The 66,688-nt window shown below is 32.7% G+C and overlaps 6 protein-coding genes, 1 long non-coding RNA gene and 1 pseudogene across 8 annotated transcripts; 1 reads left to right on the top strand and 7 right to left on the bottom strand.

Annotated features, from left to right (window-relative positions):
- Window positions 1-16,620: 16,620 nt before the first annotated feature.
- LOC25483877 (tyrosine-protein phosphatase RLPH2) lies at window positions 16,621-19,615 on the bottom strand. Its single transcript, XM_013612591.3, has 4 exons — window positions 19,004-19,615; window positions 17,651-17,718; window positions 17,370-17,549; window positions 16,621-17,242 (listed from the first exon to the last, which is right to left on the bottom strand). The coding sequence occupies exons 1-4, from the start codon at window positions 19,518-19,520 to the stop codon at window positions 17,072-17,074; spliced, it is 936 nt and encodes a 311-aa protein (XP_013468045.1). The 5' UTR covers window positions 19,521-19,615; the 3' UTR covers window positions 16,621-17,071.
- Window positions 19,616-20,085: 470 nt separating this feature from the next.
- LOC120576805 (tyrosine-protein phosphatase RLPH2) lies at window positions 20,086-23,055 on the bottom strand. Its single transcript, XM_039827302.1, has 2 exons — window positions 22,487-23,055; window positions 20,086-22,245 (listed from the first exon to the last, which is right to left on the bottom strand). Exons 1-2 carry the CDS (start codon window positions 23,001-23,003, stop codon window positions 22,235-22,237), a joined length of 528 nt encoding a protein of 175 aa, XP_039683236.1. The 5' UTR covers window positions 23,004-23,055; the 3' UTR covers window positions 20,086-22,234.
- A 1,751-nt stretch (window positions 23,056-24,806) lies between these two features.
- On the bottom strand, window positions 24,807-26,236 carry LOC25483875 (uncharacterized). The gene is made up of 2 exons (XR_003007934.2): window positions 25,572-26,236; window positions 24,807-25,484 (listed from the first exon to the last, which is right to left on the bottom strand). It is a non-coding gene; the product is annotated as an uncharacterized lncRNA (long non-coding RNA).
- Window positions 26,237-30,447: 4,211 nt separating this feature from the next.
- Window positions 30,448-33,356, bottom strand: LOC112417493 (uncharacterized). 2 transcript variants are annotated; one of them, XM_039827295.1, is made up of 4 exons: window positions 32,956-33,356; window positions 31,666-32,423; window positions 31,446-31,572; window positions 30,448-31,322 (listed from the first exon to the last, which is right to left on the bottom strand). In XM_039827295.1, exons 2-4 carry the CDS (start codon window positions 32,421-32,423, stop codon window positions 30,666-30,668), a joined length of 1,542 nt encoding a protein of 513 aa, XP_039683229.1. In that variant the 5' UTR covers window positions 32,956-33,356; the 3' UTR covers window positions 30,448-30,665. The 2 variants fall into 2 exon arrangements, with proteins under 2 accessions (XP_039683229.1, XP_024629203.1); XM_024773435.2 differs by having other exon boundaries at window positions 31,666-32,426; window positions 32,956-33,355.
- A 223-nt stretch (window positions 33,357-33,579) lies between these two features.
- Window positions 33,580-34,146, bottom strand: LOC112418595 (uncharacterized). Its single transcript, XM_024775007.1, has one exon. It carries the CDS (start codon window positions 34,144-34,146, stop codon window positions 33,580-33,582), a length of 567 nt encoding a protein of 188 aa, XP_024630775.1.
- Window positions 34,147-35,475: 1,329 nt separating this feature from the next.
- Window positions 35,476-40,715, bottom strand: LOC25483872 (serine/threonine-protein kinase D6PK). Its single transcript, XM_013612586.3, has 3 exons — window positions 40,510-40,715; window positions 37,757-39,690; window positions 35,476-36,570 (listed from the first exon to the last, which is right to left on the bottom strand). Exons 2-3 carry the CDS (start codon window positions 39,478-39,480, stop codon window positions 35,715-35,717), a joined length of 2,580 nt encoding a protein of 859 aa, XP_013468040.1. The 5' UTR covers window positions 39,481-39,690; window positions 40,510-40,715; the 3' UTR covers window positions 35,476-35,714.
- Window positions 40,716-56,290: 15,575 nt separating this feature from the next.
- LOC25483870 (probable aspartic protease At2g35615) lies at window positions 56,291-57,483 on the top strand (annotated as a pseudogene).
- Window positions 57,484-57,969: 486 nt separating this feature from the next.
- On the bottom strand, window positions 57,970-63,647 carry LOC25483869 (endoribonuclease Dicer homolog 2). Its single transcript, XM_013612583.3, has 12 exons — window positions 63,461-63,647; window positions 63,220-63,380; window positions 62,852-63,070; window positions 62,493-62,713; window positions 62,086-62,357; window positions 61,586-61,980; window positions 61,356-61,459; window positions 60,989-61,182; window positions 60,547-60,756; window positions 59,682-60,089; window positions 59,015-59,293; window positions 57,970-58,515 (listed from the first exon to the last, which is right to left on the bottom strand). Exons 1-12 carry the CDS (start codon window positions 63,641-63,643, stop codon window positions 58,162-58,164), a joined length of 3,000 nt encoding a protein of 999 aa, XP_013468037.2. The 5' UTR covers window positions 63,644-63,647; the 3' UTR covers window positions 57,970-58,161.
- Window positions 63,648-66,688: the final 3,041 nt, after the last annotated feature.

Genomic DNA, 66,688 nt, shown 5'->3' with positions numbered 1-66,688 from the left:
CGAGCCTAGTGTTCATATTTACTAGATAAGTGTGCATGATTTTATGGTGAGAATTTGCAAATTAATCAAACACATTAGTTTATAGAAGATTATGTGCGTTATGGATCACAGAAACTATCGGTGCAATGTGGACCACAAAAAAGTTATGCAGACGAGGTTTGACTAATCAGCAAACTTTGGGTCAATTTGGAACGTTTTACATGTTCATATAATCCTATTGACTATATTTACGGTATTTACATGTCCTGATTCTGTAAATACCCTTCCTTTTTCCATATTCTTCATTCTTAAACATCAACTTCTTTTCTTCTTCTTCTTTTATTCTTAATTTTCTTTTGGGGGTTGAGTTATGAATTATGATGTCATGGTTTCACCGTTGACCTTTAATACAAAGAGTCGACAAAGGCTTTCGTTTCAATAGGTGTGGGGTTAGTATGAACATGGTCAAAGGGGTTTGTTTCTCTCCATCTTATATTCCAAATCAATTTGGATTTGGGATTGTTCTGATTAGTTTCCACCTTATCCGGCACCATCATTTTGTGTTCCCCAATTCTTCGGAAGGCACGTGAGGGATAACAAACCTTCTCCTTCCATCATTTTGTACTACAAATTTAGATTTAGTTGTCAAATATTTTATACTACATAACATTATATTAATGTAAATGTATTATGATGTTGTCCTATACTTATTTTTGTTTAACATCATATATTTACATCTCGCCCTCAATTTTTTGAGATGTGATATCAACATAGTATAGGAGTAACACTAGGAAAAACTATACCAAACAACATTCATCATTACATTCTCCCATTCAATTTTTTGACAATTTGATGCAAATATATTTTGAAAGGGAATATTATATTTTTGATGCAAATATTCTTTCACCGAAGAAGAAAAAAACAAAAGAAATGTATCTTCAGTGTGATATTCGTTCCAAATTTATAAGTTATATTTCTCTATAAATATAGACTTTGTATCAGAGTAAACCTTGAGATAGAGGGGGGCTGAAAACAACGGTTTAGAAGTCAACAAGAAAACTAGGGTTTCTATAGAGTTTGCTCTTGGCAACAAACACTAAGATTGAGGTTGATTCACCTTGGGAAACACTATTATGATTGAGTCTCTTGGTCACAGTCACGGGAAGAGATTGGGACTTTGGGTAGAATTAGGTTTGGAAACTTATTCTTGTAACCCATTGATAGTAAAGTTGCTTATAATTATAGTGGAACGGAGGGTTGCTCTTTCCCCCAAATTAGGTCAGTTTTGGACCAAACTGGGTAAACAAATATCGTGTGTTCTCTCTTTCTTTTCTCTCGCTGTTTTCTACTTTTAGCTTGTGTTTATAGAGCTGTCAAAAATGGGCCGGGCTCATGGGCCGGCCCATTGGCCCATATTTTTGGGCCGGGCCGGGCCTAAAAAACTAACCAAAAAATGCGCTCGGGCTTTTTCGGCCCAAGCCCATTTGGGCCAGACAAAAGTTGGGCCGGGCCGGGCTGGCCCACCGGGCTTTGGGCCGGCCCATTGGCCCATATTTCATTTTATTTTTGTTAAAAAACAACATATTTTTTAAAAAAATTATCAACTAATTTAAAATTTATTAACAAAAAAATATTTAAATAAATAAACTTAATAAATATGGATGAATTTAGCTTACAGTTTTAAAATTTTAAAGTTTATAAATTATTAATTTGATTTAATTGAAAGAATAATCTTGAGTTTAATTATTATTCAATGTTAATGTAAAAATTATTTATATTTTTATGTCCATCCAATCATATTTTAGCAAAAAAATAATGGTGAGTAACTAATACGTAAGAAAATTTATAAAAAAAGTGAATAAAATTTAAAAATAAAACATAAACGGGCCAGGCCGGGCTGGCCCATGGCCCACCCGGGCCGGGCCGGGCTCTAGATTTCACAGCCCAATCATAAACGGGCCGGGCCGGGCTGGCCCATTTCTATAGTCGGGCCTCTCGGGCTTGGGCCGGGCTGGGCCGGGCCGGCCCATTTGACACCTCTATGTGTTTATAACTTCCATACACTTTGTTTGGTTGCTTGATTATTACTTGCTCCACACAAAGTATTTTATTGGTGTGATTTTCATCGAATTCACGAAAAGACTTATCATATTTGTGATATGAAACACAAATATACTTGATGGTACTCCATTGTTTTTTCGAGCAAATGGTCACTTTGGTCCTTGACTCTAAATCTCGTTGTCATAAAGGTCCCTAACTCCGGGTTAAATACAAAGTAGTCTTTGAATGTGCACTTTTGTTATCAGTTTAATCTCTGGCGTTAAAAACTTATGTCAATTGATGAGGTGGTGTGAAACACAGGGACCATAGTTAAAGTAGAAAATAGTTATTTTGGTCTCTGAATTAAAAATCAATATCTTCCCAAGTTGAATCTCAAATCTATAAATCTCTAAATCCCGAATTTAATCTCCAAATCCTTAAATCCCTAAATCTCATCTAATTCATTTTTGTTCAAAATCTTTTTTTTTTTTTTGTTAATCAGTGGAGATTTATGTTATGAAAGGAACATAGTAAACTTCAAGTCTTTTGTCCTGTCAATCAAAGGAGTTTAGTTTATATGGTGCAGACTATTATAATTAATAATAGTATATCTCATGTCAATTGTGATTTTAGTAAAAATATATGTATGTTTCGTAACTGTCAAACAATTGAGTATGCCTCTAAACTTTGGCTTAACTAAACATGATCAAAATAGCTTCAACCATATGTTACTTTCTACTAAAATATTGTTATCAAACATGCTTGTAGAAAATACTATCGAAAAATAGCTTCAAACATATCTTACTTTCTACTAAAACACATTTATCAAACATGCATGCAGAAACATACTATTCAGCTTCACTGCACTTACACTCTAGAATGATTATACTTTTTGAAATTGAGGAGTAAAATGTGATGATTTCTTATAAACATTAGAATTCAATACAATCCACGCAATTAACAACAACAAAAAAAATTTGATTTTGAACAAAAGAGGGAATTAGATGAGATTTAGGGATTAAATTCGGGATTTAGGAATTTGAGATTCAATTTGGAGATATTGGTTTTCGGTTCAGAGACCAAAGTGACCATTTTCTACCTTCACTTTAATTTATGTGACACCTCATGCACGCTACCTCATCGGTTAACATAAGTTTTTTACGCTAGAGACTAAATTGATAACGGAACTGCACATTCATGAACTACTTTGTATTTAATCTTGAGTCAGAGACTTTTGTGATAGCAAATTATAGAGAGACTAAAATGACCATTTACTCTTGTTTTCTCTTTTCTTGAAATGTCATAAGAGTTTTTTTTTTTTTTTTTTTCCTAAGGATCATGTTTCTTATCATTTGACAAATAAGCTCTACCATCTTCTTTTTTTTTTTTTTTTTCTTTCCAATTTAATCCTCTATATTATAAAATATCAACATCTTTGTTTTTTTTAATAAAAAAAATCCATAAAATTCATCAAAAACCTAAAAAAAAAAAAACATCACAAAACATATGATATGACTTCATTAAAAAAAAAACGTATAATTTCATCGGTACTTCATCTTCTTCGTTTTCTCTCATTAATCAACCTAACACATCCACCAGCATAAAAGGATTTTCATCTTTTATTCATTGTTTCTTGTTTGATGTTTCTTGTTTGATGTTTCTTCTGTTTAGTTGTCGATGATTAAGGTTATGTAGAAAAATAGATTTGTGGGTTTTTGCGATTATGAGATTTTTTTTCCGATGAAATATGAATTTCTAAATTTGCACGATGAAGATATAAATTTGTTTATGAATTTGATGAGTTTTATGACGATCACATAAAAATCTTTCTACTGTTATTTAATTTTACCTTAAATCATCTATTATTTTTCTTTTTGGTATATAATGAAAAATTCTTCTAAAAAAATAAAGGTAATTCATCTTATCTTTTCTACTGTTGATCACATACCAATAGTATAGAGAGCAAAAGGACGAAGATACGTGACATTTTACACGGTTCAACACAGCGGAGAAACGGATCTTGACCCTCTCCTTATTTAACTCCTATAGTATACTATATGTTATAATTCATTAATGTTTTCTTATCTTTTTCCTCTAGCTTCTGCTATGCCTGCATTCTAAAAGTAAAAAACATGCTGACTTTGAGACCCTACTGCAGATCCTCAATCCTCCACTATCTTCCTTGCCCCTTTTTCATTTACTATGTTACTACTGTTAGGTCCTTTTCCATTTCCACTTAACTCACCTCTCACTTTAATATTTTTTGTTCAAATTTATGCTTATTAGTAAGTGGTTGATATATATATATATATATATATATATATATAAATATACTGATAACAGTGTATCCTATTTCTATACCTACATATTGCACCATTTGAAAAACATGTATAGAATGGGAATGTCTAGACTAGGGAAGAGTGATCCATGACCCACTTGATTTAACAGTTTAAGAATTTTTGTTGGCCCCCAAATTTCTCCTACTTTAATTTTATAAATGACATGAGTATGTGCTATTTCAAATTTCAAACTTGCTATTGTGTGACTAAGATTGAAAATGAGGCGAGTGGAACTGAATTTGGTACAATTTTTTTTTTTCATTTGCCTGCGATGGAAGACCTATCAAGCTTTTTCAATGTGCATTTGTGCAAAATGGAGAGGCGGCACAGAATTCTAATAGAGTTTTTTTTCTTAAACTAACAAAAAGATACATATGATGTATAAACAAAGTGTATTTAAGGAAGAGAACTATATGGGCTAAGACATATAAAAGATTTGAATTCTAGTTTAGGAGAGGTATTCATATTTATAATCCATCAATATCTCGATATAATTACTTTCGATGAAAAGATGTGGGAAAAAAAACAATTGAATACTCTTATCCAAAATCACATGTTAATTGTTCTGTTCACACCACCAACAATCCAAAAATTACAAGAAATAAAAAAATGCAGATTAAATCGCCGTTTGCCTATTCTTGTAAGTTGGTAAATTAAAAACTAAATAAGTAGCCTACACTGCCATGGGACAAGGCGACCATTCGATTTAGTCTTACATAACTGTGATTCTAAGCTGATAATCGCTTTGACATTTTGCTTAAATTATGTCTTCAAGTGTGTATGGACATATACATTCTTCTTTAATCTTTATTTTGGAACAAGTTCACACGAGGAGTAGTTTAGAAAATGCAATTATATTTTTTAGGTTAAATACTTTTTTGGTTTTTAAGTTTGAGATAAATATTGGGTTATTTTTTAAGTTTTTTAAGTTACAAATTGATATTTTAAGTTGTTAATTTAATACAAGGTTGCCCTTTTAAGGATCTAATTGAAACTTAAAAACTTTTAAAAACTTCGAATATGTATATTAAATTTTTGGACATTAGAGTTGGTGTTAATCCAACCACAACGAGGCTTACTCCAAATGAACTCCTTAACAACGGGAGCAACTCTAGGATGACATGTTACCAGGGTCGTCCCCTGTAATTCAGAGGTTGGGTTATAATTTTGACAATTTCTTATTTAAAAATAATTGAAAAAAAAATCAAACATAATTTATAGCGTGACAGACAACTAAATTGTAGTTAAATATATAAACAATGGTTCAAACATGACTTTTACGACAAATAGCCATGTATCTATGGACAATGCATAATTGACAACAAAATTGTTGTCTTTCAAACTTCTACCTACGAAAAAGGACATTTAGTGATAGATTTGGCCGTAGGTATAAATTTTTTCTTATCAATTTTTTTTTAATTTGAAGGGGCCCTCTAAGTTTGAGGCTCTGTGCCAAAAACCTTGTTGCACTTGCACAGGACCGGCCCTGCCTATTACATCAAAAGCGTTAAAAATATAAAGAAGTCAACGATGCAGTTAAACACGGTCCCATTTGAAAGGTTTTCAGATCAAGATGATGAAGAGATAACTCAATATAGAGGTAATAATCATTTTGGTCCCTAAATGTGTAAAGATTGGTAATAATAATTCTTGAATGTATCAAAATTCTAAAATAGTCGCTGATTATGCATTATGTTGGTCTTTTGCTGATTTCTATGACGCTAAAATAATCTCTCAATCCTGACAATAACTCTTTTCATATATGAACTGAAATGACAACGAGTAAGTACTTATAAAGATTGATATAACAATAATTAAGTATATCGAAGGACTAATATGACAATATAATTAAACATTTCATCATCAGAGACTATTTTGACTAATGAAATACACAATTAGGGACTATTTTGATATTTTAATACATTTTTTTTTTGAAGAAGGACATTTTAATACATTAAAGGACGATTATGACTACTCATTACACATCCAAGGACCAAAGTGACTATTACTCCCTCAATATAAAACATTTTGGAAAGAGACACTCATGAAACCTCGGTAATATATGCAATGCCAAATCACTCAAACAATGTTAGTGATAATAGATAAATTAAATTATTTACTTGAGCTCAGAGCCCCTAAGCATCACCAATTGAGTCAATAGAAAAAATAATGAATGTGATAATCAAATCACTGCCAGAACCTTCTAGCAGATCAAACTATTGAAGGATGGGATGCGTTGCATATTCATAAGAACTTCAACATAGGCTACACAGAAAAAATAGTGCAACCTTTGTGATGAAAAATTTCATTAGTAAGCAGTAACACCGTACAATGTATGGCAAAGCCAAAAAGACATACAAGTAGATCAAATATCTTTAAAGGTGAAATCAATTTATTATGAATATTACAAAATTTGGTATGAATTAAAACAACTTATTTGCATTGATAAAATAAAGAATCCGTTTATCATTTTATTCATGAAAAACATAAACTTTAACAAGTCGCTATAGGAGATATCACATAAAAAATTGTTGGAAGAAAAACAGCACAATTAAAATACACTATATTCATAATGATTGAATATGGTACGTGTATGACCGATAAATTAAATTAAATTAAATATATAAGTGCATATTGATTCCATGTTAAACGAGACGTCATTTATCTATAATAATAAAATAGTAGATCCATCCAATGGCTTCAATTGATAGATAAACAAATAATTAATTAGTGGTGTGGATGAAGAACAAAGAAAGCAGGTCAAATAGGGGTAGCATTTGGGTGACATAGAGTTGGGTGACATAGAGTACATGCAAAAGAGACACGGTTGTCATTTAGAAATTAACTTGGAAGCCAGGCAGGGATTAACATGATATATCTCAGACCTTCAATATTCATCATGGATACTTTGATTTCAGAATATAGAATCCATAAAAAAAAAAAAAAAAAAAAAAAAAAAAAAAAGTAACATGTAGAAAAGATGTTTGATAGTCAATGTGAGCTTAATTTAAATGATAGGGATTATAATATGTAGAGGTCAAAGTTTGAACCTTAGATACCCTATTTATTAACTTTTAAGATGTGAATATCTAGACAGACAAAAAAAAAGACGTCTTATATTGGTTTTTTCTTTTCTAACTCAATTATATATTTGTTTTTTTCTAAAGGAAAAGAGCATATGCATGATTATAGTATTTCATTAATAATAAGTGAGTTATACATCGAGGTATATGACAATAAATTTTGGAACCAACAGACAATGCGGCAACCCCTGCAAGGATGTGAGCTACCTCAATTGTTTGTCGTGTATTAAACTCGATCTTAGAGTTTGAGAAATGTGTGGTAAAGAGACTCTTCCATATGTTGAAATCACTTGCTCAAATTTGGTAACGTAAACCCGGTGATGATGGAAGACGTCTGTTGTAATCTTTAAATCCAAGGCAAAATCGACATTGTCAAATTGCATATTACTTGGCAATTGTAAGGCGTGTAATAAGCATGGAGCTTCCCATACGACAACAGAACACATAGGAGAGAGAGATACAGTTTTAATTACCAGCATAAAGGTACCTTCGTCACCACACACACACACACACCCAAGGATGTCTAAACGATCAAGCTTAAGCCTATCTTGGCTGCCAAGCTATTGCTAAATATAGAAGATATTTGACAAATATAAAAGATATTGTTAAATTATAATTTACATATTTTAATTCACCCCGTAGTTGAAACTGGATGTTGTCGAATGTTGAGACCAAGTCGAAAATCATCAAAAAGTTGTTTGGGAGGCCCTTAGTAAAGATACAAAGCTTGCTCTGACTTTAAACGGGCCCCCACAAGTGGGCGGTGGGAATGGTCCCCTCGGATTAGTCGATTCTTGGATCGAATACCGAGTTTTAAAAAAAAAAAAATCATGAAAAGACATGTAACACACGAATTTGACCATGAGTAACTTTCTCATGCACGAAATGTATATCTATCTCAATGTGCTTAGTGCATTGATGTTGAACGGGATTGTCGAAGAGATACATGACACTTACGTTATCGTAATAAACTATTGTGACTTTCGAAACAGGGCAATGTAGGTCAAACAAAAGATTCCTAAGCCAAAATGACTCATACACTATGTTAGCGACTCCACGATATTCGACTTCAACACTGAAACGAGACAATGTAGATTGTCGTTTTACGGACCAACGATGTTGTCCCCAATATATACATAATACCCAAATGTGAACCTTCTAGTGTCAGGACATTCACCACAGTCTACATCAATATAGGTGATGAGCTTATCAATGGAGGAAATATATAGATGTAAGCTAAAGTCTAGAGTGTCGTGAATGTACCGAATGATGCGCTTCAAGGAAGACATATGTTGTGTTTTTGAATCATGCATAAACAAACACACTTGCTACACAACATAAGTGTTATCAGTTCTTGTAAAAGTCAAGTATTGCAGTACTCCAACAAGACTATGATACCCAGTCGTATCATTATATGAATTTCTAAAAAGAGCCACTTAGTTTGGCTTGTGTGTCCATCAATGTGGCAGAAGGTTTGCAAGACGACATACCCGCGCGCTTAACATTTTCCTGGGCATATTTATTTTTTTACAAAAAAGACTTCATATGTATATGGTAACAAAAATACCAAGAAAATAACTAAAATAACCTAAATCTTTCGTAACAAGTTCGGAATCGAGGTTAATCATAATAGATTAACGAATATTCTAATAAGATAATTGAATATATTAATAATGAAAGTTATATATATATATATATATATGATTTTTTTTATTGCGAGATGTAGTTAAAAACCAATGAAATATCTTACAACCATTTGACTCTTTCATTTTTTAACGACAAAGCATAGAGGACACAATGTATAATAAATGCACCGTCATTCGGTGTACCCCACATAATACAGCCATGCACACGTGTCCGATTGTTTCTCCTACTTTGTTCCTCTAATAACACTGACGTGGTACATCCTCGTGATTACATTGGATTCCCTTATACTTCTCATGTGCAATGCATGCGTACACAGTCTTCACCAAACCTTTCTGTCCGTTGACCCCTAATTTATAGAATTTATGTTTGCAATTGTTTTGCTACTACTAGTATTGCACCATTTTCTTTTTCGGTGGTGAAAATTTGAGGCAAAAGAAAACGAAAATGAGGATATATTTATGAAAATGTATATATGTTGTATATGCATGTTTTGTAATGATTAACTTTAAGCGGGGCGGAGCCAGATTATTATAAAGCTTGAAAATATAATTTGCACCAAATTTATAGGGATTTACGTAAGAAATTGTAAGTAAATAATCAAAAATTTAAAGAAATTATTCAATTTACAGGAATTTATATAAGAAATTCAGGGGGTTTACATAAGAAATTGCAAAAAAATTAGGCCGGAGCCCGGGCAAATGTCCGGACTCGTCGGACCTTAGAACTGCCACTGACTTTAAGCGAATGGGAATAACTGCAAGAGGATAATCGATACTTAGGTGAGTGATTGTTATGGTATATAGATGAGTAGGATGGAAACATGCATGTGTGGATTTAATCGATGTTTCTTCATTTGTGGGATTGTGAATTAAGACTTCTACTATGAGACAGACAACTTTAAAGATCGCTTAAAGCAAAGTGGTTCACAAGAGAATATGTTTTGACAATCAACATGATTTTTAACCTTTTCCGTTTGACATATTTAACTTCTAAACATTGGAGACTATTGACTTCAAAATGTTCATCAAGATCACTAAATTTTTTTTATTATGAAATTGAAACTAAAAATTAATTTGATGAACATAATAAAATATACCTACAACAATAAATTATAAAACTAAGATGGACATTAACGTACCATTTTGTTTTATAAGCATTAACGTATCAATTTTTTTTTTTTTTTAGAGAATACCATTTTTTTTAGTAGTGCATGATCGCACTAGTTAAAAATAGCAATATGTAAAATTTGAATCTAACCATTTAAAATATTTTTTTTTTGAAGACATAAAAATGGAATATATTAATAACGGTAGTGAACCACCTAAGTACAAGATGTACTAAAGTGTCATCCCTGAAAACAGTCAGTCATACAATGATCATACAATGAGGAGACAAAGACAAAGGTGAATCGATACCCAAACATAATAAATGGTCCGACCAATCTTTGAGAACCGTACATAAAAGTGGCCTTATTAGCTTTAAGCTACCAAAAGGAGTGAAATTTTACTTTTTCTACTAGTTGTTCAATGTTGGTTTGGATATTATTATGAAGTCTGTTGTTACGTTCATTCCACACAAACCAGGCACAAAGTAACCATATAAGTTGAAGAAGAATTGACGAGCCTTCGAGTGACCTGTAGAGTGAGTAAACTGAATGAAATGGTCATCGATATTAAAGGGGTCAACACCTGACATTCCGATCCAAGACCTGATATGATGCCACAATGTACCGAAAATGGCACAATGAATAAACAAGTGAGGCGCAGACTCTTCCTTGCCGCATCCTGTAACACACATAACTGCTTCGGTATTGATTACTCCACGTCTCATAAGATTATTCTTAGTCGGCAACCTGTCCCGCAACAACCGTCAAGCAAAGATGGAGACCTTCAGCGGCACTTGCTTATGCCAGATAAGATCTCCCATAGTACCATCTGGAGGATCAGTCTGAGTTGTCAGTTGTTTATAGAAACCTCTCACAGTGTAACCACCAGCAAAATCAGAGTCCCATTGCCACCTGTCAGAAAGATCATACTGCAAAACAACACCATCAAGTAATTGCCTACACTCCTCCCACATCCTCAACCTTCTCCTCCAACCCCACGCCTCTCCGTCAACCTTCCCACCAAGAGCAACCAAATCAGCCACCGTACTTAGTTTATTAGACGCTAGATCAAATAACCGACGGAATTTAAAATATTACTATAGACTACCTTAGATTTGTCCTACTTAAGGCAATTTTCTACCCATTTAAAATATTACTATATAGACTACCTATATTTGTCCTACTTAAGGCAATTTTCTACGCACCAAAATGCACCACGAGTCACTAGGTATGGTGAAGTTTTTGCTGCTGCTGCCCCATTCCCAATTAATTACTTGTATTTTTCTTTAAGGTTCTGGTCAAATATATTTTATTCAACCATACTTGGAGACTTCGAATGATACAAAGAACGAATACGACATATTGTATATAATAAATATTAACATAGGTCACACCTATAGGAGACATGAAAATCTTTCTTTAAGGTATTATGGAGACAAAACGCATACAAAACCACACCTTCTATAATAGGAGCATCCAGTAATATTGGGAAAACGACACCAAGCATCAATATTTTTTTTCACTATCAAATATTCAAATTAGAGGTTCTCTTGATGTAGCCATGATTTTTCTGTGGACATTTATTTCTTCGCAAATACCTTAAGATTTAGAAACGGGGGTATGTAGATTAGATTCCCCATAATATTATATGCGATTAAATTGGATTTTTAGATTTTTTTTTTCATTGCATAATTGGTGGTAGCAAGTATGGATACGGTATAAGATACACCAAACAAACAAAAAAATAATTTGTTTGGTATAATAAACAACTTTTTTTTTAGCAAAAGGTTTAGATGAAATATTATTTTTAGTGTTATAAGTTGTCTTGATATGAACAAATACATGCAGTTTTAATAAAAATAAGAGTAAGCTAATCCAACCAAAATAATCATATTTTAAAATAAAGGAAATGCTAAAGAATGACTGGTTATGGAGATTAATATAAAAATGTTGTATCGAAAAATGGGGAAAAATAATATATTCAACTTTTTGAAAAAAATAAATTATTGTTACCAACAAAAAGTTTCTATTTTTTATTTTAGCTCTGTTATTTGCAGCGACACAAATGATCACGAACCTATCCCGAATTGCTTGCCACCATTGGATTTGCTTTAGCGGAAATCATGGGATGGTTGGATAAAAAGATGTGAACATGCTACGGTAACAACTTAACACATAACAAGCTAGTCGTGAGGTTCTCAGGATAGAATATTCTGCGAGAAGTAGCATTATTGTTTTTATTTTTTTAACAAGTGTCTCAGAGACTAATTTAGAATAACCAAAAAATATACATGTATAAATGAATTTCATAAATACATATATAAATGATTTTATATTATATATCATTTTTAAATATAAGTATCTTGTGATGGAATTAGCTTACTCTTATCTTATATTTGACCAAAATTGCATGTGATCGTTCATATAATTTGTATATAAAGACAAATTATAACACTATACTTGACGCATGCAATTTTTTTAAAATATAATATTGGTTCCTAAGCTTTAAATAAATGCACTATATGGAACGTGTTAGCTAGGATGTGAATAATTACTGATATGAATGGAACCAATATTTTAAATAAATGCATATCAATTAAGCATGTTCCACCATACTGAAATTGAAATTGGACTATTAACATGTTCTCTTGGCTTCATGCTGTGATTATACCTCGTCGTTTTTGTGTGCAAAGATGAATGAATATATAAATATGTGATGTGGTCTAGAATCCAATGTTCAACTTTGAGAAACGAATCATTGAAGTAAATGTCGTGGAGGCTTCTACATTGATCCTAATTACTCGACAAGATCCATGGCAACTGACAATAAATCAACTCAAATTGATATTGTTGTTTGTATTCAAAATGAAAATTTGTACCATGGACTGTAATTCCTTATTTGTACGTTGCGTGATTTTCCAATTTGTAGCAAGTTAGGGCCATGTAAATATATCCTTGGTGAAAAAATGTGGGTTAAAAATTAAAATAAGGGTTAATTAAGTTTTTGTTTTTAGTCCTTATAAAAATAAATCACACTTTTTAGTCTCTACAAAATTTTCTGTCCGTGTTTTTAGTCCCTGTTAAATTAAAATTTGTTTAATTATGCTTAAATTTTTAAATTTTTGAAAGATTTTTTACATACATGTTCATAACATCGTAAGACACTCTTTTATAAAAATTTTTAGTTTTTTAACATGTAATGAATTAAATATGAATTTTTCTAAAAGCCAAATTTTCAATATTATATTAATGAAAATTTGGACCTAATAATAAAATTTTAAGCGGATGAACTTTGTATAATATTCTAAGTAAGTATGTGAAAAATATGTTACAAATTTAAAAGCTGAAGCACAATTAAGCAAATTTTATTTTTACAATGACTAAAAGTATGTGTTGGTCCCTATTAAATTTAATTTTTTTTAATTATACTTAAAATTTTATATTTTTAAATGATTTTTAACAGACATGTTAAGAACATTATAATAAATCTCTTTTATAAAAAATTAGAATTTTTTAACATGTAATGAATTAAATATAATTTTTTTAAAACACCAAAAATTCAAGATAAAACTAACAAAAATTTGGACCTAAAAATAAAATTTTGAGCTAATTTATTGTGGCGGAACCTTTTATAATGTTTTAAACAAGTATGTAAAAAATCATTAAAAAATTTAAAATTTTAAGCATAATTAAACAAATTTTAATTTAACAGGGACAAAAAACACTAACGGAAAATTTTGTAAGGATTAAAAAATGTGATTTATTTTTATAGAGACTAAAAACAAAACTGCATATATTTATAGGGACCAAAAACTTAATTAACCATTAAAATAAGCTTTTCATCAAAGTTAGGTATGGTTTGATTGAAATGACATAACTTGTAAAAAAGTTATGACAAATTAAAGTATAGAATATCTTTGCAATACAAATTCGTCTATTTATTTAATGCAACAAAAAAAAAAATCGTCTATGTACTAATCTCCCCTAAATAAACGTGTCTTTCTCAATAAATACTCTACTGTTTTTTTTTTTTTTTTTTTTTTTTTTTGCAAAATACCTCTATTAATCATTTATGTTTGACAATAATAATAGGTAAATTTTTTAAGTTTTAAATAGGCCCTTATTTATTTGAAACTTAAAAAACTTCAAATAGATGCTTTAAATTAACAACTTAAAAAACCTATTTGAAACTTAAAAAAATTTAAAGGACCTATTTGAATTTTAGAAAAATTTAAATTACTAACTTGATATTTTTGTCAAACTTAAAAGACTAAAATAAGTATTTTGCCTTTTTTAATAGGGTTATCCTAATATGTGCCCTAAGAAATAAGTATTTATTGAGAGAAAAAGTAATTTTTAAAATTTCTGAGAAATAAATTGGCACAATTTTCAATACATAATTTTTATCTTTGATATATTAGCATGTGTCATAATGGTATATGTTAGCATTTCCTTTTATATGATAGATGTCACTCTTTATAAATTCTAGTAAAGTCAATCTTTAATCTATTTAGGAGTTGGAACACACCCCTTTACGCCCATCGATATGGGGCTTCGTGTGTGTATATAAAAGACAAATGTCTTTAATCGTTAAATTATGATATTGTATTAAACTTTGGGTTGAGCCTAACTTGACGATAAAAAATCGGCTTGTAAGGTCATGAATGCTTCTTTTTATAAACTTTACTCATATTTTATCTTTAATCTATGTGCGACTTATTTATTTATTTTCCAATAATATTAAACTTTGGGCTGAACCTAAATGAGTTGTACAAAATTGACTTGTAATGTTAGGGATGTCTCTCTTTATAAACTCCAGTTAGGCTTTATCTTTAATCTATAAATATGAGACTTGATTTTTTTCAATATAACCCCCTCACGTCCAACACAATTGGATTTAGTCTCTAATACCATATTATATTTTTATATTGAATTTAAATCCTTACAAAATTGACTTGTAAGGTGAGAGGTGTCACTTTTTATAAACTCTAGTCAAACCCTAATTATAACCTATGTATTGGATGAATTTGGATTTGAAAAGTGAATTTACTCTAATTTCGAAAACAAGTAAACGAGAAAGATAAACATGAAATTAACTACTCTCTCCGTTCCAAAATAATTTACCTTTTTGCAAAGAAAATTTGTCCCAAATAACCGACCTTTTCAATTTTCAATACTAACATTAATTTTTTTAACTGTAACCTCTAATTAATATCATTTTCGACACTTTTTTTGCTAGGCAAGGAGAGAGGACATGCATCAAGAGGAAACACTGACAAACCAGCTAGGTTGGCACCCCGAAAAATCTCCATCGTATGCCGCCATTTTCGACACTTCCAATACAACATATTTTACTTTATATTTGATGATAATGATAAATACATAAATACCTACTAATACAATTTTCTTTATACGCGTAAAATGACCAAGTAAGTCGGTTAATTTGGAACTGAGAAAGTATAAAACTTAATCATTTCTATTAAAACCCAGACTAAGAAAAATTGTGCATAATTGCACAAATTGAAGTTATAAATGAGTTTAACAAATCAAGTCCAAACCTCACTGAGTTTTTGCAAACGAAATCCAAGCTTTTAATTGAACTCGTTTAAATAAATGAATGAATCAATCTCAAACTATACTATTTTTTAAGTGTTCGATTCAATTAGACTATTTTAACCCCTAATTAGAGGTATTTGCAAAATATGGGGGATTTCTAAGTAGTAGGGACAAGGTTTTTGAAAAATGATCTTCTTCCATATAAAATTGCTCACTCTCACGTGAACTGACTAAAATACACCCAACGTGAGTTAACTCGTGTTGGTAACAAATACATGGAAAGGTGAACTTCAAATATTTCAATGGTAACTGGATTAAGTTTCAACAGCCAAGGGGGATAAGAAATTACCGAACAGAAAGTCATATCTTTTTTGCTTACTAACAACATGTGCTGAAATACAAAGCAGCTGTCTTATCAGTAATTAGGAAAAGGTCTCAATGCACAAACATCACATGAATAAAGAAAACAAAAAAGGAAAAATACTTATTTTGGTTTACATTTTTAATTGAAGCTTCCAGTGGTTGCTATCAGCCCCTAGATCCATGCATGGTATCTGTGAATTAACATAAGAAGTTTGATTTGCACCAAGATGAACAAAGTATTTGGGATAGTATTTCCCAGCTTAATAAGTCTAGTTGACAATTATGTCTTAGATTACTTTCAAAAATTTATATCTTAGATTAGTTAGTATCTTTTTCTTTTGTTGCACAATTAATATCATAGCATACTCCCTCCATACCTGTCACCATTCTCGCAAAAAATATTTTTTGCCTCATATATATTGTTTTACAAACATCAATCTTGCAATATTTCACCGGTTACCACAATTAATCATACAAAAGTTTGACATAAGAAGAAATAGACACAATGTTGGTCTAACATGTAGCAGAATCTAATATAAATAACAGAGTCTAACATAAATACCTAGAAAATAGTTCAACTCATTTCAAAAGTAAGGGAATCAAATCCATGCCATTAAGGGAACAGTGCAATGATTTACCAAAGCTTATGATAGCCAAAGCTTAATAACTTGAATTTTATATCTAAACCTTCTATTGATCTTTAAATTACCACCCTCTCTACTATTTAGTCCTTGACCTTTAGAAATATAACAAGTAACCTCTAAAATATTTCAGACCATCATGTTAGTCCCTAAATTTTCATTATCTCTCCTAGTTTTGAAGCAACTGAGGGACTAATTTGATGGATTAATAATAGCTTAAGAACTGTTTATTATTTTTGCACAGTTCGAGGACCAAATACGAGATAGTAATAACTAAATTGAGGGTTTACTCCAAGGAAAACTATCACAGGTATGAATCTATTTTGTCAATACATCAGTATCTTTAATAATCTCCATGGAAGGAAGAACAATTGCAGCTATTGGTTTATCAGGGTATCCACCGCCTTCATCAATTATCAACCTTAAGCCTTCAACATGAAGTTTTGCATGGTGACCACTAACAATGATGGTTGCACTTGTACTTAGTTCCTAGAAGAAAACAATGAGCTAATTTATTTGAATTCAAAGAAGCTATAAAATCAACAGGAAAGTAGTTAACAATGAGCATGACATGCAAATATGTTGCAGTAATATGAAATTTGAAGCAAGCTATCACCTCTGGAATATCCCATACATTCTTTCTACCACTTAAAGCCTGGATCTTTGGTATCCGAGTATCTCGGGCTTTCAAAATTTTCATCTGCTCGTTCACATCGACACCTTTCTCCAAACCAGCGTGAACAGCTATCAACTTGCAGCACTTGACTCCATTATCAGTGTTCATAAAGACATCGTCCTGGTAAAACATGATCCAAAGAGCTATCAGAAGTTGTTCATTTAATCCACATCGGTTTGATATGACTATTGAAAGAAAGAGGCAAAGAAAGTAAACACTACCTCTTCATGCACCCAAACCAAATTCGCGAGAAATTTCTTATGCTCATCAGGAACTGCCTTAACCAAATCTGCATGCAATGAACTGCTCCTTAAGTACAGGATCAAACAAAACCAATTTTCATTGCACTACAAAACTTAGAGAGTAGCATTTATTTATAGCAGTGAAAACCCCTATACCTTTGGGTGAATGACTTAATTGAGTACTTTTAATAGGAAGCTTATTGATATAAGCTGAAAACAGTTCATATACTACTGATATACGTATCCTAAGATATTTTATAAGCTTTCTCAAACACACAAATACTTAGGTCGTGAGATAAATTTAAATAAGCCGTACATAAGCACTTCCAAACGCATCTATAATTCAACTATAACATTCACAAATAACTTAATGTTACATACACATACCATTACCAACACAGCCGGCAAAAACTGTAAAACAAATAAAAACAACTTTCACCAGCACTTCAACATTTTCTGCACTTCTCTTTGAAACCCTCAATATATGAAACACTCATTTCTACTAAAGAACTTCAACTTATCAAAAACAGCATGATAAAGTCTACTCATGATTCACAATATGATTTTAAAACTAAAAATATGCATAAATACATAGTAAAATTTGATGATACAATAAACATAGGGGCTATACCACGAACTTGAGTCTTGTGTAACCCTTCACAAAAACAAAACCCAAACGCCAAGGAATAAAATTAAGTGCTATAATTTATAAATATGCAAATTAACCAATTAATTTATTACAAATTTAAAAATAACCAAATTGATTATATGATGAATTAAGATAGTAAACCATTTAAATTCACAATCTCTCTTAATAGTCGAGTTTATGTTTTCCTTGCTTATTGTCTACTTCATCTAATCTACCTTGGACCTTGTTTTCCTAACAGGTATTCTCGGTATCATGTGATTTGCTAAATTGAGGAATGCAGGCTAAAGTACATGCTATAACTTATAACAGTTGGCTTTTAAAATCCACAATGACTTGATGACATTTAGTGATAAAAAAAAAAAAAAAGAATCAAATGTCCCTTCTTCTAGTGCAGCATTGTTATATGACTAAAACAGAAAATTCAACCTATTCAGTAAGTAAATTTCTAGTGTGAAAAAAGTGCTTAAGACGACGACGATCGATATCATTAGCTTTAAGTATCGCCATTTCTAGTGTGTCAGTGTGTGTAGTATCCGGTGTCATGTTTAGTGCTTCACAACTTTAGACACTTGAAAAGCATACATCTAAAATCAATCCAAACAATCTATTCAGAATCAATTTTTGAGAATCTAACACGAAATCTAAAGTAAGCAAGATTAAGAACATGATACATAATTACATACCAGCAGAACCATGAGGAACCCCATAAGACTGAAAAGTGGGTCCAGCATCATAAATAGAACCCTGATACTCAGTCCCTTTAGCAACATTAAATTTGGCTTTTATTTTCCCACTCCACCTCCTCCCTTGTAAATGCATCTCTTCATACCCATCATCCTTAAACCATCCTTCTCTCTCTTCACTTTCCTCATACTCCTTCCACCCCTCACTAAACTCCGACCCATCAGCCGGCGGTGGAAGGAGGCGGAGGAAAGCGGCGAAAGCGAAATCATGGTTACCGGCGAGGAAGACGTGTCGTTGATTCGGGTAACGGGTGGGTAAGGAGATGAGAAAATCGAGAACTTCGCGGGTTTTTGGGCCTCTGTCGCAGTAATCGCCGAGGAAGATGATTGTGGCGGTTGAGAAGATTGATGGGGGGATTGTGTGAGAGAGATTTGACCAGAGGTTTTGGAGTTTGGTTATGTAGCCATGGATGTCGCCGATGCAGATTATGGTTCTGGGTTGTGTGGCTTCTGTCATTGTTGTTTTTGGTTCTTGCTTTGGTTTGGTCTGGTTTTGTGAGGTTCGGTTTTAATTTGCTACCTCACAATTTCGGTCCCAAAGAACATAAACTAATTAACTAATGAGAATTGAAGTGTTATTTAAGCAATCAATCAATTTGGTAATAATAATTTACTAAAGAAAAATAGGTATTTGTAAAGAAATCAAAGCAACAAAGAGATAAAATAAAAATGATGTGAACATATGTGATAGAAAGTTGTTACAAAATGGATGTTCAAAATGGATGTTCAAAATATCATTTCTCTTTTTATAAGGGAACAAATTAATTCATTTGTTATAATATTATCTTAAGAGAAATTATATTTATACAACCATTTTTAACAACTTTTGTGACAATTTTCTCTTTCATACTCATATTATAATGAGCAATGATATTTGTACATCTATTACATGACAACTTTAATGACAACCTTGTTTTTCTCTCTTCTTATTGGTCAAAAACAATGGAGAGAGAAAAATGAATAGAGAGGATAAGAACATCATGTAAGTATGAGAGAGAAAGTTGTCCAAAAGTTATTACAAAATGGTTGTACAAATATCATTTCTCTATTATAATTTTACTTTCTTTCCCTATTACTTTGGTTTCTGTGCCAATACACACATTTCTTTCTAAAAATGTGGTTGTCAATTTGGTTGTAACGTACATTGATGTTCAAATAACACCACTCTTTAGCAAGTCAATAAGCATAAGAGTGTGTTTGGATGGAGGAATGTTTTGAGGGAATGTAATGTTTTGAGGGAATTCAAATACTTTGATGTGAATTCCATTGTTTGGATGGGGGAATGTAATGTAATATTGATGAAATGTAATATTATGAAGGAATTCAAATACTTTGAGGTAAATTACCTAGAATTTTAAATTCTTTAAAATTTTCAAATTACCTCATCCAAACACGCTTTAGGAATTTCCTTCATGTAAAATATGAGCAAACACAACCAACATTTCAATCTTTGAGGTGGGACTTTGTCCTTGATAAAAGTCAAAGCTATTTAAAGGTCCGACTCACAATGATGTCTTTAAATTCATGGTGCTAGGTAAGGGGAATGGATCCTCTCCTGTGATTGGAGGATCCAGTGAAATCCTAACCATTGAATAATAAATACACATAAGCAATTAAATGTTATAATTAAAAGAGATAATATATTTAATGGTTTTGATCTTTGATTGGAGAAAACTGTAGATAATTTCACTGGAGGGAATCTTCTCCTCAGATAAGTTGCAATCCATGAAAAATAGCACGAAGTTCGGCATTGGTAAAAATACTTTCCAACTCCATTTTAATATCTTGGAAAAGAGGCGTGGATGAGTATAAAATTTCAAACCCCGTTATGACATACATCACTTTACGCGATCTTCATAGGATATTGACATGATGGAATGCGAGCTTAACGTGTTACAAGTTTTTAGTGATGTTGCATTGATGTAGATCTATGTGAAAGGCTACATGTTTATCCAAATCTGCATACAATGGATTGCTCCTTTAGAGAGTGTCATAGTTATGTATGCAACAATCCATATACATTTTTTTTGGCTACTTATGCCTGACAGATTGCAGATAAATCAACGAAAGAGTAAAATGAGTCTTGGCAATCCTTATTGCTCACATTGCTGGACCGTGACTGAATCAAGCATCCATGTTTTGAGAGAGTGCCCTCAGGCAAAGGGTGTGTGGGTGTGGCTGCAGCTTGTCCACCCTGACCCTCACACTCACAGTGATTTTTAGTAGAAATGAAGAGGGGCACTTGATATATGGATTTTCAAAGAACCTTGACTCCTGTAGTCCTTTTGTGGCTGAGTTGAGGGGAGTTTTTGAAGGTTTGACCTTAGCTCGAACTCACGGATACATGGCACCCGTATATGCTGGGATCCACGTGAGGATGGGCACACAGGAGAAAGTCTCCTGGAGGATATTTCGGGGATAAGAATCATAATAACCCTTAAGTTCTTGAGCAGTTTTTGAATAGAGTATTCTCTCTTATGAAGGAGAAACCCTTGAGGAGAGATTTTCTCCTATTCTATCATATTTCTTAATAAAACTGTTATTTCTTTGGAATCAAATTCTACTGGTGCAGCTTTGGCAAGACTAAAAAGAAAAGTTAGCCTATTCCATAAGACAATTGTGTGGGTATAAAAGTGTCTCATATGGTCTAAATAGGCATATGCTTGAAAATCAAACGCAGCAGCCTATATTGTCAAGCATTCATTCACTCACTATAGATCATATTAGAATGTGATAGCTCTCCATTAGAAGCCATTTTCACTAATGTAAGGAAGATTAAGTGTTTTATTTGGTTAATGGTCCTAATATTGAGATTGTAGTGGTCAAAAGCTACTTGACCAGATTTTTTGAGGTTTGAATTATATAATGAGAACCAGTCTTGGTCAGGGAACAAGCAACAATTTATAGCTTTCACTTTGAAATTGAATCAATTTTAAATTTATGCATTTTTTTTTATATATCATGTTAAAGGAAAGTACTTATATGATCACAATGATTCCATGCATTATTTGGACACACACTCACATACGTATATCATTTAATTAAAATACACATTATTTAATTCATTTCTTTTTGTATCTTTGTTTAAATATAAAAGTGAGTCTAAATATTGTACCCAAATTGTTCTGACCATCCAAAATTTTCTCCATGTTTGTTTTGAGAGGAAAGAATTCATCCATTTCCTGTTAAAACTCTCTTTTGTAATTACATATATTCAAAAGAAAGAAAAATACCAAAACAACATAATTTTTTAGATACATCCACACCCAAAAATAATGAAATTTGTTAGAATCATGATAAGTTGATTTTTCAAAAACTACAAAATACAACTTTTAAAAAGCAAGGTAATTCGTATAATTCTGATAAACTCATTATGATATCAAACATATATTTAAGACGGCCTATATGTCGGGGCATACTTACCGGCGGAACCATGAGAAACTCCATAGGACTGAAAAGTGGGACCAGCATCATTTACAGAACCTTGATACACACGACCCTTGGAAACATTAAATTTAGTCTTTATACTCCCACTCCACCTTCTACCTTGCACATGCATCTTCTCATATCCATCACCATTAAACCACCCTTCTCTCTCCTCGCAATGCTTAAATTCCTTCCACCCTTCAGAAAATTCTGATCCGTCGTAGGGTGGTGGGAGGAGGTGGAGGAAGGCGGCGAAGGCGAAGTCATGGTTTCCAGCTAGGAACACATGTTTTTGATTCGGGTAACGGGTCGGTAATGCTATAAGGAAATCAATTACTTGGCGGGTGTGAGGTCCTCTGTCACAGTAATCACCTAAGAAGATGATAGTGGCTGTTTTGAATTGTGATGGTTCGACGGTGTTTTCGAGATTTGACCATAGGTTTTGTAGCTTGTCAATGAAACCGTGGATGTCACCGATGCAGCATACGACCCTTGCTTCATGGGATTCTGACATTATTGTTGTTGGTTCGTTCTTGTGTTCTTTGGTTTGGTTTGCGAGGCTTACTTGTTTTTAAAGGAATTGATTATTTGTTTGTGGACCTTTTAAAGGGATTTATAAATTGATCGTGGAATGGTGACAAATGACACGGATTAAAGAAAGACTAAGTATGCATATGGTCATTGATATATTATAAGATGATAAACCGAAAGAAATCAATGATATTTTATTAGTAAAAGATACCGTAATCAACAAATATATGATCAATGATTTTTTTTTTTTTTTTTGTGGTCGAAGTTTGAACCCAGACCTTACATATTTTATGCATTGTCCGTACCAACTGAGCTAAGCTCACGATGACTATGGTCAATGGTATATTATAAGGTTAAGGGTCCGTTTGATTCGAGAATTAAGAGGGGATTTAAACTGAGGGAAGGAGAGATATTTTAATTAAAAATGTGTTAACTGCCGAATTCTGAAGAAACCGGCTGCAGTTAACTCCAGAGGAAAACTCAGCAGTTAACTGCCGATGTTCTGTTATAAGAACAGAACATACATAGAAGTTTCCAAAACTCCAGTGTTACGTTTTTGGTTCTCCTAGGTGCGATTTTGTGGTCGAATTGTTTTTTTTTTTTTTTTGTAAAATTTCGATTATATAAGTTTTATGATTTTAGAATAGTTTAGGTTAGAATTGTTTAAGTTTAGGTTTATGTTGTTATGAATTGTTATAACTAGACTTTGCACCCGTGCTGCCGCACGGGTCATATTTATTGGAAACAGAACATTCAAATATATAGAAAATAATGTGCTTATGATGCCAAATACAATGTAAATAAATAAAATTACAACAAAAAAGTGGTTCATGTTGGTACATTGCGGAAAATTTCCTTAAATTCTTTTCATTTATGTATATATAAATTTCATAAATTTCTAAAGACTATACTAATCAACAACTGATGAAGTATTAAGCAAGTATACCATTCTCATTGAAATACTCACCTCAAAATACATATTAAAATTGAAAGCAAGAGATGGGAAGAAAAATATAAAATTTTGAATATGGGAGAAAAGAGAATGAAATCGATAACTATTTTCAGCCACACAAAAAAAATGATAGACAACAATATCAATATTAAAACCCACTTCATATATATTGAACAGAAAGCAGAGAAATCACCAGCCAATTTATCCTCTTGCAGCAATATCTTGAAGAATATTATATAAACAAAGTATAATAAAAGGTATAGATATACAAATAAAACAAATTAAGCCAATAAGGAAGAAAATCAAGCAGTATTTAAATTAAGGAAAATCCTGAATTAACATTTCAATAGAAGGCTCAGTTTAAATATGTGTGGAGGAATCATTTATGTTAGTTAAAGTGTAAGCCATCAGTGGATAGATAAGAGCACACACACAACAAATTGGTCCGAATTAATAAGAATATTAATAGCAGAAATATAGAATTGAAAAGGAAACAGTAGGAAGCAATTCTAACATCACATAATATATCTCAATAACTAAACTGAAACAAATTTTCTGAGAGCTTTCTCAATGAACATATCAAAGTAGGTATAACTCAAAAAGGAAATGAAATATTTTCTTATATAAAAAAATGCATGAAACCGAAGTTTGTAAATACGAAAAGTAAACTAAGTTTCTAGTGTTGAACCGCCACGGATGTAAAAATAAAAAAGAATACCATTAACACAAATTTGAGTAAAGAAGTATCATAATGAGAGTTATTACCTTTTCCATGACTTGATAAAGAAATGAACATAGAAGAAAATAAGAATGTTGTACCAAAAAAATAAAAAATAAGAATGAGACTTGCCTCAAGTAAGTTCTTGTGATCTTTTTATAGAACAATTAAAATGCAAAGTAGATTTCATCAAACTGAATGACTCATAGTTGATACTAAATTTCAAACAACTAAAAATATCACATTCAATTTCTACAATTTTGAAACCCATTCAATGGCTGATTCCAGTACAGGTTTGACTACTACTTCATACATCTCGTCCAAATTTGTATACGGTCACTCTATCAGACACAAATCAAATCGGAATACCAGAATCAAGATTATCCCCAATTTTATAGTGAAAACCTAGAATAAGACCAAATGTAATCCTTTCATCCCCTATCAGCTTTGAATAAATTGCTTCCTGATTCAGACAGCTCCTGCAAACATCCTTTAATTTTACTATCCAAAAACCAAAACAAACAAAAGAAAAAGAGTCACATTGGTAGGTTTCAACTAAACAAATTCTAAAAACAGTGATATACAACCTGTTAAAACAAAAGAGATTCTACAGCAACAAATGCATCCACCATTCTTGAAGTGTTTATGTCAAAATACATAGCTTCAACATTCTTAGCAATAAAACCACATAAACATTATATAAGTATTTGTGTCAATCATCTTGGCGGATCCTTCCTACCATATTGCCCAGCAAGGTCCTGATTATACTCTGCATCCTCTTCCTCGTTACTTGTCTAAAGGTAAGAAATAATGAAATTATCAAATTAATATCTCATGATAATTTGCTTATAAATAAATCTATTGTTTTATGAAGCTGATACCTTAATGTCATGAAGAACCATAAACCGCTTAATCACATCAATGTCTTCAGTGGTCCGTTTGACAGATAGAACTACAAATTCCCGCATTCGTCAACCATCCTAGAACGGTTGTTCCGCTATCCAATTGGAGCTGAGAAAACCCAATGTAGGCAAGGACCTACAATAAACAAAATTATAGAAGTATGTTATAGAGTAGTCAAAGTATCACTTAGCTTCGTAAGGGATTCAAAAGCTTTGTCGCGGTGAAGGACCGTTTGCGGCGGCGGTGGTGGATTCAGATACTGTGAGTGTGTAGGATGGTGGTTGTGGTGGGAAGAAAGCGAACTTTCCAGCTATTGAGGAAGTTACTCCGCCGATGGGGAGGCTGATTCATAGAGATGGCGAAAAATCCTTCACACGGTGGTCGCAGCTTCTCGCCCGCTTCACTGAATCATCTTCCTTCTTTGCATCAGTTTCGTCACGTTTCTCGGCCGTATCAAAGTTTTTTGCGAATCATACCCATGAGAGAGAGAGGGCTCTTAACAATTGGAATCTAGGTAAAATGAGAGATGGAGAGAGAGGAACAGATGAGAAAGAGACTGCCTAGTGTGTATTGAGCAGTGTACTTAATACCTAGGGAAGATGAGAAAGAGACTGTGTATTGGAAGATGAATATGAAGAGTCTGTCCTTAATACCTATTGAAGAGAGTGCAAGCAATAATGTTCATTTAATAAAGAAAGGGTTAACCGAGCAAAGTTACAGTAAAACGAATTTGAATTTTGAAAATGTCATTAAATGAGTAAACAAAGCAGATTTCCCGCTCACAAATTAGGTTTGAGGTTGTGCAAAGTTGTTTAAATTGTAGTTTAGGATTAGATAATAAGATTGTTATAGAAGTTTTATTGAATTGTTGTAGAATTGTTAGAATTGTTTAGGTTTAGGTGTATGTTTTGATGATAGTTTAGGTTTAGTTTTTGATTTTATGATTTTATGGCATTGTTGTTTAGTTTAGGTTTTGATCACCATTTTTTTATTTAGATGTGTCTCAGAATCAGAATCAGGGTGATGAGAAGAACAAAGAAAAATCGCCTATTACATGACACGAAATTGTTTGTGATGATTCCGAAAAAAAAAAAAAAAAAGTTCGAAGGTGCAGGTGTACAATCAGTCGAAGTTGAGGAGGAGCGGGAGGACATGCTATTTTGGTCCTCAACCAAAAGAAGGTGCTCCAGGGACTGTAGCGGGCAACCCGATTGACTTGTATGACGAGGAAGACTGAATGTAATGGCTTTTAATGCCTAATTGTTTTGGATTTTTTCATGTTTTTTTTTGTGTCTCGCGCATTTTGCTTGACATTATGGTACTTAGAATAAAATCGCATTTGGAATAATTTCGATTAAAATTGCGTATTTCGATTAAACTTGCGTATTGAATAATTTCGATTAAAAATTGTGTATTTAAATAAAGACTGATGCGATTACAATTCATCATCATAGCCAAAAATACCAAGAAGTTTCAAACAAAAGAATCACGATGAGAGAAAGGTTAAGAGACGGTTAAGTAAGAGGCAGCAAATATATAATGAGTAAATATGTTTTTAATCCTAATAGAATACTCTTCTATCAAGTTTTATCACTACAAAAAAATTATCCGTGTTTAGTCTTCATTTGGTGATTTCAAGGACTAAATACAGCAGAAAATTTTCATCAGAGTCACCAAATAGGGGACTAAACATGTATGGAATTTTTGTAGAGACTAAACTTGATAGGAGAATATTTCATTGGGACTAAAAATATATTTAATCCACACATTCATATCAACACGGATTTCTTCATACCAGACAGTGGTATCTTTCTCCCTGAGTACACTAGCAATGTATATGCAAGCTAAAGCAATCAGATGTGGTGGATGTGCCAGCATTAGGTCCATCTTGTATGTGTCATTTACAAGCCCCCTGTTGGAATTGAACAGCATCAATTATATAATAGAAACTATAATGCCAAACAGCATTTGCAAGATGGCACTGTAACAGAAAATCATGATTGGCGATGTTAACAGAATGGGACTTCTGGTTAAAGAAATTCATTATCTTCTGCTTCAAATCAACTAAATGATTAATCTACTTCACATTTTATAAATATGTGAGAGATGATGCTCACGTAGCAACAACTAAAAAAAATCTTAGCGGTTGGACAGAGGGAGAACTATCTCTTTTCATTGGAGGTTTACCCGGATATTACAAGGATTATCCTAATATAGTTTAGTTTTTAAAACAATAATACAATTTTTCTGTTCTTTCTTAATTTCAATTGGTCAGAAATGCCGTGTCCTCAACGGAGAGCCGGTGTTTAAGATGGATGAATCGAACAATTGGTTCATAAACAAAGGGCTGCCAGAATTTGTGTGGAACGATCCCATTGAGGAGCAGAAAATTCATTCATCTGATAAGGTCAGAAGGCTTAGTCATGTTGTGGTTTCAATTTTGGTGTCAGAAGGACCTAGGTCGAGATTGGAAATTATTTTCCGTGGCTGCAATCATGGGATTTGGAGAGAGAGAGAGAGAGAGATGATGATAGTATATCAAAAGAAGAAGACACAACCAAATTTGAGCCCGATTGTATTGATACACTATCATCGTCCCACTCTGCAAATCCTTCAAGTGTGTGTCCCCTTTGTTCCAAATCTTGATAGGCTCTACAATGTTGTGTTCCACTTCTGCTGGCAAAGCTTCTGCTGACAAAGCCGCCAGACTTGTACCCCTCGACAATATTTTTCCGTCCAAAGGGAATGTGCATGCTTGCTGAAAGCGACATCAAGGTAGTCAGTGGCTAGTCTAGTATACTGTCCTACTGGGAAGTTGTGGTGGGTGGGCAGAAAGCGCATTCGATGAGATCAGAGGCACAAGTACGAAACAGACTAGTTATGATGGAAGCATGTAACTAATCTATGGTGATTTGACGCTTGCTGATTTTGAACCAATCACTTTTGTCCCTTGGGAAGGACTGTGTTTCAAAGGACAGTAATTAACCATGCCACTGGGTTCTTTGATTGCTCTTTCATATACGATGAAGGAAATCACAAATGCTTTGGAAGGAGCTGGAAGAAAACGAGTAGAAGCTGAAGGTTCCCAAATGGTTGCCATGATGACAAATATGTATGTACTAGCCAATGGTGTTACTTATGTCGAGCTTGTTCCCCATTTATATTGGAAGACAAAAGTTTATGACATGGTGAGTGGGAAGTCAAGGTGTGTTCCAAATGTCATGCTTAGATCATTCATACATGCATCCTGAAGCAACCTGGAGAATTATAATGAGAGTAAGTTGGAAATTATAAATAAATGTAATCTTAACGGGAAAAAATGGACCATTCAAAACATTAACAGTATTTGATATAGATAGGAGGTAATTGGCTAAAATGTTTATTATTGGTTTTCATTTGATTTTTAGACAGTTTGGAAATATTTCCACAAATTTAGGCAACTTATAATTGAAGGAAAACATGAAAATAATGATCCAAATAGGGTTTCTGTTCCCGTTTGTGTAGTGCATTTGTTGTATCTTGTCTTTCATGAACATTAAATTTGCATGTGACGCAACACAATAAAACACAAACTGTGAGAAACAACACAAACTAAAAATGCAACTAAAAGATGAGTTATGGTCCAAGTTTATGTCCACGGTTCTGAGAAGCAAACTGTTGCTCCACTTGACTTTGAGATTCCAAATGCCGGCTTTGAGTCTGCAACTGTTGTGTCATTTGTTGTATCAGCGCTTGCATCTCAGGAGTCAACTCTGGGAGATGAGAAGATCCTTCTACATCTTCAAGAACATCTAAAAGAGATCTACGCCTCATGTTGGGAGCCAAGCTTCCAAGACCATACTTCTTGTAATTTGTCCCTTTCCTGCTACATCCTCCCAAAGTTGTGATGTAATATGCTCAGACAATTCTTGTTGAGCAGATGATGATGATGTGGATGTGGCATTAGAGTGAAATAGCAATTGTCTCTTCCTTTCTTCATAAGATTCATGTATACATAAATGATAAATAATCAAGTCAAGTAATAGTTAGTGAAAAAAACATTAAAAAATAATTCAAAGATATCAAAATACAAATTCACCTTAGTATCTCTAGAAGGATCGTTAACATATGTATCAGTTATCCCCTTTCTGATGAGGGTACGCTTTTGTAGCTTATTTATTAATGGATTTCTCCCCAGCTCTTTTTTCTAATTTAAGATAATAATTAAATTAATTATAACATATGATTAGCCAGTTCCATGTTGACGACCACTAACAATGATGGTTGAACTTGCACTCAGTTCCTATAAGAAATTACAATTAGCCAGTTCATTCGAAGCTACAAGATCAAATATGTTGCAGTAATATGAAGATAAGAAGCGAGCTATCACCTCTGGTAAAACATGACCCAAAACACTTTCAGAATTGTTAATTGAATCGACATTGGTTGGCCAATAAAACAAGGATGGTTTGATATAGAGCATAGAAACAAAGCGGCAAAGAAAGTAAGCACCACCTCTTCATGAACCCAAACCAAATTTGCAAGAAATTTCTTATGCTCATCAGGAACTGCCTTATCCAAATCTGCGTACAAAGGATTGCTCCTTATCAAAAGATAGAATATGGTTACAGTATTTTCGTGATGTTGTAAATGTTTTCATAAGTTATCATAGGAAGCTTCTTGAAATCAATTGAAAACATGTACATTGTACATGTATCTTAAGATATGAGCACTCTAGTCATAAGATAAATTTAAATAAGCAGTAAATAAGAACTTCTAAATGCACCTATAATTCAACCACACCATTCACACATAACTTAAAGCTGCATACAAGTAGAAGCTGCAAAACAAATAAAGAAAATACAATGATATACATGATCACAATTCAAACTATAATTTCGAAACTAAAAATATCTAGTACATAGTGAAATTCGATGACAAATAACCATAGGGGCTATGCCATGAACTTGAGTCTTGCATAATTCTATTAGAAGTGCCTAGAACCTTTTGTCTGGTTATTTAGATTAATTCTATTTGGAGCAACATATGAAAGATTAAGATGCTAGTACGAATTAGATCCTTTGTTTGACTTCTTATGAATACTCCTCCTCAGAATCATATTGGGGGATTTCTACAGGCGATGGTATGGGTGGACGATTATGGGAAGCAAACTGTTGTTCAATCCTTTTTTCAAACACTCTTCTATGCTCAACTTCCTGATGTAATTGATCCCTCAACTCTTTCTCCGTTTGACTTTGAGTCTGCAACTGTTTACTTTGAGCCTGCAATTGTTGTGTCATTTGTTGCATCAGCGTGTGCATCTCAGGAGTCAACTCTGGGGGATGAGAAGATCCTTCTGCATTGTCAAGAACATCAAAAAGAGATCTACGTCTCATGTTGGGAGCCAAACTTCCAAGACCAAACTTTTTGTAATTTGCCCCCTTCCCTGCTACATCCTCCCCAGCGTGGGTGTGAGCACTAACACAACCTTTTGAGTGCAGAAATCCTCCTTCCATAGATGCTCGAATCCTTTTTCCAGCCTCAGGACGAATTTTAATCCTCGCATCTGTGGCCCAATAGTGTAACAGTTGATTCCAAATTTCTTCGTCAATCCATCCGGGCTGATAATCACTGTTTCCGCAATAAGTGTTATGTTCATCCAATAGCATATCAGACAAATGGGATCGAGCTCTATGATGAAAAATATCCTTAACTTCAGCTTCATGATGAGCTTCCCAAACACAATGTTTCTGCGATAAATAATTGTAACTATTAGAATACATAGATTTATAATAAATCAACCAAAAATATGATATTAGACTATATATAAATGTAATTATAAATATGATATCATGAAAATTATTTTCACTTACCCTAAACTCATCAAAAACATCTCTCTTGTCTTCATCCTTAAGGTATCCATAATGGGGCCAAAACTTTTTGTAGCAAGCTTGTATTGCCGACTTTATGTATTGTTCTGAAATGTTGGACGGCATCAACCTAAACATTTAAATTGTTTATTAAAAAAGAAATTTAAAAAAGAAATATCAATGAAATGAAGTATGTAGGAAATTGATTTTTTTTAATACTTACGAGTCACTAAAAAGGTAGATTACATAACGTCCATCCTGTTTTTCCACTTCTTCTTGAAACTGATGTGCTTGTTGCATAGGATCTGCTTCTTCTCGCTGTTGCTGCTGCTGCTCATCGGGTACTACCTCAGGCACGATCGAAGGTTGTGTGGTGGGAGGAGGTAGTGTAGAGAACGGAGTAGTAATATTCTCCGGTGAATGTGTAGATAATGAAGTAGTAACTCCATGAGTAACCATTGCAGGATTCGGAATAGGCCACGGAAAAGGGGTACTATAAAGAGGTGGAGCCGATGAAGAATCCTTGACACGAGGTATCCAAAACGGAGGAGGAGGAACAAGTTGTCTACACTCAGCTTCTGTAAGTACTCTGTAAGTACAATATTTCGTATTTTTTAGAGGTTTACGAGGCTCTAGTGGTCTCTTACCACACTCTGTAAGTACTCTATTGGCATAAGCGCGGATATCATGAATAACCTCAGTATTAGTAAGCGGAAGGCCTTCACCATGATGACTCCACAACCAATACTCCTCCATAAAACCAACTTTCTCTAAATGTGTTATGATTTCTTCCGCGCTTCTGTAGAACCTACAAGTGCATTTGAGACACGGACACCGTGTCCCTCCATCCCTTTTATGGCTGTCTTGAGACGTTATGAAAGCAACAAATCCACGAACTCCTTCTTTAAAAAGTGGTTGAAGTGACTTTTTCCCCATTGTTCTTTCGTACATCCAACTTCGATGTATAATATATTGATCCATCTTCTGCGTTGTTGACATTAATTCAAATTAGTTTCTATTTTTTCGTTGCCCTTTATGAACTACGAAAAGGATTCTGGTACTCGTATAAAATAAAGCTAAAATCTATGCACAAAATTTACTAAATAACACTATTTTTACTAACTAATATTATTTTTATTAACTACGACCTTTTACTAACTATAAAATAACCCTATAATTTACCTCTTTTCTACTAACTATTTCCTTTTTATTAACATTTTTTACTAATTAACCTTTTTAATGGCTAAGTCCTTTATGTTAATAATATTTTTATGACAAACTTCAGTTTTTCTAATTTTTACATAATCAAATGCATATGTATATAGAATAATTCTAAAATCTATGTACCCATTAAGCATTTTGACTAACTTAATGTTTTTACTACTAATTTCTTACAACAACTTTTATTAACTTTTCTACTAACTATATTGTTTTTACCAACAGTGTATATGTGTATATAAATAATACTAATAGTATATAAATATATGAATTAAAATAAAATTTAGAAACTAACCGGTAATAATCTGATGAAACACTGACAGGAAGATGAAGATTAAAATAAAATTGAGTGAAATAATGTAAAGAGTTGTGAGAAGATGAATAAGAATGAAAAAATGAGTGAGATAATATAGAGACTGGTAACGGCTAGTTGCAACGGCTTTAAGAATTTTGCGAGGGAATTTCCGAGGAAAAACTCCTGGCAAACTTTGAAAAGAATCTCATAAACTTTTTTCCTAATAAATGGCCTTGGATTATGTGCCAACTTTCTTTCTTCAAACCAGCATGGACAGTAATCAACTTGTAGCACTTAAACTCCATCATCCGTGTTCATAAAGACATTGTTCTGGTAAAACATCATCCATAAAGCTTTTAGAATTGTTAATTTAATCAACATTGGTTTGCAAATTAAACAAGGATTGTTTGATAAGAGTATAGAAACAAAGAGGCAAAGAAAGTAAGCACCACCTCTTCATGAACCCAAACCAAATTTGCGAGAAATTTTTATGTTCATCCAAATCTACATGCAATGAATATTTTTTTTTTTGGTTACATGAGAAAAAGTGAAAAGGAAAAGAAAACAAAAAAGAGGAAAAAAAAAAATAGGTCTTTGGGAAGGACACACCTAAGGTATCGTCCATTAAAACAAATGATAAATAAGAGGGAGATTCATTGACCGTGACAAGATATTATGAACCATTAGTCCCAACTTAGCGAGAACGTCTGCACATGAATTTCCTTCTCGAAGGATATGGTAAATAGTAACTGTCAAATCCTTAGCAAGGTAGTTTCCGATAAGTTTCAAGATATTTGCATAATGATGGAAACGTGGTGTGTCCGTCGACACCAATTGCACCACATGAAGAGAGTCAGAGTAACACATAAGTTTTTTATAGCCTGCCTCCCAACACAACTTAATTCCAATCCAGAGAGCTTGAATCTCAGCATGAAGGATATTAAAGATCCCCACACTTTCGAAAAAACCAAGTTGGAAATTGCCGTCGTGCTTACTAATTAGACCACCATAACCCACTTTTCCTAGATTTGCCAAAGCACTTCCATCAACATTGAGGATCATGGTGTCCTCATCTCCATGTTGCCAAGTCACCATCTTTGGAGTAAGAATATGAGACACTGATGGACTATTCCCAAAAGCTTGGTGGGTAAGTTGAAGTTGAGAAGAAATAGTTGCAATCGTCGAGTTCATTATTGGTTGTACATTATCAAAAATTAGCTTGTTTCTTGTGCACCAAATATTCCACATGATTAAAGGAGCAAGAATTCAAATATCATTCACTAGTGTACGAATCAACTTAGATATGTTATCTATATCTAGACCTTGACACAGAGAAAATATGAGAATTCAAAAGGATAATATATGTTATCTATCGCCAATCTTGGAAAAGTCTTTAGCCTTCACATACTAAATGCCACATAACTCTAGATCATTATAACACCAAAAGGCAATTATGGAAAAGTTTTGTACCTTATTGAACCAGATTAGTATTATGGAGTACATAGAGTCGGTACTAGCAGGGTCAGATTCTGGGGAGTGCAAGAGGTTCTATCGAATTGAGCCTCCAAAAACTATGGGCCTCAAAAAAATTTATAATATCCTCCCTCACTTAAATTAAAAAAGGGTTAATGGTGCTTTACCCCCTGTAATATAGGTCATTTTTTATTTTCCCCCTGTAATATAGGTCATTTTTTATTTTCCCCCTGTAAAATATTTTTTTGATTTACCCCCTGTAATTTTTATTTTTTTTTGGAATACCCCCCTAATAGGTCATAAAAAAATGAAAAAATTCTACAAAAAGAAAAAATAAAGTCGTTTTTTTATGACCTATTAGGGGACTATTTCAAAAAAAAAATATTTTACAGGGGAAAACAAAAAATGACCTATATTACAAGGGGTAAAGCACTATTAATCCATTAAAAAATTACATGTTATTTTTTTTTCTTTAGTACACGTATGAGTTTTTTCTAAACTCTAGTTCTACTTTCTGGAAATAAATTTGATGCTATCAAACCATCATCAATTTGTATAATCACTTAATCTGAAAAGCTATTTCATTGAAAAAATCATAACAATTATTTCTTTTTCGCATAAACTATTCGTTTTCCTCTTTCCTACGACGTAGAAGTGACATTCCAAATGACACCGTTTGGTAAATTTCACCTCTTTCAATTAATTTTATTTTATTTTGTTTCATGTTTAAAAGTTCTTCTGATTCTGATTTTTAAATGAAGCTTAGCTACACACAAAAAAATGCATTTTTATTTTACTCGGGCCTATTTTGAAAATAGAACCGAGCCTCCTATTTTATAGGAACGGCCCTGGGTTTATAACACCAGAAAGAAAAAACTTTTAACAGTACATGAATTAAATTGTCATACGATGGACAGATTTTCGATGCCACAAACTACATGTTCCAAATACACCATTTTAGATCCCATTCAATTATTAAAATCTTAATTAATTCTTTTGGCATTAATATTTCTTTTTATGAAGTTAAAAAATTTGCTTTGATGGATATTCAGCATAGGAATTGATGGATTATTGGCATTTTTAGTTATAAAGCTTATCTTCTTTCAGACTATCAAGTTGCCATATAACCTGAACCTCCTACACCTTATAAAGCACATTTTACCGTGCTATAATCAAAACTAATTTACAACATAGGCTTACATAATGGTTACATGTTGATTAGCTTCCCATAGACCCGAAAACGAATCCACAGGAAGAATGCCACTGTTGACTAAGAGAAACATCCTCTAAAACAACTCAAATTCCACTTGTCCACCTGTTGTTGTACACTCTAAATATTTACCACCCTTGCTTTGTGACTGTGCGATCATGTCTGAAACTCCCAACTCGAATTCACAAAGGTCTGGAAGTTCTGGTGGAATAGCACAACGTATTAAAGCCCAATTAAGCCCCTCGAAGAACGGATGTTGTTTAATCTCTGCAGCCCCTTTCTCTGTACCCAATCGATTTTCAGGCTCTTTAACTAACAACCCTTTGATAAGATCCCTTGCTTGGAAACTAACAAATGGGCTATCAGGGAATCTGAGATTTTGCAACACGACATTGGCTAATGTTTCTTCATTATTAGAACCTTTGAAGGGTGTTCTACCATATAAAAGCTCGTACAGAAAAACACCAAAAGTCCACCAATCAACTGCAGCTCCATGTCCCTCTCCTTTGATGATCTCGGGAGCTAGGTATTCATGAGTACCAACAAATGAGTTTGATCTTGCATCCGTGGGCTCTGCCACAAGCTGTGGCAATGATCTGATATGAGCAGCAAGATCAGCTTTGAGTTTCCTTGCTTTCGCCCCAGGTGGTAAGAATCTAGGACTGAAGCATGAAACTTGACAAGATGGTTCAATGCAGAATGGCTCAATGCAGCTTGACTTTGCACATGTACCAGAAACCTTGGCAGGATCTATATCAGAAGATGATTTCAGAAGTGTTGGGCTAACGTCACACCTGAGTGAAAGGTCAAAATCAGTGAGCATAATGTGACCGTCTTCTCGAACAAGAATGTTCTCTGGTTTCAGATCACGGTAAACAACTCCGAGCATGTGCAAGTACTCCAAAGCAAGAAGGACTTCAGCAACATAAAACCTGCATGTACAAGGTTCACTGGTAAATACAAAATCACATTCCAATCTATATGTGTTTTCGTTTAGAGTAGAAGGTTTGGCTTGCACTTGATAACTACTAAACAGTGTGCAAGTGGCGTAATGTGTTTGTCAAAAAATTGCATGCACATAGCAGAAACTATTATTAATCAAGACTAATGTCACACCAGTGCAATCTACATAAAGTCAATAAAATTGTATTGATAGATTTTACTTCAAAAGCTATTTTAAAAAATTTAACTTGCTTAATCTTGATCAAAAAAGCCAGTGAGCAATTGTTTTATTTATACAAACAAATAAGTAGACATTGAATCAGACATAACAGTAAGAAGATAAACAAACAATTGCTTCTCCTAGGGAACTTTCAGAATCATTTGTTTGAAAATAAAAAAATATGCCTTAATTGTGACTAACTCTGCGGCTGCACTATGTTATTGGACCACTTTGTCTGTCTTCATTGCAATGATACTTGTATTGTCAATTTCAGATAGCAGCACGCAGCACCCAATCCTCACTATAAGTGTGCGGACTAGAGGGAATGGGTTTGGTCTCACATCTCCTAGACATTTAACTTTTTATTATAGTGCTTACATAATGCTTAGATGATCCTCATGTTATAAATTAGTTTAGTGGGGATACTAGATCCTTTATTGAGCCACCCATTATTGCACACCAAAAGCATGGTGGGCCCATAACCCATTGGTCCATGAGTTTACATGCAAACCATACTTCAACCTTAAGTTTGAGAAATAAGCCTAACTCAGACCTTAAAAATTTAGCTAAGTGTATGTCACCCGTACAGGCAAGATTTCATCATTATAGGAAAGAAATAGCCATCCAGAAAGAGAGAGTGGATACTTAACAAAGGAAGCATGAATCAAAATTCAAGTGTGCTAGGTTAAGGGGGAAGAGAAAATACATTTTCAACCTATACAATCTTTAACAGTGCACAACATGTTATAACTCAGACTCGTATTTTATAGAGTGCAGCAATTCAAAACCTTATTGAACGCACTGGCTAAACCAGAAACACATGTCAAATTATGATTGATGAGAATGAGCACAAGCATATATCAGCAACTATGTAAATTAAACATATGATATAACTTGTGACCAAAAGGAAAACAAAATCTTAATATATTACTGAATAGTAGTTCATAGTTTTATACCTTGCTGCTGGCTCTGAAAAACATCTGCCAAGCTGTTTCTGACGTAGAACATGAAGATCTCCTCCGGGACAATACTCCATGACAAGACATGACAGATTTTCTGATGTAAACTGTGCATAAAGTGTTGGAAGAAAAGGATGATCCAGCATTCGTAATATTTCCCTTTCAGTTTGTGCCCTAGGCATCTTCTTCCTTCGTGCCAAAAATTCATTGTCCATTACTTTAATAGCAAACAAACAATTTTGGCCAATTAGTTCAGAAAGATATACGGTACCAATGTCTCCACAACCAAGTTTCTTCAAAAGATTGAAGTTTCTCAAGCCTAATACTCCATGCTGCATTTGAGCATCTCGTATGGCTTGCCATCTAAAATCCTTTGACATGTGAGGCCTATTGCCAAAACTAGAACCACTGACATTACTCTCGTCGCTGGTACTTGTACTACTGCTGTAGTCACCTTGGCTACTCTTTGAACTTTGTGAAAATTCAAGCTGCTCTTTCAATCTGCCATTCTTTTTCACTTTTGCAACTTCTCCGCTGTTGTTACAACTAGTTGGTGCTGGCCCAGAGAGCATGCTCTTCAAGTTTATTCCATCTGCAGGTCCCGGTGTTATATTACCTTTGCTGTTTTCTATTTCACACCAACATCTCTCACAAACAAGTGGAGTTGTGGCGGGAACTGACTTGTTATTTGCTTCATTTGACGGAGAAACATGTAAACCAGAATCAGAAACCTGCTTTGGTTTCTTCTTACCCAAACTCTTGTTTTTTATGATCGATTTTACTGCTCGGGGGCTGTGGCGCGAAAGTTTACACACTCTATTGCCATTTATTGAAGTAGATGAGGAAGATGTTGTTTGCAATATACCTTTCCGTATAGATGCTTTATTTCCTAATTTTTTAGGGGAAGAATCTTTTTCAGGCAACTCTACTTTACTTCCATTGGTGTTACAACAAGGTGGAGAAGAAGCAGACATTTGTTTTTCCATTTGAATAGGTTCTGATGATTGGGATGAAACCCCAACTTTACTTGATGAACATTCCAAATCACTTCGCATCAATGAAGCCCCTGTATCATTTTCTGCAGTTGCAACTGGAATTTCAGAAGACTGAACATTTTGGCTCAATACACTTTCGGAAGTTTGAAGAGACTGTGATTCTTTATTCAAGCCAAGCGACTTGCTTTCTTCCAGCACCGGAGATATTTCAGTTGAACTCCTTTTACTACTGTCAACGTTAGAAGGCCCTGATCTCCTAGCATCAGTGACAACCGAATTGTACAATGTCTGTATCTTCCCGGCCTCTGATATTCTTGGAGAAGCTCCTGACTTTGATAACCTTTTCATAGCAGCCATTTCCGATGCCTTAGATATACAAAGGTCTCTTAATGCCTGTTTCAAAGTCACCGGCTCAGAAATCCCAACTCGTGGAGATCGAGGTACACCCATTGTCATTGGCTTTTTTAACGCGCTTTTCAACTTTGGACTTGTTCCATCTGGTAGATAGCTCAAATCCCTTGACGAAGATCTCAGAGAAATTGTTTCAAACAGCTTATTAATATCATCATCGAGATTATCCTTGTATCCCAGTTTCAGCGAAGGAAGCTTCTGATTTTTCTCAGCTACACTATATCCAGAACTGGACGGATATATCCTTGCATCTTTCACTGTACTTACGTCATCCCTCGCTTCAACAATTTCACAAGTTCCCGAATATGAGCCCATTGGAGATAATTTCCTCCACTAAATTCAGTGTAGTATGAATAACAGAAACAATTTTACTCTCAACCAAAAAGTCTATTGTGATTCATTTCACAAATAGTTTCAGAAACCACAAGCTCTCAACTCAAGCACAATGAATCCGCAATCCAGCTTTCAGAATTCAAACCAGACTAGTGTACATCCCTTTCTTTACCATCTAAGTGACATAAAAACCTGATAACGGTCAATAATTGAATGCATCAGCAAACCAAGACGATGCGAAAACTGAAAATTAAGTATATTAATACATGGAAGGATGTTAATCGACAGAAAAACGACAAAGAAATCAAATGAAAACAAACTGAATTTTTTTTTATTTATCCAAATTGTATGTTTTAACATATTGACACACTGAAATTAATGTGAAAATAAGAAAACAACAAAATCCATCTTATACAACAGAATACAATAATAATTTAAACATTCATTCATAAATTTGATAAACCAAAGAAGGGTAAATAAGAGATAAATCAAGGAAAAAAACACACAAAAAAAAAAAAAAAAAAATCCCCTTTCTTAATAATTTAAAAAAATCGAAGCGACAAGGGCTAAATCGCAGCTGATCATAGCAGCAAAAAAATCCACTTTCTAATTTTCATCAATAAGCAAAATCACCAAAGCAGATCAAATCTCAAATAAACCAAACTATTAAACCAGTTCTTGTTCATATTCACCACAACATTTTCAAGTTCAGGAAAAATAATTGCAAATAATTCAAATATACTTGCAGATCCATATGCACAGCATCCCCAAGAAAAACACAAACAAATCACAAAGAACAACAACAATGAAGATTCATTGTGCAGTTTCTTCCTCCATGAAAGATAAATTCAAATAGAAGTAAAAGCTTCTTCACCAAAAAAGTGAAGTTCCAAAACAACAAACACAAAAAAGCTGTATTATCATGTAACAGATTCAAACAAAGTAAACAACAAACACTGTTGATTACAGAAACTCAAAACAAAAATTTCAGAGTTCGATCTGAAATCACACCTGCAAGTAAGCACATTGAAATCATCGAGAGTTTAGCGTATGAAATCCACAATACAGAAGAAGCAGGTGAAAAACTTGAAGAGAAACAGAGAAAGAGAGAGAAACCCTAAACTGCCATGGAAATGATGAAGGAAGCTTCAGAAGAAGAAGAAGATGCAAAAAAAATGATTATGATTTTTTTTCCTGTGTTATGATATTGCTTTTAGCACTGGCACAGATAATTTAGTAGAGGGACCCACGATGTAAGAAAAATGAAATTAAATAAATTAAAATTTGAATCGTTTCATTTTCATGTGCATGTATGATGTATGATTGAAAAATACATAGAAAAGGAACCATAGGATGGGGCACACGGTAATCTTAATTATTTTTTATGTTTTTTTGTCGCCTTTTGGTTTAAATTATTACTAAAAAAATTGAAGATCTCAGATTTGCATTCTATGTATAAATTAAATTAAATTACTACGGTATATTTTTTAATTAGGAAATTCTTTACATAGTATCCAATGCTATTTTTTCAGTTATTGAGTTAATTAAATATATGTAGCAACAAACAGACAAACAAAATGATATTATATGATTTGCATTTAAAATAAAGGTGATGTTATATTCCATGTGATGTTTATGGTAGAGGTCAGTGATTGTCAGAATTATTGTTTAATTATTTGAGGAGTATTAATTTATTTCAGACTATTGAATATAAAAAATAAAATAAAAAACATTTCACACTAAGATTTTAAATTATTTGATTCTTTTTTTTTTAGAGGAAATTATTTGATTCTATGATGAACATTGTATGTTTTTTTTTTCCTACCAAATAAAAGAAGAAAACATTTTTGAACAAGAATAAAGATAACATGTGAACGTAACCTAACGTCCTCACTTTTGACATTAGCTCAAGTGTTTGCCTACAGTTATTCGAGTTAGTGTGGTTAAATGAACTCAATTATACTTCCTCCGTTCTAATTTATAAGCAAAAAAACAATAATTCACACTTATTAAAAAAACTAACATTTAGTGATTTGAGGTATAATTTTTTGTGTTCTCCTTAAAATAAGTTTTATGGAAAAATGTAAAAATAATTCTCATTGGTTAAAAACTATAGAGAAAATAAAAAGGAGAACATATTGAATGCAATTTTCATTGAATTTTACATTGGAAAAGATGATTTGTTTGAAAAAATATAATAATGGCATAAAAGTTGGTTTTTTTTGTTTATATTTTGAGACAAAGAATATGAGATTTTTTTGCTTATATTTTAAGACGGAGGAAGTACTAGTTTATAAGCAAAGCCGTAAGGTAAGGAAATAATGAACCAAACAATCACAACCATTGATAATCAGCTCAACTGATTCCAAACAATCACTCTCACAAATAATATTGTCATAGCATTTCTTGCAACAAAAATCAAGACATATATAAATAGCACGCAGCTCAGCTAATAGCGCATCACCTCCAACTTCATAGTGCGAAAAACCAGCTATCAAATCTCCATAATGGTTGTGAACAACACCACCAACACCCAGAGTCTTCTAGCAAGCTACCATCAATATTAAGTTTGAGTTTACCTTGTGTATGTGTGGGGATGGGGGGTCTAATGAGCTAATAGACTCGATGAGTGTGGATCCAATTCAAATGGATAGTAACAAATACATTCATCATGTAACAAAAAAATATTTTGCACCACATCTTAAATACACCAATGTTGATCCTCAAAAATAACATTGTTTCTCGTAACAAACAAAATGGAGGAGATACCCTTTATCATCTCATGAAGCCAATTCTTGACATATTTAACTAGAGGTTTTAGATTTGAGTCTAACAAATTATGAATAGACGATATTCAGTTTACACTTAAAACGAAAGGTTGAGATGATTTACGTTTTCTAGTTTTTAACTAAGATATACACACACAAAAATTACTTACCAAGAATAGATCTGTTGAAGTTATCATTTTTGCCCTAGTATTATATTTAATAAAAAAATTGCCCTTGTAGTATTATATAATTTTGTAAAGAGGTGAAGAAAGACCAAATTCTTTTTTAGGACACCGATTTTGCATATCAAGTAGGAATATACATAGTATTCTTTTTTCTCCTAGTATTCTTTTTCCCTAGATCTAGTGGATGATTATGGCTTCAATTTCATAATATTTAACAACATGGTCCCATTATTGTATACATATTGTTGGGAAATATTTGAATGTCATAGTTTTTTAGTGTTATTGGTGACAAAGGTTAATTTTAGATGAGAGAGAATGATGAATGAATAATTAAAATAAATCATTTAAATGAAAGATAATGAATTGTTAAAAGAAAGATAGACACAAAGGTACCAATGACACCAAAAACTAATGGCACCCAAATGCTACAGTATACTTTTATAGAAGAATCATAATAATCTTAACAATAAAAAACCTCATGTCGACAATATATGATGTGGGTGTAGCAACTTTGGAACTGCAGAAGGATGGTGGTCATCAATCATCATGAACTTAATTTACCTAATATCATTGCACTCTACCTTGCCATTATGATCATGATCATTTATAAAATTGAATCCCAAAACTGAGACAACTTGAATGTCCACCAACCAATCACCCTTCATCAATTTCTTTCAAAAAAAAAAAATCAGCCTTCATCAATCACCAAATGTTAATACTAGTAGCACAACCTCCTCCTACTATTATAAACAAAAAGATGATTCAAATATGGATCGTACTAACAAATATTCTTAGGACGCTTGTTAAGAATTAAAAAATAGGAACAATTGATAATTTTTATGTAGAAAAAGTTATTTTTTGATGTTTTAATGTGTTGAGTACACAAATCTCAAGACACATTTTAAGTTTCTTATCAAGTGTTTTTAGGGTACTTGTTAACATTTCCATTTAAATATTGGTCATTATATAACATAAATGAGTAGTGTTTTAGCACACACATAAAGAGATTTTTTTTAATAAATAGTAAAAGAGATAGTGATAAAAAAAAAGTTATTAATATTTGACGATAAATCTCTTTATCCTCTAAACATTCTTCTATGATCATAATCATAATTATAAATTGTTCAACGCATAACCAACTAAATTCATGAGAGCTACTTCCTCCCATCATAATTATAAACAAAAGTTTATCAATAAGAATGAATTTATTTAGTCCAAAATTTGAATCAAATACACTAATTTTTGGTTACTTTAGTGTATTTGGTTCAAATTCTAAACTAAATAAATCCATTTTTATTGAACCAAATACACTAATTTTATTTGACATGCTTTTACATATTGTCTTTGAATTTAGAAAAATCAAAATGTAGACTTGAGTTGTAAAAATCACGAATAAAGTCTCTCAGATCCAAACATAAGCTAGGGGGGAAAGTTCATCGCTTTATGCAAAACTTCAATTCTTCCTTATATATAATTATTATAAATATAATAATGCTAATCAATTGTCAAAGCTTACCACAATGAAATTATCAGATCAAATGACATGATAGCAAGGTTTTATTCAAAGACTTAAATCACAAGTCAAATTGAATGGAATTAGTGACAAAATTAATTCTCACCTAATGATGTTTGAAGCTGACCTAACGAAATATGTAAACCACATGGACCTCAATTCAATACTAATATAGTAATATATACTGTATATTATTATAACCGATAACGTATTTTATTTTCTTCCAATCAAGACGAGGAATAGCCACAATGTGTGAATGTGATACATCATCATACATTATGTCATAGATAGAATATAGGCATGTAACACTTAATACAACATTTATTTGAAATACCAACAACTATATACTACAAAATTATTACTCCCTCCGTCCCTTAATACTTGACCAATTTAATTTTTTTTTAATTTTGACATAACTGATTTTGACCGTATTTTTCAACTAATATACAAAGATAAATAACACCATATAAGATGTCGTTAGATTCGTCTCAATGAGTATTTTCAAAATATCAAATTTTCATAATTTTTCATAATATATTATTCAAGATATTTAAACTCAAAATTATGTATTGACATGCGTAATAAGGTCAACTGTGTCAAGTATTAAGGAACGGAGGGAGTATTATATTTACCGTCATAAATAATTGGAGAGAACATTGAAAGCGAAATAAAGATGGGGTTGTTCTGCATCATCTAATGGGGAACGTAAATTTCACTGATCCATCCTTGTTTGGCTTTTCTCTGCAGTGTGTTCCTCATCATGTCCCTACACTGAACCAGTCCTTTGGCGTGTACGTACATGAATGAATATGAATTCTTGAGCTTGATAATGAAATTTTGAAAATATAAAGACTTATATAGATACTGTTACATGAAAAATGTCAGATATATTTTCATCTTATTAATTAACAGTGTCACTTTCTTGTCCCCACCTCTATATCAACCTGTGTTCACCCTTGATAGATCTCTTTCACCATAATCAATGTCTCATATAGTACTATTAGCTAAATATATGAGCCAAGTATAAATGCCATGGGTCTTAGATTTTATCAAACAAAAATGAGTAAATATTTTGGAGTTGGATTGTTGGCTTCTCAATGGGAGTCTATTCTCTCCATTGTGAGAAAAGCTTGAAAGATAATGTTGTCTAATTTCATTCCTCCATAATTGAGCTTGTCACACATAATTGAGTTTGAGTCAATACAATTTAGCGATTATCTTGTTTGGGTATTCATTTGTAATGAGATGGATTTTCACCTTTTTCAGATTTTCAGTAATATATTTCATTTTAGCTTTTTAAAAAAAAAATTAAGAGATAACGTAGCGTAAGCGTTAGACTTATCGTTGATAGAAGGGATTTTTTATTTAATTTTTTTGAATAAGCATTATATAAGGATTTTGATGATTCTACTAGAGACGACTTGGGCACAAAAGAGCAAATGAAGCAAAGCTAATTGTACTTGTTCACATGTACTTTAAATTTCACAAACTAAATTTATTTAAGGAAGGTGGTAATGAAACAGCTCATTTTTCCCATCTTGTATAGCAAAGCTAACTGTACTTATTCACATGCACTTTAAATTTCACAAACAAAACTTCGCCAAGGGAGGTAGTAATGTAATAACACCCCATTTTTCCCATCTCGTATGTTAGTATTCATATTACTATGTCCTTGGTGTGTTGTTTTGCTATATTTCAGTGTTAGTTATAGTGAAATTAGAAATCTATAATTTTCCAAAAATAAATAAAATAAAAGTTAGAAGTCTATAAAGACTTAGGAAGGGTGTTGCTTGCTCCGTAAGAAAGAAAAATCGAGTTTTGATCAAGGGAATTCGCTAATCAAATTCCTGCGAAGTGAAATTAGTGGATTCACTTGTCGATCTTGAGTGCAACACTTTTCAGGTGTGGCGCAGAGGAATGGGTGCGTGTCATTGAAGACATATGACTTGTTTTGGTTGGCTGGTTTGGGCGGCGGTGACCCGCTATGTAATACCAAAGCTCGCTAAGCGAGCGTACGTAATTTGTTAAGTGAAATTAGCATTACCATCTATAAATAGTTTGATATCCCGCCCCAACCCCCCGTCCCATTATGAGACCAACTTTCACTTTTATCAACCATCCACAAGTCATTTTGATCATCCTAAAAGCGTATTTATCTATCTCACTTCATATTTAACATTGTCATTGCAATGTCGGAGTTAATTTAAGCAAAAGTTATGGTTTCCATCACGACCGAGTTTGGGAGTGGTTCTATTTCCATCATGAGTTAATGTTTACATTTTTTATGTTTGGTAGAACAGTCTTAATGCTCAGTTAGGGTTTGCATGGTCAATATATGTACGTGGAGTTAAAGATCAAATGTTCAAGTCCTAGTAAGAAGAAAACTAACATAGTTAACATACTAACATCCACCCTTTAAAAAATATTTTGAAACTAAGGCAAGTCAATTGCCAAAGCATTTGATCAAGGAAGACTATTTGTCTATCAAGTTCGCTCAAGATAAATACAAGTGAGGTCTTGATGGTGTAAGTACAATCTATTTTTATGTTTTATCATGCACAAGGGTGATGAGCCTCTAACTGCACATGAGCTTACTCAAAAGCTAACAATCTTATGGAAAATGCTTGGAAAATGGTGTGAAAGACTTGGATAGTATGTATTGGGAATTCAATGCTAGGTTTAGTACAATCATCAAAATAGACACCATATTTTAATGGGAAAAGCTTAATGGTGCGAGATAATTGTGACGAATAACAATGAATGAATACAAAGCCATTGGATTGTATTTTGTTTTTAATCTTGTTTTGCTTTTTATTTATTTTAATGGTATAATAACATTACCCACCGTTTATCGTGTAAAGTCGTACTTGGATTTTTTCGCACTATATAGACATGCTCTATTTTAATCCTCATACGCAAAGACAAAGTCATACACAAGTTTTGGATATGTTTAATCGGCCTTCCACAAGAGTATTAGATCCCAAAAGTGTTGTTTGAAATAGCAAGTAGGGTTGGCACACTTCTAAACATCTTTGGATAAATCAACCAAGAACCTTGTTTTTGGACATTTTGCAAGAATCATGGAAAATCTTGATCTTTTAGATAAGATTTAGATGAAGAAATAATGGTAGAGAAAGAAGACTACACTTTCTTCGTGGAGGTAATCTATGAAAATCTTCTTCGATATTTTTTTAAACAGAAATCTTCTTCAATATTTCCCTAAATGTCAAATGCTTGGTCAATTCATTGCTCAATGCCATAAATTACACTCTTATGGAAATAACAAAACCCAAAACAATGTTAAGATAGAAAACAAGAGTTAGTAAAAAGAGACTTTGATTAATCACTACAAAAAAACGCGTGTTTTCCAGCGGCTAAAAAATGTATGTTCCGGCAGTTTTAGCCGCCACTATGCACAATTCTGGCGTTTTAAAAACTGCCGATATTTTGCCTGCTACAAGGTTTAAAGTGGCAGTTTTTACGTAGCCGCCATGTTGTCCGCCATTTTATACTTGGCTTAAAGTGGCGGTTATTTAATTGTATATAGCGGCAGTTTCAAACGCCATTATTTACATAATTGTGACAAAGCCAATAGGTGTTTTTGGCATTTCTGACCGCCGTAACATGCAGAAAGTACCGGTGGTTTTAACCGCCAGAAAGTACTCCGGAGACCTATGCATGTAGTGGCATGTCCAACTGCCAGAATTTACTTCTAATATTTAATCATTGAGCTGCCACAATTGACATATAAAATGCCACAATGCTCAAAAAATTGAAATTATTTTATTTATAATATTATAATATTATTATTTCATAGGAATATATAATTGTACATTTCTATTTTTTGAACAAAATTAAAGGACAAACAAATTTTGAACAAACAAATATCCAAAACAAGTTTCAAATATAAACAAGTCTCCAAACATAAAGTTACACAAACCATTGCAACCATCTTTAGCTACTCTCCAAACATTAATGTATGATGTTGTAAAGCTTCGAAGAAAGTTACTGATAGATCTCTTGATCATAATGAAAATGCAGGAAATAAGTTCAACACCTATTTCTTTTTGCATATCAAATTAAACACATCCGATTATTGTCAACAATCGTAAAATTATTTTGAACCATTGGTTCAATAATTGCACCAGAAAAAACAATGTAAATGTTTGTGAGGGTGAAAAACACAAGAATTTATTCATGTAAGAATTTCATGAAGCTTAGACTCAAGAAGATCAGGAGGATCATTGGGAGCCTGTGGCTACTAATCGAGATCTTGCTGGAAATAAACAAAATGAAGGGAAGGTTATGAGGAACCAGTAACACATATATAATTTTGAACTTGGAGATATGAAAACTTAGAAAGAATTTGTTCCTAAAACACAAAGTAATACTAAGACGTCTCATAAACACTTGATCATGGTTGATCATACAATCAAGATCTCAATCCAACAATTGATGACAAGATATTTGATGATATTTTAGCTATAACTTTTAGTCGTTTTAGTCGAGTTTGAGGTCATTTTAAAGATGTTTTAGAGGAGTTGATCATGGTTTATGGGACATTTCGTATTGTTTTCATGAGTCCATGTAATTATATTTCTTCTCGGAAATTTCATACGTGTTTTGAGTAATTTTAGTAAGAAATTATGTATATCAGAAAATCAAGACACATCGCATGGAATTATGGAGGCAAGAGAATGAAGAACAAAGGATTTCAATAAGGTTTTTTGAGACAATACAATGCGGGAAAATAGGGTTTCAATGAGGAGGAAGATAGGGTTTCTCCCAACTTTCTTCCTTGAGAGTATGTTTTGTATTTATTTCTTGTTTATGATTTATGTTGCCATGAGAAACTAAACTCCCTATGATTAGGTTTCTAAGATTAACCTTTGTTTATTTGTTGAAATTAATTAATGTAGTCTTTTTTCGATTATGATTTAAGTTCTTATTTTATTTTCAGTTGTTCCGATCGTTGTAATGCTTATGGACCTTTAAGCACAAATAAGCCATAATTGTATCTATTGCAAAGTTTGGGCAGAAATAAACACCTAAGGATATCATGTATGATCTCTAGGTTTTAGTAAAGGTTTTTTCTAAATTACCTTTGAAGAATGGTGGGTAATTTACCCACCAACCAATGAAAATGAGCAATTTATTTGTGGGGTCAAGATAGTTCATGAATATGTGCTTATGTGGCTAATGTGTCTTGGTTGGGGTAAATTACTCATCATTCTTTCATGGGTAGCCTAGTTACCACCTTTAGTAAAAGGCTAACTTACCTTGCTTTAATTCAAACAAGAACTATAATTGAGAATTGCTTATTTATCTTAATCTGACAATTTGGGGTTTATGTGTACGATGTTGGATTTATGATTCATCATCATTAGAGAATTTACTTAGTACCGCTCTAGTTAAGCATATTTACAAATAAGTAAATCTACGAATCAATCACGGTTTCATAATTGACATGTCGTTTATCAAGCGCTTAATCATAATTAGTATTAAATATTACATTAATCCAATAAAGAAGATAGAGGGGATTCGAAGAATCCTAATCATCGTCTAACCTCTGAAACAAACCTTTTACTTTTTTGCAAACAACTATTACTCGCATTGACAAATCAAAAGTTCAAACCCTTAAACCCCTTTAATGTTGTCTTAAATTAAATAGGTATAGCAAAATGCTTCATTGACGACAATCCATGTGGAAACAATAACTTACCACTTTATTACTAGTTATAGTTCGTTGCACTTGCCAAATTTGTGATTAAAAATGCAAAAGACATCTGTATGCTTGGCCAACTTTGGAGTGACATTGAAGATGATGTGAACTAAATAGCTAAACATTATGCAGACAAGGATGGCAATTTCACTTAATACTTAACCAAAAAAATGAAGGAAGAAATTGATCATTCTACATGCTAAGTTAGTTGTAAGTGCATATAACAACCATTCAAGGATTGATTCTAAACATCATTCTCAACGAAACTCCTTTAGTTTGTTTGATTATCACCAAATAAATGCAATAGACGTGCTCACACATTTTGAAAGAGGGGATTAGTTTTTCTAATAGGTTGGTTCATCATGGTCACAATGATGTGGTATAACTTGGTGGAATATTTATCAAATTTTGTTAGGACTGAGTTTTTAAAGATAGGTTTGGTCTTCTAAACTATCGTACCACTTTATTATTGTTGACTTTGATTTGGTCTCCCAAACTTTCTTTTTCTTTATGTTTAATACTACCTCCGGTCCTATTTATAAGAGAAATTTAGGTCAACAAAAGTGAATGTATTTGGACTGAATTTTTAACTAGATACATCAACTTTTGTTGATCCAAAATTCTCTTATAAATAGGACCGGAGGGAGTAATCTTTAGGAGTTGTTGTTGCAAATGGTTGTTGAAAATTGAAATTGCCAACATAGTTGGAGCATTGGAAGTTATATAAATTCACTTGAAACTCAAACAAATTGAAATTGTATTCACCTAAACATAAACTATAAAGCCAATTGTTTGTTTTCTTTTCTTAATATTTGGTATATATGAAAACCCTAGTTGGTAATTTAAAATTTTAAATATCAAGAATTGTGATAAAAAAATAAAAAAAAAGCAAGCAAGTGGTTGCTACACCACATGGCACGGACCTAACTTTGTGGGAAAGAGATGGCTGGCCGTGAAGTTTTTCTTTAAAGCCAAGAGAAAGAATTGTACTTGGAAAGAAAACAAGAACAAGAACTTTGTTAGTTTTCTACTTGGAAAGCAACTAAACCTAAAAGGGCTCAAAATATATACTTAATTCGTGTCCAATTTGCCACCACTTTTTAGTTTGATCAGAGCCTTTTTAGTTTCCTCGTCATTATATTTTCTGGTCCAAATAATAGATGCATAAGTCTCAAGTGTATACTAAAGATTTCTCATGTAAATGTCATTTGAAATGTTAACTAGAGTGTGGTCCTTCATATTCTTGTATTATTTCCATCCGTACATGCTTGATGTGCCTCTTTCATTCGCCTACTTATATGATAAGTATAAAATAGTAATGCGAAGTTAAACTTGGTTAAAATAAAAAATTGTCTGACATTATATTGTTTAATTGAAAGAACCAAATTACTATTTCGTAAAATTGATTACTAACTTGACATTTTTTTTACAATAAAAAATTGACATAATCGTACAAGTTGAAGGAGTAAAATGTTAATTTAGACTAGATTTAATGAAAAGAGAGTTATATACATGATGATGAAGGGAGAGAAATAGAAAAGAAAAGAAAATAAATAAATAAATGCTAACATGTGCATGTTAGTATTTAGGGAAATGATTGATACCGTGACAAATCCCTCAAAAAAACAAAAATACAGTGATAAAATTTATCAAGAAAATTTTAAAACAGTGTATTTGCTAACACCTTTCCTTAATTACACACCATTATCTTCTTTGATTTTCATTAAATAATAAATTTAATTTGTTGAGACATTTTCTTGATAAATTCTTGATAAAAACTCTCTAGAGCAATGCTCTAGTATTTAAAAGGTAGAAGTTATACCCTCTCTTTGTTTCTATTTATAAGAGACATTTAAGTAGGACTAGAAAAGTATTAGTAAGCGTGTTAAATGTCAATTTATTTGTTAAATATTTGTATATTCCTTAACACGTGGCGTTAAATGTGCAGAAAAAAGTTGTTTTATTTTATTTATCCCCTAATAAAGTTGTTGTTGTTAACCATTGATTTAAGGAAGTTAAAAGTAGTATGTTTTCATTGGTTTCAATAATATTTTGACTTTTAAAAAGTTAAATTTATCATTTTTCATTATTTTTCAATGCTATATTTTTATTTTTATCCCTTTATCCAATATTCCAAGGGCAGTGATTAGCATTCTCCTTATTTTGTTTATGAGTTGTGTTATTTGAACATCCATATATGTGACAACTTTTGTGACAACCAAAATTTTACAAAGGAAATGAGGTAGTGACACAAAAACCGAAGCAATAGAGAGAGAAAATAAAAAGATAATGTAAATATAAGAGAGAAAGTTGTCATAAAAATCGTAAAAAATGGTTTTTTAAATATTATTTCTCTTTTATTTATGGTGACAAGAAACATGTGCAGTGATGTCTACGTATGGAATTGGTGTCCCAAAGCCACCGACCGAATCCAAAGCTTTGATTCTTACATTCAAAATGTGCGGCGTCATTAATCATTAAGCAAGTTTCCGTCCATACTCTTTGAATAGCAAAAAATTACTTAATATTTTAACAAAGCAAAAAATAAAAAGTCAAAAGATTCTTAATCTACTAAACCTTTTATCTCAAACTTCTTATAGAGCTAGAAGAGATTCTTAATCTACTAAACCTTTCGAATTGGTGTGTAATTTAGCATTGCTTCATATAGGTCTACTCATGTCCAAATTTATTTTCTTAAAAGGGATTTGATGTTTCTTTCTTCCTAGTTTTAGTTAATCTTGATTGTAAGTTGTAACTTTCTGCATGTATTTCTTGTGCTAGATTGTAATTGTGTTCTCACCCCTCATTTAGTTTGTTAATTTATCTTTTTTACTAGATGATTAAATAGCTCAATTGATTTGAATTAAGAGTTAAAGAGATGGAAGTCATGAGTTCAAATTCGGACGAAAGAAAATAAAAAAAAATCTAACAATTCATTATTAACATTAATCATTTAAATTTTTTTATCCACCACATTATCTAAAAGAAAAAGTAAAATCTTTTATTTTGAGGTGCTTATGAGCAATTAAAGGTGCTTAAAGAGAAAATTTTTAGATTGGGCTTCCCTATTATGATATTTTGATTCGAGATTTTTAATCTTACATATAGCCCAAACGACTTTAAAATTTCTAAATTATATAACAAAAAACGAAATACACTATCCAAACACATATTAAAACACCCTCCAAAATATTTTGTTTTTATCGGGTTTTATAATTCGAATAGGGTACATGAGAAAGTTAGAGAGTGAAAAAAGAATCGGTCTTAAGTTATATTCCCTCCGGTCACTATTACATAAGTAAAATTTCACTTTTTTTATACATTGAATAATTGATATATATGGTCTATAATAAAAATTAGATACATTAATTATTCAATGTATTTAAAAAGTGAAATTTTGTTTATAATAGTGACCGAATGGAGTACTTTATAAAATTAAAAATAATGTGAAAATGTGTGTTGCTTGGGAGTTGAACCAAGACACACCCCTTACCATTGAACCATGGCAATGATTATGAATAAATTTAAACGGTATTGGTATGTATACTTGTAGGTCGACATGTTCTTATCTCCCGATTCAATGATTGATTCGTAACTCTCGATTCAATGAGCTTTTCTGGGAATTCAAGGTGCTTGTGACTTGTGAGTAGCTTGTATGAACCGGTCTGCCAATCCCGATTAATTGTAGGGCTTTTTAACCTAAAATGTCCGGTATCTATTTGAGCTGTATGGATCGCGGGTAGTTCGTTTAGCCCGCATAGAAAAAATCCTAGATATTATATATATATATATATATATATATATATATATATATATGTTTAATAATTCTTTATTTAATTAATTATTAAAGAAAAAAATAAAAGTGAAAATTCAATAAATCAACACACAAATATACAAGTAATAAAAAATTATATTTATCCGTTTTGTTACTTTTAGTTTTAAAGATCGAACATATAAATATTTATAACCATAACATACCTAATTTATTTAAAATTGTTTTTCTTGCCGTTTTGGTTTGCGATGTTTGTAATAGAATGTTTACAATTTGTTTTTTGTGTTAGGCATTATTTGAATTTATTAAAATATTATTTATAAGAAATTTTATAGGATTATTTTATTGTACTTTTTATAAAATAAAATAAAAATTAATACGCGTCGGCCAGTTTAGTTCGAACAACGTGTAGGTCCGGGCTCATGTAGTTTTTTTTAAGCCCATATTTCAACAGTTTTTTTATCCGGCCCGATAAAGCCCGTTAGGGCCGGCCCTAAACGGGCCGGGTAGCCCTATTTGACAACTCTACTTGTGGAAAATTGTTGTTCACACATGTGTTTAAGATGAAACACACCAGTAAATGGCCAAAATACCGATTGGCAGTTAACTGCCGCCGATTTCACAATTCAGTTAAGTGCCGTCGGTTTTTTGAAATCTTCGGCAGTTAAGTACCGATGCGTTGTTCCATCAGATGATAGCAACCAACTACTCCCCTTACTCACTATTTCATCATCAACTTACATACCTCTTCCATCTAAACTCCCAAATCCAATATATTTTTCACCCATTCTTGCTCCAAAATCATTGAAGTATCAATCCTAGAAGGTATCAACACACTTTTAACGTAAAAAAAACAAGTAGTAAGCATTTTAATCCGTTTATTATTTGCTCTTTTTGGGGTTTTTGCTGTCAGTTTTCATAGAACACTGACATGGGAGCATTGACACTTAAGTGCCGAGGTATGGGAGCATCGGCAGTTAAATGGTGATAGATTTCGGTAGTTAACTACCGATGCGATTGTTCCAGAATTGCATGCTACTGCAACTTTTTCGAAGAAATTTTTTTTTTGGGTGTTTTTTTGTTTTTTAATTCATTACGCAATTGATGTTTATGCATTAGTTAGTTGTTAGTTCATAGTTTTGTGTTGTTTATTTATAGTAATGGTTGAGAACGCGGATGGTGATCCGGGAGAAACAAAACCAATTTTTGTCGAAAATTCCGGAGATGTCAAACCGTCTAAAGGTTGAAGACAAACTAAATATTGTTGTAGCTTCCGTCCATGTTGAAGATTCATTATATGTTGACTCCGGTGTCGTCCCACTTGATGCCAACGAAGTTGACACGACTAATTTTTTTTCCCCGAAGAAGTTAAATGGAAAGATAGAGATGATTTGCTTAATTGGACACGTCGTCAAGAAAATAAGGCGGAATTTACAATTGTGATACAAAGATCCAATTTGATCGCTCCAATGTTGCAATTAGCATGTGAAAGGAGCGGCGCTCACAAAGTGCTTGAAAAAAAAAAAAACCGAAGCATGAGACAACAGGCTCAAGAAAATGTAGGTGTATGTTCATTGTTCGTGGATATCTTAGTAGGCAAACAAATGATTGGAGATTAAACATTCTTAATGGAGTTCACAACCATGAGATGGAGCCGGCTTTAGAATGACACATGCTTGCGGGTAGATTAAAGGAGGATGATAAGAAGATTGTACGTGACTTGACCAAGACTAAGGTGCTTCCAAGAAATATTTTGTTAAATTTGAAGAACAAAAAACAAGATTGCATGACAAATATCAAGCAAGTATACAATGAACGTCAATAAATATGGAAGTCATACAGAGGTTAAAAAACGGTGTTGCAGTTTCTAATCTCAAAGTTGAAGGAGCACAACTATGTTTATTTCTCAAGAACACAAAATGAAAGTACTACTATTTTCTATTTTTATGTCTTTTGATTTGTGTTTAAAGACCTACCTCCACCAAAAGAACATTTGAATGTGATTGGGATTCTCTTACGGTTATGAGTTCAAACAATTTTAAGAATGCAACATTGTTAAATCTATTAAAAGAGAGTTTTGTCACCATTGTAGTCATTTCCAATCTAAAAAATTAATCTTTGTAATTGCACGTAAAGAATAACCAATTCGCACAAAATAACTATTGCTTTGTCAATAATATTCTTAAATATTTATTATAGAGAGAAATAAGTGGAATAAAATAATAAATATTTAATTTTTGGGTTAATATGTCTTTAGGCCCCTGTAATTTGGACGAGTTCCGATTTATTCCTTTAATTTAAGATTCTTTCATTTTAGATTTGGGTTGTTTTAGATTAAGCCTATGTAAATGAGTTTGGGAGCGTTTGCTCGTATTATATGAACTAAATACATTTCTTAATTAACGAGAAATCTTTAGTACTAACTGAAAAATGCATAAATAGAAGCACATTATATGAACTTGTTTCCTTGGCTGCTTTTCTAGTCTAAATCTCCTAAAACATGGATTCACTAGTATTCTTCAGGCCCGTTCCTAGAGTTTTACGGGCCTTAGGCATAATATGAAAAAAAGGGCCTTTACATAATGCATCATAATTTTTTTAGCTCATTGTTGTGTTTTTTTGCTTTTCATTTCGCTTTTCACTACAAAATAAATGTTTTTTTTAGACAACATCTGAAAATAAATTAAATATTCTATATACACCAAAACAAAATAAAAATACTGTAGAAGTAGAGAAAAATAGCACATGTGAAGTAGACTGAAATTTTAGCACCCTATTTTCAACTAAAATAGAATTTGCTTTTTGTTATAAAAATTATCCCTATTTTCACCCATGTCACCTTTTTACAACCCCTCATTGTCCAAATTAGATCTCATAAGAAATGTAGCTTTTCGCTCAAATACTAGACTAAATAGATTTTCTCATTCCCTTTCCCTTTTATCAAATGAAAATTACAAATCTATTATACTTCCAAATAATGGTGATTATCTCATGAGAATTTTTATTGGTACACCACCTATTGAAAAACTTGCTATTTTTGATCCTGGTAGTGACCTTACATGGGTTAGATACAATGTTCTCCTTGTATCAATTGTTTTGCACAAGACACCCCATTATATGATAGAACCAAATCTTCCGCTCATACAAATCTCACATGTGACACACAATCTTGCACATTACTCCCTAAAAAACAACAATTTTGTGGAAAATCACAAGAATGTTTTTACTCATACCATTATGGTGACAAATCATTCTCTGTTAGTGAATTAGTTGTGGATTCCATTAGTTTTGGTTCTAATAGTGTTCACATTACATTTCCAAAGTCTATTTTTGGATGTGGATATTACAATATTTTCACAGCTGATAATAGTGGTAAAGCAGCAGGACTTGTTGGTCTAGGAGCAGGACCATTTTCACTAGTTTCACAACTAGGTCATTCCATCGGTCGAAAATTCTCTTATTGTTTGGTTCCTTTCGGTTCAAACTCAACTAGTAAACTCAAGTTTGGGAACCAATCAACTATAACGGGTAACGAAGTTGTGTCTACTCCACTCATAATCAAATCTCTTGAACAAACTTTTTACTACCTTAACCTTGAAGGTATTACTATTGGTCGACAAAAAACAATTCAGACAGGTCAAATTGATGGCAACATAATCATTGATTCAGGGACAGCATTGATGTATCTCGAACAACCCTTTTTCGATGATTTTTTAGCTTCGGTGAAGGAAGTTATTGATATTGAGGAAGTGGAAGATATTCCATCTCCATTCCACTATTGTTTTGAAGATCCAAATTCGAGCTTTCCTTCTATTGTGTTGCATTTTACTGGAGCAAATGTTCCCTTGCAGCCTAAGAACATCCTTTATTTGGAAGAGAATAACTTGGTATGCTTAGCAGTAGTACCTTCAAATATTGCAGGAATTTCTATTCTTGGAAATTTGGCCCAGATTGATTTTCAAGTTGAGTATGATCTTGAAGGGAAAAAACTTTCTTTTTCCCCTAGTGATTGTACAAAGAATTAATTTATCATTAAGCCTTATAAGGCTGTTCTTTTTTTTATTTGACATAATAATTTATGTTTATTTAGTTGGTCTTTGGTTTTCTGTTACCAAAGCTATTAGTATTAGTATCAATCAACTCTTTTAGTTCTATTTTTGCTAATTTTCTTTGTGTCAACATGCTTATATATTTCATCACAATGAGCTGATGAATTAGCAGTTTTCAATAAATTTTTATTTGATATTAGATTCGGAAAATTTTTATGATTGCAATCTAAGTTATGACGTCTATAAAAAATTGTGATTCTTCGCTATATATCAATGATTGCAATGCGATCATAATTCAAATTTTTATTCGAAATAATCATCTTTCTGGTAACAGTCAAACCTTAAGCAATTGTGACTGCATTTGTTCATAATTTTTCTTCATTTTTTCAAAGCAAAATTAAAGTCGAATCAAATGATTCTATACACTGTATAAAACAGTTTTACACCAACAGTGTATCTTCATAAAACTATTTTGTTCCTTATTGTAAAAAGAAAAAAAAACTCTTTTGTTCCTTATACGACTCTTCGTTGCTTTCCATGTGTTTTTACAAATGTCAGCACAAAAAGAGAAGATGCACATAGAAAGGAGAAAGCCTAATACCAAGGCTAAAAAACTACAGCCTTGTGTTTTTACAATTCCACAAGTCAATTATATCACTGGTCTTGTGTTTCCTTCAACTGCAAGGAATTCAAAACTCTCTTGCAGGCTAGTCTTGTAGCTGTTTTCTTGTCAGTAGAACCTTTGTACTCGTATTGATGAATTATGCCATCTGCAATTACCTCAATTCTACAGCTAGTAACTCCGTCGTTCCTGGACAAGTTCTTCTCCATGGTATAATTCATTTTCTGACACAGTTCAGTTAGTTCTCTGATCGGATGGATCGTTAATGTATCAGGTGTCACAAGGGGTTCCAAAAGAGGTCTTATGCTTTGCCACACAACCTCCTTGTTGTATCCTGAATCAACAAATATAGCACCAGCTAGAGACTCTATGATGTCTCCAAGTACCTGGTAACAATAGGAACAATCTTAGATCATCAGATTCACAATATAGAAAAATGCACTAACAACATTTACATCTTTAAATTATGTTCAAATAGAACTAATGACCCTAAAGTAGGCAAAGCTATTACACACTAAACACCAACACATAATATGAAAACCACTCGACATTGACACCGACACGTCGACACTGATAATAATTTAAGAAAATGAAATAATTGAATGTAATCACATGTGTCGGAGTAGTGTCGATGTCAGAACCGGACACACTATCCACCTAAAGTGTCGATGCTACAAAGATTACATGTTTAAACATATTATATTTTGATCATAATGACAAGAAGACTGATGCTTAGGTACTCATAAGTCATAACAGCTTCAATAGAAAAACTTCCATACCAATAGTATAGCTCAAACTATAAACAAAATTATAAATGCAGAGTTTATACTTTTGTTTTCTACGAAGGATGAACATAAACTTGTACATTTTATAGAACAAACTAACCTTGGGGAATGAAGCCTCGGACTCCCATCCAAAAGTTTGTGATGAAGACTGTTCGTCAAATTTATCAAGGGTAGCTGCAATATGTTTATGTAACTCCTGAGAGGCATGGAGTACATGTTTATGCAGTTGAACCTTGATGGCAGACATTGCATAACAGTCGTTATTCACAGAAGCTGACCGCATATCAGTTAACTGCCCAGGTGTCATGCCAGGATGTTCATTATACAAATGTGTAGTAATGAGATAATCCAACACCGCGTCTCCTAAGTATTCAAGTCGCTGCAGGGAAAGGAATATATCATTTAAAAAATTAGCCAAAAGCAAAACATATGTAACAAGAATAAGGTATTGATTTGTCAAAAAAAAAAGGTATTGTTAAATCATCTTCATAAGCTATCCTGCAGAGCTTATGAAAATAAGCTGAAAACAACCCATGGACATGCCATATGTTGTTTTCATAAGCTCTGCCAAACAGTATAAAAAGTGCTTGTGCCAATAGATATGCTCATATAAACCAATCCAAACAGACCCTAAGGAAAACGTAATTGATTGTGAAGAAGATTGTGAATTAGTAATATTTATAAATTAGGTTTATCAAGACTTCACAAAAGATAAGCTAATCAATATGTCTGGTTTCTATATGAAGAATAATACCAACAGTAAGTACCTGATAGCATCTTGGCACATCAGGCAGCATGTAAGAACCGTGTGTCATAGCTTCTACTAACAGTGAACGGTCCCTAAACGAGTGCTTCAAGAGGGATTCTAGAAAGCTGACATTGATTAGATTGTCTGGACAAGCATCGAATTGCCTCTCATAGGGTGTAATATTGAAATTCACTTTGATACCAACCCAATCCAAAAACAGCAATGCAGCCATCTCACCACCAGTGCTAAGGAAGGCACCAATTAGTGCTTCAACAACATCAGCGGCAATTTTCCGTTTCAATTTTCTATTTCCGCGAGTATATATTTTTGTCCCCTTGAAAACTGTCTCTTCTAATTTAAAACATCTTGATTTAACTCCAGGAATGATCCAGGTCTTAGGATCAAAAGGCTCATTCCGTATGAAGCCCTGCAACTCAGAAGAATAGATAATCAACAACAAAATTAATATATTATCTGCAATTACAGTTTCAAAATAATAACGCAAAATGAAAAGCCAAACAATACAACATAATCAATATTTATAAGCATTACAGTTTTGAGAGCATAATACTTTGTTTTTTTGAAGAATTGAGAACATTATACTTATTACGGTAAATAGTGAATATTGTACACTTTTCGTTTTGATCTTCAGTGTTTCGAGAAAGCAAAAAACTAAAATAAAAAAAAAAACGATACCCGCATAATAATCAGCCAAATTAGAAGCATATTATAGGATCAGAATTATAATAACTATAATCTTCTGCAAACTTCTAAAACACAATATAAACTAATTAAGAAATCAGTTGAAAGATAGCATCATAAGAGATGTAAGCATACAAGATTAAAGACTAATCTATTAAAAAAGAGAGGGAGAGAAAGAATACCGGAAGTTTAGAACTGCAACCTAACTTACAGAGGGCAGCGTTACAAATGATCTTCTCCCTCTTCACACTAAGAAGACCCTCGTGATGATTTTCATACATATTAAAAAGCTGTTGACTAACAGCGTATTTTAAAAAAGAATCTCCTAGAGTCTCCAGAGACTCGTAATGAAAGTTCTCCTTGCATGACTTTGTGGTCATTGCTTCCAAGACCTAAAATGCAAAATGCAGATACCATTAGTGCAAATATCTTTAAAATGTTTGACGACTAAAAAGAAAATCACACATTCAGATAGCACCAAGACAAATTAACCAAAAAAAGCAAGAGGAGAAAGTTCCAAAAGAAACTCTTTACATTCATTATTCAGAGTCTTACCGTTTTCAAGTACAACTTTGTTTCAAAACTACTTTTATTATTAAATTATTATAAGAGAAACTAACCCACCTTGAATGTTTGAATACTGTTCTGCGGGCAAAGACTCAAATGCATCTTTTTAAAGTTCAAAGCTACAAGCAATGACTCAAGTCTATGCATGATCGATGGAATAAAGGAAAATGAGTAAATAGTTCGGACTGATATTGGTGACATGATTATAGAGCAAAGTTCAGGAGGTAACTCAACAAAGGTCTTGCTCACATCTGAAAAAGAAAAACACAGGATTAATATCAGATTACACATTATTAGTATTTGACAGCAATAATTGAAGAAACTATATCTTCCATGCTTTTATGAACACCAAATGTTTGTATGGTGCTCACTAAGAAAAGATCAAAGTACCGCAAAAAACAAAGTAAAAATTTAAAGCTCAAACCTCTGTCCTTCGCTTGCCTATATCCGTGACAATAATTTTTTACTGGAAAAACATGTCTTGCCTTAAGTAGGCGTTGATGCTCAAAACGCAATTGAATGCCATGTCTGAAACTCGGAAAAGGATAAATTAGAATAATGCCCTAAAATAGATAAATTAACTGGACTGTATATAAGGCACCATAGTTGATAGATTAACTGGACACTGAACATCTACCACAAAAAATTACTTACTTTTGTCCAAAGTACTTCTTGTATGTGATAACTTCACCATCCCCTACTTCCAGAGGTGAATTTCCATCCAATTCCATTATACCAGTGGTGATGTAGGTACGGCCATTGTGAGGAGTACAAATCAAAGCATTTCGCAATATGCAAGGGCAAACTAAACCCTTTTCAGTCCATATATTTGCTTCATGATGCAGACACTTAACTATAGATGGATGTATGGAATTAATTGTTATCCAATCAACAGATGGTGTTTCCTCTATAGCAATAGATGGCAGCAGAAGATAATCAAACTCAAGATCATCTTCCAAACAGAACTTGTCGGAAACAGTTTCCATATCTGTTTTATGGTTCATAAGAATTCCAAGGACATTAACTTGGAATCTTTTACACAAAAGAACCTGGAAAATGAAAACAAACCATAATTGTTTTGACTTTTTCTCAACACTTGTGAATATGTAGATGCAATTAAAAAAAAAAAAATTAAAGGAGTGATAGAGAGATACCTGATCCGGCGAGAGATTAATGGATCCTTTGTATTTCAAATTTACAGACAAGCTACCTCTATCGAAACCCATGTTAAATTGCATGCATTCAGTTTCTAGATCAAGCTTGACTCTAGTTGCAAGAAAAATGTCTTGCACAGTGATATCGTAGCTAAAATTTTGTTTTAGCTCTAATAAATAACAATAGTATATTGTGTTACTATTGTTTGGCATACGATTCACCAATTCAAGCGGTACGTAACTTGGTTGATCCTCGTCATATGGTTCATTCCCTGTAAGATTTTGTTTGATGTCGATGCCATTCATAGAATTAGTATATGGTTAAATAGAAACTTACATTCACGTAATATTAAAAATTTAAAGGCAATAATAATAAAATGAAAAATGAATAGAAGGCATGAAGTTACCAAAGTCCTCCACCTCTGCTTTTTCAACGACTATAGAAGGAACGAGATTATCTGTCAAAGCTCCAATCATATGAAGTCGTTTGCATGCTTCAAGACATGCAATATTTTTTAAGTACTTTGATTCACCATGTACATTAACAGCTTGTACTTGTAGAGGACAACTCTTAGGAAGATACAACGTTCCAGTCTGTTTGTCCCACCTTGGAGTCGGTTTAAAGTACCTGGGAGTTTAGACAAAATGGGATGAATGATGAACGAGATAAATTTTTTTTAAAAGGATCAGATTAATGCAAAAGAAAACAGATCTTAAGGCTCATTAAACGGAGAAAAAAATGGAATAAGGGTAGCAATAAACAAACCCATCTGCTGGAAGTCGTGAGCAGTACAAGTATAACAAAGTAATGCTAGAACTAAGATTGACAACAGCTCCAGTGCTTGCAACACGGTAAGTTTGCTCATTAAATTTATCACTTTCAAGACTTTCGCATGGAAGGGAAGAATGATGCAAGGACTCCTTCCTCATCATTTCCACACCATCAAGGTATTTCTCTAATCGAGATCGTGTAACTGAATCCCCACTGTAATTTTGGAACAAAATATGGAAATTTTAGGTAAGCTTACCTCAAAAAAATGAACATATAGATTTGATATTATAACTGTCTCTTGCAGAAGGCTAAATAGAACTTGCCTAAGTGCTACTATAGTAAATTGAAATCAAAATAATTACCTCTTAACCATCAATATATAATCTGAATTTTGCATTCTGGCACGGCCACGGGACTGTACAAAACTGCACACGGTGGGAGATGGGTCAAATCTAATAACCAAATTGCAACTTTGAACATCTAAACCCTCCTCAAGAATTGATGTCGCAACAATGACGTTGACCTATAGATTAAAATGTTTCCTTAATAAGTAACTGCATTTGCTTATTACAATACAGTGGATTATATAAGAAAGTAGCATACCAATCCCATACGGAAATCTTCAACAATTTGATTTTGATTTTTCCTTGATTGGTTTTGTAATTTACTACTGTTTCCTGCAATGAATTTAGCCGTCCAGCTATTGTATTTCGGAAGCAAATTGTTCAAAAGAACCTCAAGGACAATAGCTGTAATAACCCTTTCCACAAAAACTATGCATCTCATTTCAGTAAAATTCCTGTAATTTTAGTATGCAGTAAGCACAGTATATCAATTAAAATAGATTTAATAATAATCAAAATGAGATAAAAACAAAAACTATTGATCAGTGATGCATGATATATTTATGATAACCTGTACTCAAGTAGACAGTCCATAAGACAACACACTTTGGAGGTCAATAGCCCCCTTTCCATATCGGAATTCATATTGTCACCAATAATCCACTGAGGATCTGATTAAGAAGACACTTTCTAGAATCAATAAAAGAATGCAAACAAAAGATTAAATTGAAATATCATGTATTTTCTCAAGATTGTAGAATTATTACCAGATGGTATGTAACTTTGCAGTGTCAGAATAGCGGACGAACAAAAATCTTTCACAATTTGATCACCTGAGTTACCCCATAAGAGAGTTTCAATTTCAATGGATGATAAAGACTCCGCGGCCTATCACGTAAAACACAGTCGATGTCAATTATGCAAACATGAACGTAAAGTAGAGTCAAAAAATCACAGCAGCAGAAGGGCAAGAACCTTCAAAGCCAACCAAACACCAAGCTCTTCCAAGCAAAAAATTGAGTGAGTGTAAATCCTTGCTATTCTCTTGTGTGCAGAGTCAACAGTTGACTTTATGAAATTTGAACTTGTGACGTAAAGCTCGTGCTGAAGAAAAAATTAGTGCCATTTCAAGTTAATAATCAACTATGATTGGACAAAAGCACACACTAATATAGTTTGGAATCAGTAACAAAATTTGAGAAAGAATGACAAAACATATAGAGAAACTTTAGTCTAATATCAATGTGAACAATCATTTGCTTATATGTACACACCTGTTGTTTTAAACTGCTGAGTTTATTGGCTAATTCTGCAAATTGCGCATATGAAATTACATTTTCATTGTAAACCTGGAATTTTGTGGTTGAAGTTGGTATGAATTTGGAGATGACAGCATCACTCACACATGTATAAACCTTCAATTCAAAAAACAAAATATCAGAGAAATAAAACATAACAAGACTAAACAGTAATGTTGAGTTGTACTTCAAAACAAAAGAGTATTACTCACGAGCGAATAAATTTTTCTAACAGCCTTTTCAAAGTATTTTCAAATAACAACTTTAGCATATTTACGGTTCCGATGACTCTAAGATACACTAACAAGCGTCTGGACCAGAGCAGCTTTAATTGCTCCCTAGAAATAACTAAAAACAGGCAAATAAAATAACAACTAAAGTTGTCACTTATTCTAGCATCCCTAACAGTTAAGACTTATCATGGACTCTAATGTATTTTCTCACGGTAATATTTACCGAGAAGATAAGGGGATAAAGTATTGCTACTGATCACAATAAACATGTATAAAGAATAAAGTAAGAAAAATTATAGATAAAGAGAATGAAAGTGAAAACAACCTTTGAATGCATTAAAGTCATTAGTTCCCGAATATTTTTCGACAAGGTCAACTTAGAATTTGCCGCTGTATCAAAAAATAAAAGTGAAGATAAATGAAATAGAACACGAGAGAATAACTGACACTGATAAATAAGCAGGAAAAAACTAACAAAGCAAATAAATGAATAGAAACTTTCTCTAGGCTTGTATACCTTTCGACTTAATTGGGGATGCAGTCATCCCGAAAATTCGAGGAAGCTCGGTGATACCAGATCTTAATTGATGGTGATAAAATTCCTGCACACAATCAGACAAAAGTAACCACCACTTCAATCTTCTTCATTACTTAGTCACTAGAAATAAGTGTATACTAACATATTGTGACCAAAATATACTACGGTATAAGTTCAAATACACAAAGAAGTTAAAAGAAAAGTAAGTAAAGAGTATATAACTTAATAACACACACTTACCCTCATGATACAAGCATATGGGTGTCTACCAGCAGCATGATGGCATTCATCCATTATTAAAACCTTTATCATTTTCAGTTTGATAAAGCTATGCCTCAAGCAAGAAAGCAATATTGCAGGAGTCATAACAAGCACCTGGTACATTCAAAAGCATTACCAGAAGTGATTACCAATCAGTTAAAGATAACGTTCAGAAACATCGTACTAAAACTATGATAACAAATTACAATATGTAATTCAGAATATTCTAGTCAATTGAATATTAGAAAAACAGAAAATGGATGTCTTGTTTTTTGCGCGCCTAGCCCGTCTTGTTCTTTGGTTTGCACCGTTAATATATTTTAGCCGTTTCAAAAAAAAATTGTACAGAGAGATTGAAGCCACAAAAACCATCTATGAGTAGACTACAAGCTTTCCAACAAATGGAAGACAACATGAAAGGAATGAATTCCAGAAAGAACAATATTAATTAGTTGGTTAATAATTAGCTATATGTTTGTTTAATATAAGATAAGATTTCATTGACATAAACAAAATTAATAAGAAAAAATTGTCTATTTCTTGTTTCATTGGAATCTGCATATATAGTACAAACGAATAAAGTTTAGAAGAATATTTCATATATGACTCAAACAGATAGATTATTGTTATGCAAACCAGATTAATATTGATATAAAATAACAATGATGTATTCTAGTGGCAATTGAAATGCAAAGACTCTCACCTCATGTTTCTCCATTTGTTCTTTCCATATAGCTCCATCCCAGTTGTCAACACCTTTCTCTCCCCAATACGTTCCAACTTTCAAATCAGTGTGATTTCTCAAAGCCTTAGCTTGCTAGAATACACAAGTAAATAAACAACAAGCACAATGAATCCTCAATCATCACATAGAAATAATTCATCAGAGAATGTATCTGAAATTCGCAAAGTTATTGTAAAAGAGATGAAAGTGGCAGCATAATACTTGAGAAACCAAAACAACTTTGGGAACCAAAAAAACAGCAATGTAAGGAGAAGGCTTTCGGAGGTGATAAGCGTAGCTTCGAAGAAGCATGATGGCTATCAAAGTCTTTCCACAACCAGTCTCCAAGTACACTATAGTATTTTCGCGAATCGCTTTATCCAATGCTTCAAGTTGATAGCTACACAAAAAAAAAAAAAAAAACTCATCAATC

This window comes from Medicago truncatula, chromosome 1, assembly GCF_003473485.1.
Source record: "Medicago truncatula cultivar Jemalong A17 chromosome 1, MtrunA17r5.0-ANR, whole genome shotgun sequence".
In the NCBI taxonomy this organism is placed as follows: domain Eukaryota; kingdom Viridiplantae; phylum Streptophyta; class Magnoliopsida; order Fabales; family Fabaceae; genus Medicago; species Medicago truncatula.
The sequence above is the reverse complement of the archived record's forward strand: the minus strand, read 5'-3'. Positions and strand labels throughout refer to the sequence as shown.

Coding starts and splice junctions, on each gene's coding strand:
- LOC25483877 (XM_013612591.3), bottom strand. CDS start 19,520: ATGACAGAAGCCACACAACCCAGAACCATAATCTGCATCGGCGACATC. Junction 17,550..17,650: donor TGGTTTGGGTGCATGAAGAG/GTAGTGTTTACT, acceptor ATGTTTTACCAG/GACGATGTCTTTATGAACAC. Junction 17,243..17,369: donor ATGTATGGGATATTCCAGAG/GTGATAGCTTGC, acceptor GTTTTCTTCTAG/GAACTAAGTACAAGTGCAAC.
- LOC120576805 (XM_039827302.1), bottom strand. CDS start 23,003: ATGTCAGAATCCCATGAAGCAAGGGTCGTATGCTGCATCGGTGACATC.
- LOC112417493 (XM_039827295.1), bottom strand. CDS start 32,423: ATGGATCAATATATTATACATCGAAGTTGGATGTACGAAAGAACAATG. Junction 31,573..31,665: donor ATCTACCTTTTTAGTGACTC/GTAAGTATTAAA, acceptor TTAAATGTTTAG/GTTGATGCCGTCCAACATTT. Junction 31,323..31,445: donor ATGTTTTTGATGAGTTTAGG/GTAAGTGAAAAT, acceptor TATTTATCGCAG/AAACATTGTGTTTGGGAAGC.
- LOC112418595 (XM_024775007.1), bottom strand. CDS start 34,146: ATGAACTCGACGATTGCAACTATTTCTTCTCAACTTCAACTTACCCAC.
- LOC25483872 (XM_013612586.3), bottom strand. CDS start 39,480: ATGGGCTCATATTCGGGAACTTGTGAAATTGTTGAAGCGAGGGATGAC. Junction 36,571..37,756: donor TTTTCAGAGCCAGCAGCAAG/GTATAAAACTAT, acceptor TTGTACATGCAG/GTTTTATGTTGCTGAAGTCC.
- LOC25483869 (XM_013612583.3), bottom strand. CDS start 63,643: ATGAGATGCATAGTTTTTGTGGAAAGGGTTATTACAGCTATTGTCCTT. Junction 62,358..62,492: donor AGCAGAGGTGGAGGACTTTG/GTAACTTCATGC, acceptor AAAATCTTACAG/GGAATGAACCATATGACGAG. Junction 60,090..60,546: donor GTTGCAGTTCTAAACTTCCG/GTATTCTTTCTC, acceptor TCTGAGTTGCAG/GGCTTCATACGGAATGAGCC.